General features: G+C 44.1%; 3 protein-coding genes across 6 annotated transcripts in view; 1 reads left to right on the top strand and 2 right to left on the bottom strand.

Moving 5' to 3' along the window:
• Positions 1 to 532: 532 nt before the first annotated feature.
• LOC112256512 (homeobox-containing protein 1) lies at positions 533 to 30,407 on the bottom strand. Of its 4 annotated transcripts, none has more exons than XM_042325508.1 (11): positions 30,129 to 30,407; positions 28,784 to 28,856; positions 9,751 to 10,338; positions 7,610 to 7,695; positions 7,251 to 7,361; positions 4,136 to 4,292; positions 3,872 to 3,954; positions 3,664 to 3,759; positions 3,460 to 3,554; positions 2,726 to 2,803; positions 533 to 2,253 (listed from the first exon to the last, which is right to left on the bottom strand). In XM_042325508.1, the coding sequence occupies exons 2-11, from the start codon at positions 28,846 to 28,848 to the stop codon at positions 1,897 to 1,899; spliced, it is 1,716 nt and encodes a 571-aa protein (XP_042181442.1). In that variant the 5' UTR covers positions 28,849 to 28,856; positions 30,129 to 30,407; the 3' UTR covers positions 533 to 1,896. The 4 variants fall into 4 exon arrangements, with proteins under 4 accessions (XP_042181442.1, XP_042181441.1, XP_042181444.1 ...); XM_042325507.1 differs by having other exon boundaries at positions 3,460 to 3,557; positions 30,129 to 30,406; XM_042325510.1 differs by lacking the exons at positions 28,784 to 28,856; positions 30,129 to 30,407 and adding an exon at positions 16,104 to 16,164 and having other exon boundaries at positions 534 to 2,253; positions 3,460 to 3,557.
• An 8,779-nt stretch (positions 30,408 to 39,186) lies between these two features.
• On the top strand, positions 39,187 to 44,161 carry LOC112256513 (left-right determination factor 2-like). Its single transcript, XM_024429822.2, has 3 exons — positions 39,187 to 42,895; positions 43,020 to 43,259; positions 43,458 to 44,161. The coding sequence occupies exons 1-3, from the start codon at positions 42,708 to 42,710 to the stop codon at positions 43,777 to 43,779; spliced, it is 750 nt and encodes a 249-aa protein (XP_024285590.1). The 5' UTR covers positions 39,187 to 42,707; the 3' UTR covers positions 43,780 to 44,161.
• Positions 44,162 to 54,068: 9,907 nt separating this feature from the next.
• The window catches only part of adpgk2 (ADP-dependent glucokinase 2), a 17,046-nt gene continuing 10,166 nt past the window's right edge, over positions 54,069 to 60,948 (bottom strand). Inside the window, exons 3-6 of the mRNA XM_024429824.2 lie at positions 58,501 to 58,691; positions 58,323 to 58,419; positions 58,014 to 58,150; positions 54,069 to 57,642 (exon numbers count right to left, since the gene is read on the bottom strand). Coding sequence (XP_024285592.1) covers positions 56,939 to 57,642; positions 58,014 to 58,150; positions 58,323 to 58,419; positions 58,501 to 58,691 — 1,129 coding nt within the window. The 3' untranslated portion in view covers positions 54,069 to 56,938. The remainder of the gene's footprint in view (positions 57,643 to 58,013; positions 58,151 to 58,322; positions 58,420 to 58,500; positions 58,692 to 60,948) is intronic.

The raw sequence follows: 60,948 nt of genomic DNA, 5'->3' as shown, positions 1-60,948 counted from the left end.
CTGTGGACGTCGGGCCCTCATACCACCCTCATGGAGTCTGTTTCTGACCGTTTGAGCAGACACATGCACATTTGTGGCCTGCTGGAGGTCATTTTGCAGGGCTCTGGCAGTGCTCCTCCTTGCACAAAGGCGGAGGTAGCGGTCCTGCTGCTGGGTTGTTGCCCTCCTACGGCCTCCTCTACGTCTCCTGATGTACTGGCCTGTCTCCTGGTAGCCCCTCCATGCTCTGGACACTATGCTAACAGACACAGCAAACCTTCTTGCCACAGCTCGCATTGATGTGCCATCCTGGATGAGCTGCACTACCTGAGCCGCTTGTGTGGGTTGTAGACTCTGTCTCATGCTACCACTAGAGTGAAAGCACCGCCAGCATTCAAAAGTGACCAAAACATCAGCCAGGAAGCATAGGAACTGAGAAGTGGTCTGTGGTCACCACCTGCAGAACCACTCCTTTATTGGGGGTGTCTTGCTAATTGCCTATAATTTCAACCTGTTGTCTATTCCATTTGCACAACAGCATGTGAAATTTATTGTCAATCAGTGTTGCTTCCTAAGTGGACAGTTTGATTTCACAGAAGTGTGATTGACTTGGAGTTACAATGTGTTGTTTAAGTGTTCCCTTTATTTTTTGAACAGTGTAGTAACGCATTTTCTCTCAACTGGGGAACATGATTATGACACCTTAATTTAAGGGAACAGACTAAGCTACGGTTAAAAGCTAAAAACAAATGGTTTGGGTACAGCTTCAATATGCTTATAGTTACCCCCATAACAACCACGTATGGCCCCTTTCACTAGCTTGCACGAGTCCTCTCTCTCTCAAGCAATAATATAATGAATGTCTGATTTTCACTTGCTTTAAAACCTACCCAGCTTAGGTAGTGCTACAACAAGGGGATATATTTATACATTTTAGGGATTACAGAGGCCTGTTGAGAACCCTCACCTCTCTCTCCCTTATACTGTCAAGATGGAGACAAATGAAAAGGGGCAGACAGATGAGAGGGGAAAGGGAGGGGCGAACAGACAGTGTAAGAGGCAAAGCCAAAGAGAAGACTATACATAGAAAGAGAATATGTCTGGGTGAGGTGGAGAAGAAAGACGGAGTGAGCGAGGAGTCAAGGAATCAAATAGCATACTGCGCACGTTGGGGGAGAAGGTGCCAAGGCAGGAGCCCTCTATGCTTAGAGGGAGGTGTCCAGGGTTCCATAATAACCTATTCTGATTCTTTAGACTCACACAGACAAGAGCATAATATACCTCACACACTGTACATACACTGTATGACTGTTTCATAGACAACTTTAGGGCCAGGCCTCCCAACACAATACCTCTAGAACAGTCTAAAGGGGTTAGGAAATGGGGTGGTAGAGGTAAGGGGAGGCCTGTTACCTTAGCTTTGACAGTCTCTAAGCCTATGCATTACTTTTGGTCATCATTTACAGTATAATGTTCCAACAAGCTCTACTTGCTCCCACCAAATATTTTTCCTACTCTACTATAGCCTCATCCTCACGTGCACGCACGCACGCTCGTGCGCACACACAATCATATGCTGCGTTCATAACCAAGTGGGAATGTGGTATTTACCATATACGACTGACTGGTAGCTGCTAATGGGAAACCCGTCTATCATTCCTGAACTCTGACGTCACCTTAGGAAATTACTTCGATAACAGCAGTTTTGGCAGTTAAATGCAACAACAAAACATTGCTTTTTATAGTTATATTAATGTTTTTTGAACACTAATTTGTTTACAAGCATTATAGCTGTACGTTTCTCAACGAGTTCAAAGCGCGTGAATGCATCCAAACACGTTTTTGCGACTTCACAACTGGTAATTACCACCTTCCCATTTGATTCTGAATGCAGAATTACATGTTTCTCTCTCATCCCTAGTCGTCCAGCACCTCTGTTTTGATGTCACTTCCTGTCCCGCCCAGGGCCAATCCTCCCCCCGCCTGCGTTGCCAGGGCAAGGATGCTGTGATTGACGGCCGCCATCTCCACGGCAAGGGCAATGGGATCCTGGTGCTCCAGGGCATTGCTGTGATTGGTGGAGTCATCATCCTGGGGGGAGGGGGGAGACCAGGACACACCTGTCAGTCTGGAACCTTCCATCCCCGCCCCCTGAGCGAGACCCCACCCAGAGAGCAAGGAGCGGCCAATCAGAGAGCTAGCCCTCTGGGCAGCCAAGCCCCCCCTGCCCGAGCCGGGCCAAGCCGCCAGCCAGCTGGGCAGCAGGGTGGGCACCTGCAACCGCAAGAGGGGGAGGAGTCAAGGGTCGTGTTTACACATCATACTAGTTTAAAGCTGTGGTCTTCAACCCTGAGACAACTGCAGGGCGCATTTACTAAGCAATACCACAGGCTGCATTAAAATCAGTTCACGGACCATATTTGGCCCACCCTTGAGTTTGAGACCCCAGACCTACACACTGACCTGAAAGAAATGGATAGCTAAAAGCAAAGTCTACGATGTTGCTTTCCACTATCCTGTGTTTTCAGATCGAGAATCCGCTTCAGACTTACTGAGATGCACCCTTGTTCGGTTACGGACGTCAACTGGTTAGCATGGACAATTACATGAACATTATAAGGCATTCTTTCCCCCTACTTCTTGGTTAGCTACCCATCTCACAGATTTGGTATAGAGAAAAAGTTCTGTACCAAATATGGAGCACAGTATGGATATGCAATACAACGTCTCATAGCAGTATACATACCTGTGTGGGAGAGGACAGGTCTAGTCGACTGAAGGGTCTGGTAACAGCTCTCTTCTCAAACAGAGGGACTTCACAGCCCTGCAGGAAAACAAGAGGCAATATGTGAAACCACCCGTATGAAGGCAGAATGGTCTTGACTACAAGATCCAAACTGGATGAGACTAGGGCCTAGATTTAATCAGATCAAGCGTGAACTGGCGATAGCCGACACCCGCATAGCTGATGTTTTGGCGATTTCGAAGGTGTAACTGCTTTGGAGCTGTCTAATTGGTGCGCAGCTACTCTTGATCATTGTCACGAAGCCACACCCATCCCACTCACGTTAGAAGTTCAGAACGAGAAGGTCTATCCTATATAGAGAAATAATGACGCTCAAATTGAAAATGATTCAACAAAAATAATGAGGATTTCTATCAGCCTAATCTAGGTGTAGATTACATCTCATATTCTAATGTTCGAACTGGGATTTTTCTTAATGCGTGCAGTCAATGACAATGTCTGCTTTAAGTATAGTGCCAAGAGTCGCTAGTGGATTTGACCAGTCTAACGCATTTCCACCTCCAACACGGCAAAAACGACCGCTGTGGATGTCGGCTAAACCATTTCACATTCTCAGGGATGATCTCTCTCATATGTGTATGATAGAGCACCCCTATAAAAAGGTAGAATGTCTTGGCTGTCAGATACACGATTTGCAGAGAACTGGACCATTCCATCTTGTTAGGGGTGGTTACCTGGTCAGGGAAGTCATTCCCCTCAATGTCGTCGCCGTTGGAGTGTCCTCCAGGACTCTGGACGTCAATCCCATGACTCTCCAGGATTGCTGCTTCTTCTTCGAAAAAATAAAAACTTCTCCATAACATATCTGAGCCGTACGCACACACACTCTCATACACACTCACTCGACGACCCCCCCCCCGAGGGGTCGTAAACGTTACCTATGTTGGCGCGTCTCTTGATCTCCTTGCGGCGGTTGGCAAACCAGTTGTAGACCTTCAGAGACGTGACTTTCTCCAGATCAGACAGCTTCTTCCCTGCACACACAGACGCACGCACCATATTCAAGTGTCCTTACTCCATAATTAATATTCAACATAAGTATGTACCTCTTTCGTTTTTCCATGTTTTCCTCCTGCTGGTTCTCACCTGGTTTCTGGATGACAGCGTTGCAGGCATTAGCGATCTCCTCTCTTTTAGCTTCATCAGGGTACTGGTTGTCATTGAAGTAACTGGAAAATAACACAAATAACCACACCATCATTTATTAGGCAACATTCACATTCCTCCAAATCTAACGGCAAATCTGCTGCTTTCCCCAATCTCTCAGCCTTTATCTAGATAATAACAACTCACCAAATCTCCCTCCCTCCCTCCTCAACTCTCTCCATCACTCCCCTTTCTCCTCCTCACCTCTCCATCACAGCCAGACATTCTTTCCTCCAGGTGAACCGACTGCCTCGGCGCAGACGGAAGCTCCCGGGGGTGGAGCTTATAGGGGGCGGAGTCTGCCGCCACTCAACCACATCCTCCAGAGACATGGGGGCGGGCCGCATCGTCAGAGTGGCACCTGTAGACACAACCGTGATGTCACCATGGAGACAACCCTCATGTAACCAAGATTGTATCAAGTGAACATCAGACATCTACTATTTGGAGTGCGCTCTCCTTTGGTTGTTGATGGAGTGCATTTTATAAAAAGGATTCAGCACCTTATTTCATAGAAGAATTAAGAATTGCATGTATGGAAATTAGGACTCATCTATACAAAGAGCGGTAGTGTTTTCGGCATAGATCAATAGCACTATCCTAATGAACAATGACGGCTGTAACCCTTATATACGGCCTGTAAATGTAACACACATACAGCATTCTGATGATAAAATGTAGAGATGTAGGGAGAGGTGGATTGGGACTGTGTCCATATGAAGATGTTGAAACTCAGGAACACCTTGAAACAGTCAATGGATGTTTTAAAAGACTAACATCCTAGATGCTACTTGTGCTTCCTGGGACTAGAACCTACGTCTTTTTCTGACTCCATTCTATTTGACTCACACCTACCTATACATGCTTTTGATTGGAACTAAAATCAATGTTGAAATCTGCTGTCTAGTTCAGGGATGGGCAACTTTGATGGGGGCCACAAAAAAAAAAAACTATAAAAATTGCTTTTAGAGCAAATTTCCTGCAATTCTACACATTTTGCCATATGGTGGAGGCACATTTTTGTGGTTTTTAATATGATAAACAGATGATCACTGGGCCCCATCCCAGTCGGTAATTCGACAATGCTTAAGTTTAACTGAGCGCTAGACTAATTTGCCAATCTAAAAACATTTAGCTGACATGGGCTGATTGAGTAACTGCTGATGCACAACCAAATTTGGAAATTGCACCTTGTGTGGTCTATTATTCTAACTCTCAACAGTAAGTTGAGACCCCGACTGAGACCCTAAAATAAAGAACACTTTACCGGCAGTACTGCAGAGCTGGAGGCCCGGATGGGAGTAGCCCTGCCGTATGCAGCTAATACAGCAGTCGTCTATAGGTGCCGTGACATACACAGTCCACCAGGGCTCATCACTACACCCTCCCCTCCACACAGACAGAGAGGTGAGGCCGGTGTGATTTCACAAGTTTGCTTTTTATTTAAAAAAAATCAGTTTTGTCACCATGGTTATACAGTCACACACCAGTACTCTTTAAGGCCTAGCTATAGTCATCATCATAACATATTAAATGAGGTTTATACTGTGCTTAAAGCACTTTACATTTCTACTCAATTGCCTTAGCGACGTCGTAGCGATACAACTACAAGTACTACTACTACTCATTATACACCAGCCAATAATGAGTATTTGAATATTTGCAGCTGTGATAGCTTATTGGCTGCTGTGCCCAGAGGGTAGGGAGGGACACAGAAAATGGGAAGTGACACATCTGGACACAGGAAGGAGTCATAGACAGACAATGGGGTTGTAGGGGCAGAAACAGGTTGCAGGGGGGGGTTTGAAATGGGACGTAACAGCTCAGAGAATTGGACAAGTACTGTGAATGGAACATTTTGGGGGGGCTTCAATACTGCATGGGGTGTGTCTGCAGAGTAGCTACAGTGCCTTGAAAAAGCATTCATACCCTTAGGATTTCTTCACATGTTTCTGTTAAAGTGGGATTTCAGTTGCAATTTTTTGTCAACAACCACAAAATACTCTAATGTCAATGACATGTTAAAGATGGATCTAAATAACTCATATAGTCATTGCATAAGTATTCAGCACCCGGAGTCAATACATGTTAGAAACCGCTTTCACAGCGATTATTGCCATGGGCCTTTTGGGGTAATTCTCAAAGAGCTTTACACACCTGGATTTGGCTATTTTATCCCATGATTGTTTTCATACTTCTTCGAGCTCTGTCAAGACGTTGGGGATCATGGCTAGAAAGCATTTGTCAAGTCTTTCCGCAGATTTAGGTCAAAACTTGGAACTTGGCCACTCAGGAACACTCCCGGTCTTCTTGGTAAGCAACTCCAGTGTAGATTTGACTTTGTGTTATTGGTTATTGTCCTGCTGAAAATGTGAATTCCTCTCAGAGACTGAAGCAGGTTTTCCCTCGAGTTTGCCTGTACTAAGCTCCATCCCAGTTTTTTCATTTTACCCTGAAAAACATCAGTATTTGCCGATGTAAAACACACCCACACCATGATGCTGCCACCAACCACCATGCTTGTTAATAAGGAGGGAGTTGCTCAGTGATGTGGTGTTGGATTTGCCCCAAACATAAGGTTGTGCATTTAGGCAAAAAAGTACTTTCCTTTTCCATGTTTTTCTTTTGCAGTATTACTTTGAAATATTTGTATTCTGTATATTTGTATTCTTCTGTCATTTAAGTCATTAATTTAGGCTTGTCCAAACAAAGGGCCTGAATACTTATGCAACGACTATATTGCACTTCTCATTTTTATTATTGTTGACAAAAAATACGAACAATTAAATCAAATGTTAATCCCATTTTGTAACACAAAAAAATGCAAAGAAATCCAAAGGGGTCTGAATACCTTTGCAAAGCACTGTATGCCCATTGAAACTGAGGGGGCACAAGACGGCATGTGGGTAGTGTAGTCACATGGAGTGACTACAAATAAACACACTCAGATTTGGCATGAGTGCCCCCTAGAAAAGTGGATTGCATTGGGCCAAAACAACAGTTCAGGGATGCATAGGGTGAATTTGGAAGGGCCATCACTATTTTCTAGCCCGAGAATATCAACAAATAGTTCATAGATTCACCCATCAGCTCTCATCATATAACCCCTCTAGTTTGGACAGGGTCTTAGAGAGTCCTCTAATAGTGGATGGAACGAGTGGAACAACTGAAGAGGGACTGGACAGATGGGAGGAGGCTGAGGGGGGGGGTCGGGGGGGCACAGAAGGGGGTCTGCCAGAGGGTGGAGGAGGTGGAGGTGGGGGGGGCATGGTGGGACCGGGTGGGGGCTGGGCATGGGGGTGGTGGTGGTGGGCATTACCGGGGGTGGTCTTCTCCAACTGGTACCAGCGGTAGAAGGCCCTCTTCTTCTGTTCACTGAGGTCCGAGCCCTGCTGGAGCAGCCAGTGGGAGATACGACTCTGACTGATACCTGGAGAGAGGGGGAGCAAGGGAGAGAAAATGGAGGGAGGAAGTAAGAGATAGAGAGACAGACAAAGAGAGCGAGAGAGAGGATGGCCCAGAGAGAGGGATTCATTAAGTTGCCACTGCATATATACAGTGGATGAAGTACTTGCGGTTTCTCATTACATCCACACAAACACTAGTGACCACAGTTCCACTCCCACAGTCAAGTGCCATGTGTAGTGTGCTCTGTTAGCCACAAGGGGGCATACTGACCTGTGACCTGAGCCACCACGGCCTGAGAGATGCGCCTGTTCCCCAGGAACACCTTGATCTCCTCCTTGATTATGGCACTGTCCCTTCTGGAGGGAGAGAGAGGGGGAGAGGTGGTGAGTGTGAGGGAGGGAGGAGCGAGAGAGAGAGGTGGTAAGTGTGAGGGAGGGAGGAGCGAGAGAGAGAGAGGTGGTAAGTGTGAGGGAGGAAAGAGAGAAAACAAAGAGCATTGTTCCCTTTTGCTAGGAAGATCGAACGAGAGGACGGTTCAAGGAAAAGAGAGAGGACGAGTGAAGAAGTGAGAGATGTCTGTGGAACAAGCGAGAGAAACGGAGAGGACGAGTGAAGAAGTGAGAGATGTCTGTGGAACAAGCGAGAGAAACGGAGAGGACGAGTGAAGAAGTGAGAGATGTCTGGAACAAGCGAGAAACGGAGAGGACGAGTGAAGAAGTGAGAGATGTCTGTGGAACAAGCGAGAGAAACGGAGAGGATGAGTGTAAGAAGATAAGCCATGGATAGAGGGAGATATGATCAGCAAGTACAATGGCATTGGAGAGGAAGCAAAGAGACAAAAAAAAAGGGAAATATTTATTTTATTTTTTATTTAACTAGGCAAGTCAGTTAAGAACAAATTCTTATTTACAATGACGGCCTACCCCGGGCCAAACCTGGACGACGCTGGGCCAATTGTGCGCCGCCCTATGGGACTCCCAATCACAGCCGGATGTGATACAGCCTGGATTTGAACCAGGGACTGTAGTGACGCCTCTTGCACTGAGATACAGTGCCTTAGACCGCTGCGCCACTCGGGAGCCCAATATGAGGGATTGAGGAAAAGCAAGGAGAATATGGGTGATGGCAGAGAAAATGTGTCTGTGTGTCTGTGTGTGACCAAGTGCCGCTGCATGTGTGATTGTCAGACGGAAAGAGTGAATGTAACAAAAGCAGAGAGAGAGAGAGAGAGAGAGAGAGCGAGACGGAGGGAGATAGCGAAACAGAGAAGGAGAGCGAGCGAGAGAGAGCAGTTCTGATAGATGTGATGGAGCGCCTGCTGAACACTGGAGACACACAGTCTTTCTGTCGATACACTGCCTTCTCATTTACATTTATATTGATTCCCCTTCATGGAGAACGTGAGGGAGAATCAGGCAGCACTGAGCTGCCAGAAATACACTGCTACTTTTCTCTCCCTCCATTTCATTTTCATCACTCCATCTAATCAATACTGCCTTTATCACTGGGCACACACTACAAAAGAGCAGCTGCAGGGTTGACAGGACACGTGTGTGTGTGTGTGTGTGTGTGTGTGTGTGTGTGTGTGTGTGTGTGTGTAATATAAGATAATAACATTACCATATTTTATGTAGCAAACCAGATAACAACATTACCTGCATATATTCCATTATTCAATTCATAGATTCATGATATCTTTCCAACCACTTCAACCAAAACTGTCCATTTAATAACCTATTGTGTGTTCATGTGTTTTTGGACAAGCATTGGTGAACTGATAACTGACTGGCCTCCCACCAATTTGGCCTGCTAATTGTGTGCAGGTGGTCAAAGGTGCAGGAGAGGCACCTGGTTTTCAGTGTAAGCGAGGAGGATGTGAGGAGTGTTTGCATCTTTGACACCTCTCCCTTTGTCTTTAGCCATTTTAACTCTGCCTGTTTCAAGTCTGTATTTATTAAAGTTATTTTTAAGTAAATCCCACTCTAGTCTAATTTCTTAATGTGAAAAGCATCAGCCTGCTTCACGGTGTGTCTGATTATGGTGTCTGTGATTATAGACAGATATCACTTGACTCAGGCCTGGGGGGGGTCTAGCTCAGAACAAACCCATTCAAAAACCGACATGTTCAGGTAGTACAAAAGGTCATTAGTTTGGTTCCCATTTTGTGCCTATTGACTACCATCTAAATCTATTCAGATAATGCTGTGTTCGTGTGCTATACGACACTCGGGACCTCCAAGTTCCAAGTTCACATGGACACAAGTTATTTGCGTAGAGCTTCCTATTGGTTGATTCTGGTACTTTCAAGTGAGAAACTCGAGTTCAATGAGTTTCCAAGTCGGAAATGTCAGAGTTTCCTATTTCCAACTAGCACGTGAACGAGGCATAAGACTCCGGTTACTCCTCCTCACCTCATGAGTTGCTCCACTTTGTCGTCCACGTCTAGTTCCTCCTCGCTGGCCTCAAACCCGTAGCCTCTCCCCGTCACGCCACCACTAACCGCACTAACACTGATAGGAAACCGTGGTGGAGACAGCTTTCCGTTCGTTATGGCAACAATCTCTCCGCCGCCACCAACCCCACCACACCCGTTCTGAGCCACTGCTGCCAAAGCAACAGGGGCAGATACAACCGCCGGAGGGGGCGGCGACATATCATAGTTGTTGCTAGGTGACGGCGACAGACCACTCCCGCCACTCCCATTCGCCTGGTAACCAGTCTGTGTGGCGGCCGTGGACGTCGACGAGGACGCCACAGCATTATTGGACGAGGAAGACGACGTCATATTAGCATTGCTATTGGACGTCGGTCCCTGACCGACAGGCTGGGGCTGCGTCTGGGGGCGGCGTCCAAACTTGTGTCCGTGCTGGCGGTCCAGTCTGTCCAGGGTATCCAGGGCGTGGAGGATCTCTGGCTTGGTCATCCCCGTCCTCCTCAGCCGTTGGAGCAGGTCAATCTGCTCGATGGTGAAGCGAGGCTCATCGGTGAACTGAGACATCCTGGACAGAGAGAAGAGAGAGAGGAGTTGACATGGAGCGAGAGAGAGGGGAAAGGTTAGATGGGATGGATGAAGAGGGAGAGAGAGAGAGAGATGGCGTGAGAGACGAGAGTTTAGGAGGAATGGATGGAGGGAGAAGGGTTTAAACGGAGGGAGAGCGAGAGTTCAGATCAGACAGACGATGAAGAGGAGGGAGAAGGAGACGAGTTTAGATGAGACATATAGGGACAGATGGAGAGATGGGGAGCTGTGGCTGTCCAGAGAACAACCTCGAGCCCCTTAGACACTGGCACAGATCAAATAGAATTGCATAACACTGCTTATGTCTATGACCTAACCCATTATTATGAGGGAGACCATGGCAGCTCTTACAAAAGATTACGCTGAGACACATATGAACTCAGAATCACACAAAAAACATCACCCAGCTTACAGAGAAGTACACACAAATGGAAATTCCCGAAGAACCGCACTGTGCCGCACACACCTTATCTCCTCATCAGCGGCATGCTTAGAGAAGACTGGCTCAGCAGCTGCAGCCCAGATATGAAATGGATTATTCTATCAACCTCTTAGAGGGCTTTTAGAGCGAGAGCGAGAGAGAGAGCGAGAGCGAGAGACGGGGAGAATGAGGAAAAGCACATGAGAGGTAGGAGAGAGAGAGAGAAGAGAGGGATATATGTGGAAAGGGATGGGACATATGGATAGACTTAGATAGATAGTGCGAAAGGGGGGAGGGTGAGAGAGATGGAAATAGAGAGAGAGCAGACCTCATGTGTGTGCGAGAGAGAAAGAGCTGACAGAGAACACATGCATGAGAGAGAGTTGAAAGATTGAGAGGAGAAAGGGAGGGAGGAGGGGTTAACAGAGAGTGCGACTTGGGAAAAACGCCAAGAAAATGTTCCATCCTAAGCGGCCAACCTCCATATTTTCCCTTTGAAGAGGGCGGGGATGAGTCATAGGACAGTGTATAAGATATCACACAGACAGACATCAGCCCTCAGACAAACTTACATACAGTACTGTACATACACACACAGCCAGGACACACACATACAAAGAGAGCAGTACAGTACAACAACAACAAAAACAGGCAGTCAAAAAGAGTAGAGGGCACACACACACAGTCTCTAGACCTAGTGACTGAAGGCTGGTGGAGAAGGAGGTACCATAGTCAGAATGCATATTGCACAAAGCACACTAGTGATATCATCAACTGAAAACAAGAGGGCATATAGCCTATATGTTATTATTATGTAGAGCCTTAAAACAATGCAACAATGCCTAGCCTACTTGACATAGACAGTACCGTATCAAAAGCCAGTCTGCACAGAGCAGACAACAAAAAAAAATACAAAAATACAACAACAAAAAAGCCCTACAGGCCCTGGTCAAAAGTAGTGTACTTTATAGCAAATAGGGTGCCAGTTGGGATGCTTACTTTGAGACATTGGCTAAATCAGAGGAATCAGAGTCAGAGGAAGGAGACATTAACAGCTCGTGATCTTCATTTCACACTACATTCTCCTCTACATTGTCCTGATGTGGTCACATGAAGGCTGCTGGACACATTCCACAATATGATTCCAAATCTGCCGTCCTTAAAAAAAATGTTTTTTAAAAAGCTCTCTGGAATATATGAGGCATACCTCCCCCTCTCTGCTTCTCTTATCTCCCTCTCAAACTGTACAGTGCATTCGGAGAGTAGTCAGACCCCTTCCCTTTTTCCACATTGTTACATTACAGGCTTATTCTAAAAATATGGTTGTTTTTGTCCCCCCTCAATCTACATTTTACCTACTAAGTTGACTGAGAACACATTCTCAGCAACAACCTGGGGAATAGTTACAGGGTGAGGAGATGAATGAGCCAATTGTAAACTGGGGATGATTAGGTGGCCATGATGATATGACGCCCAATTTGGGAATTTAGCCAGGACACCGGGGTTAACACCCCTACTCTTATGATGAGTACCATGGGATCTTTAGTGACCACAGAGAGTCAGGACACCTGTTTAACGTCCCATTCGAAAGACAGCACCCTACACAGGGCAATGTCCCCAATCACTGCCCTGGGGCATTGGGATAATTTTTTAGATGAGGGTGCCTCCTACTGAACTTCCAACACCACTTCCAGCAGCTGGTCTCTGGTCTCCCATCCAGGGACCATCCCTGATTAGCTTCAGAAGCAAGCCAGCAGTGGAATGCAGGGTGGTATGCTGCAATACCCCATAATGACAAAGCAAAAACACGAATTAGACATTTTTTATTATGTGACATTTCCATAAGTATTCAGACCCTTCACTCAGTACTTTGTTGAAGCACCTTGGCAGTGATACAGCCTAGAGTCTTCTTTGGTATGACGCTACAAGCTTGGCACACCTGTATTTGGGGAGTTTCTACATTCTTCTATGCAGATCCTCTCAAGCTCTGTCAGGTTGGAATGGGAGCGTCGCTGCACAGATATTTTCAGGTCTCTAGAGATGTTCGATCGGGTTGAAGTCCGGGCTCTGGCTGGGCCACTCAAGGACATTCAGAGACCTGTCCTGAAGCCACTCCTGCATTGTCTTGGCTGTGTGCTTAGGGTCGTTGTCCTGTTGGAAGGTGAACCTTCTCCCCCAGTCTGAGGTCATGAGTGCTTTGGAGCAGGTTTTAATTAAGGATCTCTGTACTTTGCTCCATTCATCTTTCCCTCAATCCTGACTAGTCTCCCAGTCCCCGCCCCTGAAAAACATCCCCACAGCTTGATGCTGCCACCATCATCGTAGGGGTCGTGCCAGGTTTCCTCCAGACGTGACACTTGGCATTCAGGCCAAAGAGTTCAATCTTGGATTCATCAGACCAGAGAATAATGTTTCTCAAAGTCTGAGAGTCCAAACGGGCTGTCGTGTTCCTTTTTACTGAGGAGTGGCTTCCTTCTGGCCACTACCATAAAGGCCTGATTGGTGGAGTGCTGCAGTGATTATTGTACTTCTGGAAGGTTCTCCCATCTCCACAGAGGAACTCTTGAGCTCTGTCAGTGACCCTCAGGTTCTTGGTCACCTCCCTGACCAAGGCCCTTCTCCCCCGATTGCTCAGTTTGTCCGCGCAGCCACCTCTAGGAAGAGTCTTGGTGGTTGCAAACTTCTTCCATTTAAGAATGATGAAGGCCACTGTGTTCTTGGGGGATCTTCAATGCTGCAGACATTTTTTGGTACCCTTCCCCAGATCTGTGCCTCGACACAATCCTGTCGGGGAGCTCTACGGACAATTCCTTCAACCTTTGCTCTGACATGTACTGTCAACTGTGGGACCTTATATAGACAGGTGTGTACCTTTCCAAATCATGTCCAATCAATTGAATTTCCCACAGGTGGACTCCAATCAAGCTGTAGAAACATCTCAAGGATGATCAATGGAAACAGGATGTACTGGAGTTCAATTTCAAGTCTCATAGCAAAGGGTCTGAATACTTATGAAAATAAGGTATATCTGTTTGAAATGTTATAATACAATTGCAAATATTTCTAAAAACCTGTTTTTCGCTTTGTCATTATGTGTGTGTGTAGATTATTATATATCTTTTTAAATAAATGTAATCCATTTTAGAATAAGGCTGTAATGTAACAAAATGTGGAAAAAGGGAAGGGGTATGAATACTTTCCAAATGAACTGTAGGCTTAAGCTAGGTCCCAACACTAACGCCTAGGGAAAATAGTACATTTTTGCTCTAGCCAAGTGCAAACTTGACTGATTTGACTAATAATCAACTAGGTTAATCAAGGGCTTGACTAGTTGAATCAGGTGTGCCAGCTAGGTGAGGGCAGGAACAATAAGGTGCCTGGGACCTTGACTTGAAGCAGGGCTGCCCAACCTTCTTCCTGGAGATCTACTGAAACCATGTCTTATAGTCAGTCTGTAATATAAACCCTGGGGGGCAGAGGTTTAATACTGCTGACTAAACTAGCACTGGTCAATGCTCTTTATACAGTAGATCACTGCTCAGCAGAAAGGCTGCAGGGGAAAAGGGATGGATGGATAGAGAGAGAGAGAGAGAGAGAGTGCAAGAGAAACCTATGCACACACGACTATGCCCCGAGAGCCTCATGGCTTTTAAAAGTTTGAGTGTCCATGCGTGTCAGATTTGACTCGGTAGGAAAAACAAACTCTCAAAACATACACCGAGTGCGTTTGGGTCTGAGTGACTTGTTAAACAAGTGGCCGCAACTACTAGCATATTACAATTGTGAAACGACTGTACTATATATTTGTGCTGTAGACTGCAACGCCAGGGAAATGATCGTCCTTAGGAGCAAAATAACACATTTTTCCATGCCTAATCAACCATTCCAAGCTTGTAACATGTGTAGTTGAATCCTTAGGGTCCCTAGAAAAAGGTTAGGAGCCAGGAAGCAATATATTTACCCAGGTGCAGAAGGAAGCAGCCAGTGAGCAGCTTCACAGCAAACTTTCCCTGACTCCCTTTGCCTAGAGATCTTTTGGATTACTAGGTGTCTGATGAAAAGGTGGATATACTGGTAAATGTGGGTGTCTGTGCTTCTGGTTTTGTATTGGGAACACTGACTGATAAACTAGTCTCGCAACACAGAGCCTACACGGGGAAATCTAATGGGTAACCTGTATAATGATCTACAAATTAGGACTAGAGGAAACATTTGCATGAAAGCAATTCCATGGTAACGGAATAAGCCTTTGACTCAGATGTTTCACTTTAAAATGTGTGCCAAAATAAAAATAAAAAACATTGATTTCAAAGTTTAACAAACCATACAACTCTATGCAATGGTGTCTGGAGAAGTGGGTGAACTCTATTGCCCAGCCAGTGATGGCACCCTGTCTGAAGAATTCTATGAGAAAGTGACAAATTCCGAATGACCTAAAATGATAAATCCCATATTGGTCTTTCACAGTCAGGAAACCCAAGCTGTACTGTGCTAGTAGTCTAATAGTAGGACTACTATTGAAACAAATAAATGAGGCTGTCAACTGAGTCAGTTAAGAACACATTCTTATTTTCAATGACGGCCTAGGAACGGTGGGTTAACTGCATTGTTCAGGGGCAGAACGACAGATTTTCACCTTGTCAGCTCGGGGGATCCATTCTTGCAACCTTACAGTTAACCAGTCCAATGCAATAACGACCTGCCTCTCTCTCGTTGCACTCCACAAGGAGACTGCCTGTTACGCGAATGCAGTAAGCCAAGGTAAGTTGCTAGCTAGCATTAAACTTCTTATAAAAAACAATCAATCATAATCACTAGTTAACTACACATTCTTGATGATGTTACTAGATATTATCTAGCGTATCCTGTGTTGCATATAATCTGACTGAGCATAATAGTATCTGACTGAGCGGTGGTAGGCAGAAGCAAGCACGTAAACATTCATTCAAACAGCACTTTCGTGCGTTTTTCGTTGTGCGTCAAGCATTGCTCTGTTTATGACTTCAAGCCTATCAACTCCCGAGATGAGGCTGGTGTAACCGAAGTGAAATGGCTAACTAGTTAGCGTGCGCTAATAGCGTTTCAAACGTCACTCGCTCCGAGCCTTGCAGTGGTTGTTTCCCTTGCTCTGCATGGGTAACGCTGCTTCGATGGTGGCTGTTGTCGTTGTGTTGCTGGTTCGAGCGAGGAGAGGGACAGAAGCTATACTGTTACACTGGCAATACTAAAGTGCCTATAAGAACATCCAATCGTCAAAGGTTAATCAAATACAAATGGTATAGAGGGAAATAGTCCTATAATGACTACAACCTAAAACTTCTTACCTGGGAATATTGAAGACTCATGTTAAAAGGAACCACCAGCTTTCATATGGTCTCATGTTCTGAGAAAGGAACTGAAACGTTAGCTTTCTTACATAGCACATATTGCACTTTTACTTTCTTCTCCAACACTTTGTTTTTGCATTATTTAAACAGTTTTCATTATTTACTTGAGGCTAAAATGATTTTATTGATGTATTAAGTTAAAATAAGTGTTCATTCAGTATTGTTGTAATTGTCATTATTACAAATAAATAAATACAAAATTTAAAAAATAAAAAATAAATATAAAAAAATAATACTTAAAAAATGTATTTTTTTAAATCGGCTTTTTTTTGGTCCTCCAATAAAATCGGTATCGGCGTTGAAAAATCATAATGGTCGACCTCTAGCTTAAACCATATCAGGAGACCACTTTTGGGGTTTTGGGAAAACCCAAGAATGTAGTGCATGAGATGGAGTTTCCCCAGGTAGGCATTGGCTACTTTGTAGCTAGTTAACATAAATAGAAGTTTTTGGGAAAGCCTTTCCATCTACCAGAAGAGTCAGAACTGTTTATTTTGTTCTCTAATTGTTTGAAACCTGGATGTTCTACTTCATATTCTGAGACATATATTGCCTGGATCACAGTAGTCTATCGCCAAAATCCCCCCATAGAAACATGGGGCAATTATTTTAGAAAGACTTCCTATACGTTCTCCTGTTCTATTGTTTTTCTTGTAACTTTTCATTGTTTGCAGCCAAAGGCCTGATCCTAATCATAGCAACCCATGATACAACAACTATCATTAGATCGCCCCTCTTTCTACATTTTTAGCAGATATTTACATCTCTGTCCACGAAACTGCTCGCATGTGCTGTGCACATTTTAGAATGAGTTTTCCTGCCAATTGCATTTTTGGAGCATTCGCGCATAGGCCTACTGCTGTGTGCATATTGCTGAATAAGTAATAGCTCGACATTTTAAGCTAAATATTCTGATCTGTTCCGTCAACATTGTTAATTGATACGGCTTAAGGAAGTGGGTATACAGCGTATACCCGCCACTACACGACTGACTATGCACAAGGACAACGTTGAACAATTTACACAGAAAATTTCACGAAAAAACACATTTTGCTGGTAGACCTATGCAGACGCAAAGTTAAGTAACAGAATTACAGTAAAATCTCCAAGGTTTAAATATATATGTTTTAATAGATGACAACGTTATAAAAAACGATGCGCACTCTTCAATGGGGCAGAAGTCTGAGTTGTTGTGATTCTGGATGGCCAGAAAGCAGTGACAAGAAACTGCCTTTTGGGGAATCTTAAGTGATTTGTTTCAGCTAGTTTCATCTTGTTCTTGATACAATGTCTTGTTTTGAGGTGTTCTGACTGATTTCATGTCAATGCTTATATGGCTCAGATTGGCTAGCTAACCAACAACTCTAATGACATATTTGAGAAACAAGTGCTAATTGTGCAAATGTATTTGTTTCCAATAAACATTGGAGATGAAATATAGTTTACATGTTGTCAACAATCTAAGCCAACCCCGTCTGTTTTGACACAAACTCAGCAAAAAAAGAAACTGCCCTTTTTCAGGACCATGTCTTTCAAAGATAATTCGAAAAAATCCAAATAACTTCATAGATCTTCATTGTAAAGGGATTAAACACTTTCCCATGTTTGTTCAATGAACCATAAACAATTAATGAACATGCACCTGTGGAACGGTCGTTAACGTAATACATTACATAGATGGAAGGGACTTCATCACCCACTGGAGACTTGGACTGTGTTCGTAAATTCACTCTGGCTATATACTCCGATTTCAGAGCACACTCGTCTGTGTGCCAGAGCACAAAATAACAGGAATTTACGAACGCGCAACGTCCATTTGAATAATACTGCCGTCCAGTAAACGTCGGCAGAAAAAAAACATATTGAAGTGGTTGCCAGCAGCACAGTTGCATTCACCAATGCACTAGAAAATTTGAAATCAGACTAAACAGTGGTGCTAGGGCGAGTAAAATGTTCAGAGTGAGGTGTTCTCTCATTTGTGTCTGGAAGTAGCAATCAAGTTCGGTTGCGTGCTTGACTGCTGTTGGGAGGTCAGAACGGTCAGATCAACCTTACTCCTCGGCCAGAGCGTCCAGTGTGCGCTCTGAACGCTCTGAGAGCGGAACGCTCTGAATTTACTAACGGACAATCTAACGACACTCACAAATGCACTCTGAGCACACTCTGGCACGACAGAGTGAATTTACGAACACGCCCTTAAAGACAGAATCACCCAAAATGACACTTAAAATAAAAATTATAATAATTTTTAGACATATTATTTAAAACAATATACTCTACAAGTACATCACATCCAGAGTGGGCTCCCTGGTACGTTTGAAAATATGATTTTATACATTGAAATTTACATTACATGTCATGAACCAATCCAAGCCCTCCTTTTAATTAAGATTACACATTCAGCAAATCACCAGTAGAAGGAGTTCCCTTTGAATCCATTTTCCCCATTCACTCTGGTGGTGGTGCTCATACAATTGATTATTACTGCTACACAGTCAATCATTCATTTATCATGTAGCAGAGAACCCACTCTGTAAATGTGATGTACTTGTAGAGTATATTGCTTTAAACAATGTCTAAAAATGAACAAAATCTAAACGGGTAGTTTTGCAATTCATATTTTGCAATGTTGAACAAATGAATGTGAAATATTTTTATTTCATCATCTAGACACTCCGTATATTAAAGCAAACTATAAGGAGTGTAATGACACCACGATGTTGTCTGTATCATGTACGGGTCTTATAGGAGGCAAGAATAAATCTAGAAAGATATTGGTATAATACCCATCATATAGAAGTAAACTTTGGAGTCATGCAATATGTTGTGTGGTCTCCCGCTACGACTCAGGGAAAGCTTGCAGTTTTAGGATACAGATGAAATAAGTTATGACGAACTCACAGGAGGTTGGTGGCACTTTTAACGGGCTCGTGAAAATAGCAGGAGAGGAATGGGATCAAACGCATGGTTACCATGTGTTTGATGCCATTCCATTTGCTCCGTTCCAGCCCTTATTAGGAGCCGTCCTCCCCTCAGCAGCCTGCACTGGATGAACTTCACAGGATGGTGAAAGTGCCCGGTGATGAACCTGATGCACCTTTTCAATAAATATCAAGGGTTTTATTCTGATGACATGATCATGATGCTTGGCTGCCATTTGACCAGTGGAGGCTGGTGGGAGGAGTTATAGGAGGGGCTCATTGTAATGACTGGACTGGAATTGATGGAACGGAGTCAAACATGGTTTCCATATGTTAGATACCATTCCATTTATGCCATTACAATGAGCCCATCCTATAGCTCCTCCCACCAGCCTCCACTGCATTTGACAAATAAAAATAATCTAGCTCAGTCTTTATAATCTCATGAAGGTAGCCTACCCGCACTTCCTGCGAGCTGTTGGCTAGAGCGCATGTGCCAAGACCAGTGGGCACATTTTTCTATATAACGCAACAGGTTTTGTGACAAAACAATCAGTAGAGTTGAAAATGCGATGGAAACCAATTTAACTTGTATTTTTTTGTTCAATACATGGGAATTTTAACCGCAAAAGTTATGTCAGTTTGAAGGAAACATCTCATGTGAAAATGCCCATAATTTTTTAATTCAATTTTTAATATTTGCATGAAAAGCTGTCGCCGTTTGGATGGAAACCTGACTATCGATTGTCGAGCCTCCCTAGTTAAGCATGGGCATTTCCATCTAAAGGACCCATGAGCTCCAACATGTAAACTTCATAGGAGCATGTCAAATGAAAGCTAAGAGTCTTTTTTAAAACATTTTTTTATTAAGGCATATATACAGTTGATGTCGGAGGTTTACATGCACTTAAATGAGTTTTAATGACTCCAACCTTTCAACCACTCCACATATTTCTTGTTAACAAACTATAGTTTTGGCAAGTTGGTTAGGACATGACAAGTAATTTTTCCAACAATTGTTTACAGACAGATTATTTCACTGTATCACAATTCAGGTGGGTCAGAAGTTTACATGCACAAAGTTGACTGTGCCTTTAAACAGCTCGGGAAATTACAGAAAATGATGGCATGGCTTTAGAAGCTTCTGATAGGCTAATTGACATCATTGGAGTCAATTGGAGGTGTACCTGTGGATGTATTTCAAGGCCTACCTTCAAACTCAGTGCCTCTTTGCTTGACATCATGGGAAAATCAAAAGAAATCAGCCAAGACCTCAGGGGAAAAAATGGTATACCTCCGCAAGTCTGGTTCATCCTTGGGAGCAATTTCCAAACGCCTAAAGGTACCACATTCATCTGTACAAATAATAGTACGCAAGTATAAACACCATGGGACCACGCAGCTGTCATACCGCTCAGGAAGGAGACAAGTTCGGTCTCCTAGAGATGAACGTACTTTGGTGCGAAAAGTGCAAATCAATCCCAGAACAGCAGCAAAGGGCCTTGTGAAGATGCTGGAGGAAACGGGTATAAAAGTATCTATATCCACAGTAAAAACAAGTCCTGGATCGACATAACCTGAAAGGCCACTCAGCAAGGAAGAAGCCACTGCTCCAAAACCGCCATAAAAAAAACAGACTACGGTGTGCAACTGCACATGAGGACAAAGAACGTACTTTTTGGAGAAATGTCCTCTGGACTGATGAAACAAAAATAGAACTGTTTGGCCATAACGACCATTGTTATGTTTGGAGGAAAAAGGGGGAGGCTTGCAAGCCGAAGAACACCATCCCAACCGTGAAGCACGGGGGTGGCAGCATCATGTTGTGGGGGTGCTTTGCTGCAGGTGTGACTGGTGCACGTCACAAATAAGATGGCATCATGAGGGAGGAAAATTGTGTGGATATATTGAAGCAACATCTCAAGATATCAGGAACTTAAAGCTTGGTCGCAAATGGGTCTTCCAAATGGACAATGACCCCAAGCATACTTCCAAAGTTGTGGCAAAATGGCTTAAGGACAACAAAGTCAAGGTATTGGAGTGGCCATCACAAAGCCCTGACCTCAATCCTATAGAAAATTGTGTAGGCAGAACTGTAAAAGGGTGTGTGAGCAAGGAGGCCTACAAACCTGACTCTGTTACCCTAGCTCTGTCAGGAGGAATGGGCCAAAATTCACCCAACTTATTGTGGAAGGCTACCCAAAATGTTTGACCCAAGTTAAACAATTTAAAGGCAATGCTACCAAATACTAATTGAATGTATGTAAACTTCTGACCCACTGGGAATGTGATGGAATAAATAAAAGCTGAACAAAATTATCCTCTCTACTATTATTCTGACATTTCACATTTCTTAAAATAAAGTGGTTATTCTAACTGACCTAAAACAAGGAATTTTTACTCTGATTAAATGTCAGGAATTGTGGAAAAACTGAGTTTAAATGCATTTGGCTGAGGTGTATGTAAACTTCAACTGTACATTTTTCAACCATTTTCCATCCTAAAAATGTGCCTTTCATTTCCAAAAACCCATATGTTTAAGATATTTTCAAGTTTCTCTCTGAGGGAGGATAATGAAAGTTCACAGAAGTAACAAGTATAGGTAGACCTACCAAATAAGCTAGTGTATTTACTGATAAACGTTTATGTATTAGAAAGTGATTAAAAGTCGTAATTCCGTTACGAAATCGGTAACGGAATTTCCGCAATTGAACTGGCTACAATTTAAAATCATAGTGTTAACAAACCACCGTTGAGTCACCTGCTTACTGTCTTCCTTTCCACTAGCATACTGTTATGTTCAGCTCATAACTATTTTCTTTCATCTTGTAGTCAAAGCAAGACTGAAAACTGTATGGACAACCAGACTTGCGCTGATTCTCCTTCCTCACGCACACCTACTACGTACCCTCTTTTCCATGTACTGTAACACGCATCCTCACCCACTGAGCACCGACCGACACTGGACGTCCATGGACATTGAAATTTAGTCAGTCCGCCCTGTCTGGACCAAATCTGAGTTTGGACAGCACAGTACAGTGGAGAACATTACAGTAAAGAAAAGGAGAGCATATGAGTACACAGTACAGTATAATGTGCTGTACTACCCTGTACTGTACAGAACTGTACCATGCTATACTGTGCTGTGATGTCATAACTTGTGAAAGAGAAATCTGATTGGTTTGGTTTGGTCCAGGCCAACTGGACCAAACTTGGGGGCGGAGCTCATTAGAATAATAGCCCGTGTGTAAAATAATACCAAAGTATCCAAAAGAAGGATAATGCATATTTCTACTTTTATGTACCTATTCAGGATACATCACCATGAAGAGAATTTAGATTAATATCCATAAATATCCATTTCTGTATAGTACAGATCAGGGACCCATGATGGAATTACATTACTGGATGTAAATCCAATTCACCTACTGTAGTTCAATAACCAAGATATATTTATCAAACTCAAGGTGTCATCTCATAGCTGACATCCCATTCTTTCTGCAGACATCTTTGAAACTTAATTCTGAGGAGATATTTAAAGGTGCAATATGCAGAAATCGCTCCACCATTTCCTGGTTGCTTAATTTCTAATATTACTCCTAATTTCAGTTTGTGACGACAAAGCAGTGTAGAGAATCACTGTATAATCTAACCCACTGTGAAATATATTTTCAATAACCAAAAGTATTGTATTTTCAGCTGTTTTTGAAGCTGGTGTACAAAAGTAAAAGTCACAAAAACAAAACTTAAGAACGTAAGCATAGAAATAGCGCACATAGCACAGATCTACCGCTTCTTAGACTTGCTTTCAATGAGAATGACAGTTCTATAAGTCGCGTTGCTAGGTGCATTTGGTCAGGTCGCCCAAAAGTTACACATTGCAGCTTTAACAGAGTTTTTGGAAAACGTGGTCGCATAGACGGGTTGGTTGTTTAGCAACAATACCGACTTGTGCGCAACTAAACTCAGCAAAAAAACAAAATGTCCTCTCACGGTTAACACCGTTTATTTTCAGCAAACTTAACACCTGTAAATATTTGTATGAACATAATAATCAACAACTGAGACATAAACGGAACAAGTTCCACAGAAATGTGACGATGTGTCCCTGAACAAAGGGGTGGTCAAAAGTAACAGTCAGTATCTGGTGTGGCCACCAGCTGTATTAAGTACGGCAGTGCATCTCCTCCTCATGGACTGCACCAGGTTTGCCAGTGCTTGCTGTGAGATGCTACCCCAGTCTTCCACCAAGGCACCTGCAAGTTCACAGATATTTCTGGGTGGAATGGCCCTAGCCCTCATCCTCTGATCCAACAGGTCCCAGACGTGCTCAATGGGATTGAGATCCGGGCTCATTGCTGGCCATGGCAGAACACTGACATTCTTCTCTTGCAGGAAATCATGTACAGAACGAGCAGTATGGCTGGTGGCAGTGTCATGCTGGAGGGTCCTGTCAGGATGAGCCTGCAGGAAGGGTACCACATGAGGGAGGAGGATGTCTTCCCTGTACCACACAACACTGAGATTGCCTGCAATGACAACAAGCTCAGTCAGATGATGCTGTGACGCCCCAGACCATGATGGATCCTCCACCTCCAAATCAATCCCGCTCCAGAGTACAGGCCTCGATGTAACGGTCATTCCTTCGAGCACAAATGCGAATCCGACCATCACCCCTGGTGAGACAAAACCACGACTCGTCAGTGCAGAGCACTTTTTTTGCCAGTCCTGTCTGGTCCAGTGACGGTGGGTTTGTGCCCATAGGCGACATTGTTGCTGGTGATGTCTGGTGTGGACCTGCCTTACATCAGGCCTACAAGCTCAGTCCAGCCTCCCTCAGCCTATTGCGGACAGTCTGAGCACTGATGGAGGGATTGTGCATTCCTGGTGTGCATTCCTGGTGTAACTCGGGCAGTTGTTGCTGCCATCCTATACCTGTCCCGCAGGTGTGATGTTCAGATGTACCGATCCTGTGCATGTGTTGTTACAAGTGGTCTGCAACCGCGAGGACGATCATCTTTCCGTCTTGTCTCCCTGTAGCGCTGTCTTAGGCGTCTCACAGTACGGACATTGCAATTTATTGCCCTGGCCACAACTGCAGTCCTCATGCCTCCTTGCAGCATGCCTAAGGCACGTTCACACAGATGAGCAGGGACCCTGGGCATCTTTCTTTTGGTGTTTTTCAGTCAGTAGAAATGCCTCTTTAGTGTCCTAAGTTTTCATAACTGTGACCTTAATTGCCTACCGTCTGTAAGCTGTTAGTGTCTTAAGGACAGGTGCAGTCAGGTGAAAGGAGGGGTGGAGTGCATGACACTCCATCCTGGATATGACAAGAGTTTGCCTCAACCCATGGGTCCAGCAGGCAGAGTTCAATAAGTACAGACAGATGTGAGATGTAGGAGGATGGCACTCTTCCCATACTACTCCAGGAGGCTGCTTTGCATTGGTCAGTAGCCTACAAAGGAATATGAGAAGAGTGCAAATGCTGAACTTCAGTAGATATTCTAAACAAAGTGTGTTGATATCTTTCAAGTGTAACAGTAACAATAATAACAAAAGATATAAAAAAGTACTAGTATAATTTTAATGCTGAGTGCAAGGTCTCTCCCAATTCACACAGCAGTATCAACCGGTCTTTGAGTCAGAGGATTCCAAAAGCATCTCTTCTGCCCATCTGTAAAAAAAAAAAAAAATTTAAACGAGGAAGAGTTGATGAGTGGCACACATATTAAAAAGGGTGAGATTACTAAACACTTGTGATGTACCGTCTTATTAGTAATCCCCTTTTGTCCCTTCGGAGGTGTTTGCCAACACCTGATGGGCATGGCAGCGTAGAACAGCTCCAGGCCCCTCGTCACAAATACTGGTCATGAAGGAGCCCGACTTCGGCTTCTTCATGGCATTCGGAAAGTATTCAGACCCCTTCACTTTCTCCACATTGTTACGTTAAAGCCGTATTCTAAAATGGATTAAATCAACAAAAAAATTGTCATCAATCTACACACAATACCCCATAATGACAAAGCTAACAAGTTTTTAGAAAGCTCTGCAAATTGAAAAGAAAAATTATTCAGACCCTTTGCTATGAGACTATGCATCCTGTTTCCATTGATCAACCTTGAGATGTTTCTACAACTTGATTGGAGTACACCTGTAGTAAATTCAATTGATTGGACATGATTTGGAAAGGCCCACACCTGTCTATACAAGGTCCCACAGTTGAAAGTGGATGTCAGAGCACTTGGTGGAACCACCGAGACTCTTCCTAGAGCTGGCCGCCCGGCCAAACTGAGCAATCGGGGGAGAAGGGCCTTGGTCAGGGAGATGACCAAGAACCCGTGTGTCACTCTGACAGAGCTCAAAAGTTCCTCTGTGGAGATGGGGGACCTTCCAGAAGGACAGCCATCTCTGCAGCACTCCACCAATCAGACCTTTATGGTAGAGTGGTCAGACGGAAGCCACTCCTCGGTAAAAAGGAACACGACAGCCCGCTTGGAGTTTTCCAAAAGACACCTAAAGGACTCAGACCATGAGAAACAAGATTCTCTATTCTGATGAAACCAAGATTGAACTCTTTGGCCTGAATGCCAAGTGTCACGTCTGGAGAAAACCAGGCACCACTCATCACCTGGCCAATACCATCCCTACGGTGAAGCATCATGGTGGCAGCATCATGCTGTGGGGATGTTTTTCAGGGACGGGGACTGGGAGACTAGTCAGGATTGAGGGAAAGATGAATGGAGCTAAGTACAGAGATCCTTAATTAAAACCTGCTCCAAAGCACTCATGACCACAGACTGGGGGAGAAAGTTCACCTTCCAACAGGACAACGACCCTAAGCACACAGCCAAGACAACACAGGAGTGGCTTTGGGACAAGTTTCTGGATGTGGCCCAGTCAGAGCCCGGACTTGAACCCTATCAAATATCTCTAGAGACCTGAAAATAGCTGTGCAGCGACGCTCCCCATCCAACCTGACAGAGCTTGAGAGGACCTGCAGAGAAGAATGGGAGAAACTCCCCAAATACAGGTGTGCAAGCTTGTTGCGTCATACCAAAGAAGTCTCAAGGCTGTAATCGCTGCCAAAGCTACTTCAACAAAGTACTGAGTAAAGGGTCTGAATACTTATGTCAATGTGATATTTTTTTTATTTATACATTTGCAAAAATGTCTAAACCTGTTTTTTTGTGTGTAGATTGATGAGGGGGAAAAAATATTTTATCAATTTTAGAATAAGCCTGTGATGTAACAAAATGTGGAAAGAGTGAAGGAGTCTGAATACTTTCCAAATGCACTGTGTATCCAACCCAGCTCCTATATCACTGAGGGAGAGAGGGAAAGACATTCACCATACAGTCATGGAAGCCACCAGTAAATACACAATTCAACATAGCCAATCAGAGATCCTGATACACAGCTAAATCACAAGGGACACGTGCCAGCATGGAATTACTCACTCCGCCCAGGAGTAGTCCATTGGCACAGTGTTACAACATAGATATACACACACAGCAATGATTACATTATCAATGGTGGTTAGGTGAATTCCAGGACAGATCGTGTTTTGACCATTGACCAAATCAAATGTGACCAACCTGATTCAAGTGTCCTCCATTACTCTGAAGTGGGACTGGTGTATAACAGCTCCTGATATGGTAGGAGGGTTCCTAGATGCTGCTGAACAACAAATCCACCAGGTTTTGTATGTAGGCTGTGAATGAAATCAAATATAACTCAAACACAGCGAGAAAAATAACTCTAGTTTGGAAATAATTGATATGCCAATAGAGGGACTAATTACAGAATAGATTCAGCCCGGTGACGCTGAACGCCGTTACTATGCAACCAGCTGTGTACGTTGCTGAATGCTTCCTGATAACGTTTTGCTATTCACTACCAGAGCCATAGTTATATTTGTAGTAGATTAGTACCATCATTTATTTTTGCCTTAGAAAATAAACGAAAAACTTATTATCACAGTCATGTTTTGGGTTAGCAGACGAAGCCCCCAAATGCTAGCTAGCTACCTCATTTGCAAATCCGGGTAAGTTATATCTTTGTCCGAGTTTAAATGAGTTGGCTAGTGTTGAAACATTGTTGACAGTAAGCTGGCTACATGTTATTATTAGCTAGAAAGCTAGTATCCAAGTGCCTGCCCTGTATCGACTTAAATTTTAGCAAATAATAAAATGTCAATGGGCTACAATTAGCTGTTGTTAGCTAGCTAAGGTCAGCTATGCACATCGTCCTCTGAGATGCTACATTACATTACACGTTAGCATGATGTATTTAGCTAGCTACAGTATCATTCTCCTTTCATCTGTGGCATCATAGATAGCCTGGCACGCTAACATTATCAAATAATGTTGTATAACCAAAAATAACTGCTAGCTAGTACCAGCTATATACTTAGCTAAAGTACTCACCAACACCAGTGGTTTGACGGTTGACAGGCAGCGGAAGATACACTGTCGCAAGTAATCCATTCCTGGCCATATTGTTGAAATGCATTGGAAGTTTGCAACAACTTTATGGAAGCCCATTCTTACTCCTATTTGCGAGAAAAAAAATGTGCTTACGTTCCACCCATATGCAGACTTGACAACGAATGTCCACATGGCATCTGGGAACATAGCACAACATAGCACAAGGTGTTGTCTCTGGGCAATTGGCAGTTGTGTAAAGTCCTTAAGTAAAACTACTTAAGTAGTTTGTTTGGGGTATCTGTACTTTACTATTTATATGTTGACAACTTTTACCACCCAACATTCCTAAAGAAAATGATGTACTTTTTACTCCATACATTTTCCCTGGCACCCAAGAGTACTCATTACATTTGGAATTCATAGCAGGACAGAAAAATGGTCCAATTCACACACTTATCAAGAGAACATTCCTGGTCATCCATATTGTGTCTGATCTGGCGGACTCACTAAACACATGCTTTGTTTGTAAATGATGTCTGAGTGTTGGTGTGCCCCTGGCTATCTGGGAAAAAAAAGAAAATGGTACCTCCTGGTTTGCTTAATATAAGGAATTTCAAATGATTTATACTTTAACTTTTGATACTTAAGTATACCCAACACTCCAGTAAGTTGTAAAGAACTCACAAAACTAAATTTCGGACGATACTGACCAAAATGATCCTATTTACACTTTGTAGTCAATTTTGGCACCAGAATGAATGATTGACTCATATTGATGCCACATAGGGCATTTAAAACCAGACATATTGCTTCTAAGAGACCGTTTAAATAAATTAATGTGTAAATGTTTCATAATCTAGATGTTCTCCATACGTTAGACAACACTAAGAATAATGACACCAAGATGTTGTCCAACCATGATTATGTTCTGACCCCAGTGTAGCTCAATGTAAACAAGGGTAACGTTTAGGCTTACGCTGACATTTTGATAACCATGTAAATCTCTCTTGGACAAGATGACTTATCAATATAGTCGACTCTACCTACGTTCAGATTTTAAAATGCTAATAAGCGTCAAAGTAGACATGCAAAACTACAAATCCCTGCAAGCTCCAGCACATCACGCTAGCTGACACCTTTGCTAACAGGTATTGTGTCAATTTAAAACTATCACAGGTCAGATCACAGAATTGGGAATTTAAAGAAGTGTAGCCAATTTATTTCTTACTACATTTAGCTAACATTAGATAGCTAATTCAGAGATTCTTACCTTTGCCTCGATTCAGCAGTCTCGTCCAGGTCATCATGGCATTTGTAGTCCTTTATGATAGCCATATTAGCAGCTAATTTGCAATGCATTATTGGGGGGTAAATACAGGCAAATATATTTATAAAAAGTAACTTTGTCCTAGAGAGCTTTACACAGTTATCAAAACATCACGCCAGGGTAAGCCACGAAACACAGCTCTTATTTTAAATGTTTCTAAAATCCCCTATGAGGAAAAATGAATGGCGGGAAAACAATTGGAACCATTTCCATGTTTGACCGCTAAGTTTATGGGTATTATGACCCATACCGTGGTACTCTATAGCCGCATTCAAAACAACTGGAAAAATGCGAGGTCAAATCAGTGATCTTCAGGTCCTAGCTCTAGAAAGAGGCCCGAGTTCCCGAGTTGGAATTCCAAGTTGGATGATTTAATATACATTTTTCCCAGTCGGAGCTTTTTTTATTTTTTTAATAAAGTCTTCCCAGTTGTTTTAAAACCAATTAAATCGGAAGTGTGAGATTTCCAAATTGTTTTGAATGCGGCATATTTCGGAGTTGTTTTGAACCCGGCATAATTTTGTGACGTGGTGACTCAAATTACGTCACCCCCGTAACATTCACATTGGAATCAAAACAGTGCAAAGCCAATGCATCATACGGCGCCGCGGGCGTACCATTTAAAATAAAATAATCCAAACCCAGTCCAGACAACTATGCAAAAACTATCCGCCTGTGTGTATAACCTGTAGCTAACAGCAAGCAAACGCCTCAGGGTTCCGACTGTTTGCAAAGTGTGTGGTGACAGGAGAGGTGGTGTTCAATCACGGTCCAGCTCTAGATTTTAGGCGAACGTTACTTAGCTCATCCTTTGCAAGTAACTCTGCATGATCTAATCATTTGAGTATGGCATTGGCTGCGTTGTTACTTTATGATAATGATCTAGTTACAGTATAGGCAGGAAATAGATACATGGCAGGGTAAAGGCACCCACACACGTATTGTTGCTATCTAGTGATCTAAACAGTTGTGTGGTAGCTCAATGACAATAGCTACAGTACTGGGTATCTAGCTAGCGTGACAAATATATAAGCTATCGTTATAGTTATGACATGACATCTGGCTTGTTATCTACCAATCTTTACAACCTGTATAGACCAAGCAGACTTTTCCAACGACTTCAAAAAACACTGATCTGGCATTAGCTATAAATCCTTTAAGTGACCAGCTATAGCTCAGCTAGCTAATAAAGTTAGCTTGCTGACTAGCATTGGGATCAGTGCCAAGGAGTGCGGGCGAGTCTGCAGAAATGCAAGCTATGCTAACTACTTAGCATTACAAGTCTTACCTTGATCTTTGTATCTAGGTCCCCCGTCCTCCACAGCATTTAATAAACCGGTGTTTAGTTGGTCCTCGTGACAAGTCCTCTTCTATATCCCCGACACGGAACATGCACCAGCCGGTTTTCACAATGCCATCCGTTCTCCTCTAGCTTGCTAATTTGATTTCATTTCGTGGCGAGACTGATTCGCCTTTGTCTGACTGACAGTGGCCATATTGACATTAATAGCGAGCGCACTGAGGTTCTCTGGGATTCGTAGTTTTGGAAATTCCTATTGCAGGAACGTCTCAGAAACATACGATCTTGAATGCACCCTTGATAAACTCTTTCTTTGGATTTGACCGCCGCCTGGCGGATTTGTTGTCAAATAATCCAATCAATTTTTTTTCAGTAATAGAGATGTTTTTTTCCACAAAGTTCTAAAAGTTATCCACTTCCGTTTTTTTCACAGACCCAAATTAGACCACAATCACCTGCTTTTGGACATGAATAATGTTTTCTCATCTAAGGTGTGTGTGTGTGGATGTGTTTAGCTATACTTGTGGGGTCCAGAAGTCCCCACAAGGTCAAATGCTATTTCTAGGGGGTTTAGGGTTACGGTTAGAATTAGTTTTAGGGTTAACGTTAGGTTTTTGGGTTAAGGTTAGGGAGAATGGGATTTTGAATGTGACTGAATTGTGTGCCCCCACTTGGTTAGTTATACAAGACTGTGTGTGTGTGGTTCTGGTCCTGGTCTGAAAGAGAGAGACCCCATGGTAACAGCCACAGTAGCTGAGTGGAGCCTGTTTAATGTATGGTTTGGCTGTGGTTATGTCAAACTGGGTAAAGGAGAGTGCAGGCAGTCAAATGCACAATGGAGGGTAAGCCACCACTCATCTTTTCAACCCTGACAGTGAACAGTAAGCTCTATTTTAGAGCAATTCCACCACTTTTAAAACTCATTTTCATTATCTCCAGCTCAATACCAGGGCCTACATATGTGGAAAAGGCACATTTCTGTATTTTGTAGAAAAAGATGAAAGGTTATTGTTTATTTTATATATATATATATATATACACACACACTAACGTTCAAAAGTTTGGGGTCACTTTGAAATGTCCTTGTTTTCTATAAAAACATACAAAAATTAGTTGCAAAATTAATAGGAAATATAGTGAAGACATTGACAAAGTTATAATGATTTTTAATTGAAATAATAATTGTCTTTCAAACTTTGCTTTCATCAAAGAATCCTCCATTTGCAGCTATTACAGCCATGCAGACCTTTGGCATTCTAGTTGTCAATTTGTTGAGGTAATCTGAATAGATTTCATGCTTCCTGAAGCACCTCCCACAAGTTGGATTGGCTTGATGGGCACTTCTTACGTACCATACGGTCAAGCTGCTCCCACAACAGCTCAAAAGTTTTGAGCTCCGGTGACTGTGCTGGCCACTCCATTATAGACAGAATACCAGCTAATTGCTTCTTCCCTAATTAGTTCTTGCATTTTTTATTACATTTTTTATTTTCAATCTTTATTTAACCAGGTAGGCCAGTTGAGAACAAGTTCTCATTTACAACTGTGACCTGGCCAAGATAAAGCAAAGCAGTGCGACACAAACAACAGCACAGAGTTACACATGGAATAAACAAACATACAGTCAATAACACAATAGAAAAAGTCTATATACAGTGTGTGCAAATGGCGTGAGGTGGTAAGGCAATAAATAGGCCATAGTAGCAAAGTAATTACAATTTAGCAAATTAACACTGGATTGATAGATGTGCAGATGATGATGTACAAGTAGAAATACTGGTGTGCAAAAGAGCAAAAAAGTAAATAAAAACAATATGGGGATGAGGTAGGTAGATTGGATGGGCTATTTACAGATGTGCTGTGTACAGCTGCAGCGATCGGTAAGCTGCTCTGATAGCTGATGCTTAAAGTTAGTGAGGGAGATATAAGTCTCCAACTTCAGCGATTTTTGCAATTCTTTCCAGTCATTGGCAGCAGAGAACTGGGAGGAAAGGCGGCAAAAATAGGTGTTGGCTTTGGGGATGACCAGTGAGATATGCTAAAGCGCCAGCAGGTATATGACCAATGAGCTGAGATAAGGTGGAGCTTTACCTAGCAAAGACTTATAGATGACCTGGAGCCAGTGGGTCTGGCAACGAATATGTAGCAAGGGCCAGCAGACGAGAGCATACAGGTCACAGTGGTGGGTGGTATATGGGGCTTTGGTGACAAAACGGATGGCACTGTGATGGACTGCATCCAGTTTGCTGAGTAGAGTGTTGGAGACTATTTTGTAAATGACATCGCCGAAGTCAAGGATCGGAAGGCTAGTCAGTTTTACGAGGGTATGTTTGGCGGCGTGAGTGAAGGAGGCTTTGTTGCGAAATAGGAAGCCAATTCTAGATTTAATTTTGGATTGGAGATGTTTAATATGAGTCTGGAAGGAGAGGTTACAGTCTAGCCAGACACCTAGGTATTTGTAGTTGTCCACATATTCTAAGTCAGAACCGTCCAGAGTAGTGATGCTAGTCGGGCGTGCTGGTGCTGTTGAAAAGCATGCATTTAGTTTTACTAGTGTTTAAGAGCAGTTAGAGGCCATGGAAGGAGTGTTGTGTGGCATTGAAGCTTGTTGGGAGTTTTGTTAACACAGTGTCCAAAGAAGGGCCAGATGTATATAGAATGGTGTCATCTGCGTTGAGGTGGATCAGGGAATCATCAGCAGCAAGAGTGACAATGTTGATATATACAGAGAAAAGAGTTGGCCCGAGAATTGAACCCTGTGGTACCCCCATAGAGACTGCCAGAGGTCTGGACAATAGGCCCCCCGATTTGACACACTGAACTCTGTCTGAGAGGTAGTTGGTGAACCAGGCGAGGCAGTCATTTGAGAAACCAAGGCTGGTGAGTCTGCCGATAAGAATACGGTGATTGACAGAGTTGAAAGCCTTGGCCAGTCAGTACTGTCTTTTATCGATGGCGGTTATGATATCGTTTAGTGCCTTGAGTGTGGCTGTGGTGCACCCGTGACCAGCTCGGAAACCGGATTGCACAGCAGAGAAGGTACGGTGGGATTTGAAATGGTCAGTTATCTGTTTGGCTTTCGAAGACTTTAGAAAGACAAGGCAGGATGGATATAGGTCTGTAACAGTTTGCGTCTAGAGTGTCACCCCCCTTTGAAGAGGGGGATGACTGCGTCAGCTTTCCAATCTTTAGGGATCTTGGACGATATGAAAGGGAGGTTGAGCAGACTGGTAATAGAGGTTGCATCAATGGCGGCAGATAATTTTAGAAAGAGAAGGTCCAGATTGTCTAGCCCAGCTGATTTGTACAGGTCCAGGTTTTGTAACTCTTTCAGAACACCTGCTATCTGGATTTGGGTGAAGGAGAAGCTGGGGAGGCTTGGGCAAGTAGCTGCGGGGGGTGCAGAGCTGTTGGCCAGGGTTGGGGTAGCAAGAAGGAAAGCTTGGCCAGCCATAGAGAAATGCTTATTGAAATTCTCGATTATCATGGATTTATCGGTGGTGACAGTTTCCTATCCTCAGTGCAGTGGGCAGCTGGGAGGAGGTGCTCATATTCTCCATGGATTTTACAGTGTCCCAAAACTTTTTGGAGTTGGAGCTACAGGACGCAAAATTCTGTTAGAAAAAGATAGCCTTTGCTTTCCTAACTGACTGCATGTATTGATTCCTGACTTTCCTGAAAAGTTCCATTTCACTGGGACTATTCGATGCTAGTGCAGTCTGCCACAGGATGTTTTTGTGCTGGTCGAGGGCAGTCAGGTCTGGCGTGAACCAAGGGCTATATCTGTTCTTAGTTCTACATTTCTTAAAAGGGGCATGCTTATTTAAGACGGTGAGGAAATTACTTTTAAAGAATGACCAGGCATCCTCTACTGATGGGATGAGGTCAATATCCTTCCAGGATACCCGGGCCGGGTCGATTAGAAAGGCCTGCTCGCAGAAGTGTTTTAGGGAGCGTTTGACAGTGATGAGGGGTGGTCGTTTGACCACGGACCCATAGCGGATGCAGGCAATGAGGCAGTGATCGCTAAGATCCTGAAAACAGCAGAGGCGTATTTGGAGGGCAAGTTTGTCAGGATAATATCTATGAGGGTGCCCATGTTTACGGATTTGGGGTTGTACCTGGTAGGTTCCTTGATAATTTGTGTGAGATTGAGGGCATCTAGCTTAGATTTTAGGACTGCCGCAGTGAGTATATCCCAGTTTAGCTCACCTAACAGAACAAACTCTGAAGATAGCTAAGGGGCAATCAATTCACATATGGTGTCCAGGGCACCGCTGGGAGCTGAGGGGGGTCTAGAAGAGGCGGCAACAGTCAGAGACTTATTTCTGGAGAGGTACATTTTTAAAATTAGAAGCTCGAACTGTTTGGGCATAGACCTGGAAAGTATGACAGAACTTTGCAGGCTATCTCTGCAGTAGATTGCAACTCCTCCCCCATTGGCAGTTATATCTTGATGGAAAATGTTGTAGTTGGGGATGGAAATCTCAGAATTTTTGGTGGCCTTCCTAAACCAGGATTCAGACATGGCTTCGATGATCAGGAGTAATGGTCCAGGGCTTACGGCAGGATTCCAGTGTTGTAGTGGAGAAAAACAGTCCGATATGCTCAGGTTTTTAATCGCCCTGTGCAGACTGGCAGGCTGGCAAGTATTATCCAGGCTAAAAGCGGCTGGTGTCTGTGCTAAAGGTAAAGGCCGCTAGCAGTGGCTAACTTTGACTAAATAGCTAGTAGCTAATTAGCAGGTTAGCTTCTGAAGGATAGCTTCTGATGGAGGTTCTGGCTATAAGGTCTAAAAATAGCAGATCCGTATCACATTGGGTGAGGCGGATTGCCGAAAGGTATATTTAATTTAAAAATGAAAAAATAGATTGAAATATATACAAAAAAGACTAAAAATACTACATGTACATGGGAGAACGACAAAACAACATCTGCACTGCTACGCCATCTTGGAACATTCTTAGTTTGGAGCTGTGCTTTGGGTCATTGTCCTGTTGTAGGAGAAATGGGCTCCAATTAAACGCCGTCCACGGGGTATGGCATGGTGTTGCAAAATGGAGTGATAGCCTTCCTTCTTCAAGATTCCTTTTACCCTGTACATATCTCCCACTTTACCAGCCCCAAAGCACCCCCATACCATCACATTGTCTCCACCATGCTTGACAGATGGTGCCAAGCACTCCTCCAGCATCTTTACATTTTTTCTGCATCTCACGATTGTTCTTCTTTGTGATCCGAACTCCTCAAACTTAGATTTGTCTGTCCATAACACTTTTTTCCAATCTTCCTCGTCCAGTGTCTGTGTTCTTTTTCCCATCTTAGTCTTTTCTTTTTATTGGCTAGTCTGAGATATGGCTTTTCTTTGCAACTCTGCCTAGAAGGCCAGCATCCCGGAGTCGCCCCTTCACTGTTGACGTTTAGACTGGTGTTTTGCGGATTGAGGACTTGTGAGGCATCTGTTTCTCAGACTAGACTCTCTAATGTACTTGTCCTCTTGCTCAGTTGTGCACAGGGTCCTCCCACTCCTCTTCCTATTCTGGTTAGAGCCAGTTTGCGCAGATCTGTGAAGGGAGTAGTACACAGCGTTATACGAGATCTTCAGTTTCTTGGCAATTTCTCGCATGGAATAGCTGTCAGGGATTTCCTCCTCTTCTTCCGAAGAGGAGAGGCGAAAAGGATCAGAGGACCAATATGCGGCGTGGTAAGTGTCCATGGTTCTTTTAATAGGTAAATGTACACATGAACAACTGACGACAAAAACAAGAAACGTGAAAACCCAAAACAGCCCTATCTGGTGCAAAACACAGAGACAGGAACAATCACCCACAAACACACAGTGAAACCCAGGCTACCTAAGTATGATTCTCAATCAGAGACAACTAATGACACCTGCCTCTGATTGAGAACCATACTAGGCCGAAAACATAGAAATACCCAAATCATAGAAAAACAAACATAGACTGCCCACCCCAACTCACGCCCTGACCATACTAAATAATGACAAAACAAAGGAAATAAAGGTCAGAACGTGACAATAGCCTTCATTTCTCAGAACAAGAATAGACTGACGAGTTTCAGAAGAAAGTGCTTTGTTTCTGGTCATATTGAGCCTGTATCGAACCCACAAATGCTGATGCTCCAGATACTCAACTAGTCGAAGGAAGGACAGTTTTATTGCTTCTTTAATCAGAACACTAGTTTTCAGCTCTGCTAACATAATTGCAAAAGGGTTTTCAAATGATCAATTAGCCTTTTAAAATGCTAAACTTGGATTAGCTAACACAACATGCCATTGGAACACAGGAGTGATGGTTGCTGATAATGGGCCTCTGTGTGCCTATGTAGATATTCCATAAAAATATGATATTACTTTAATGGACAAAAACTGTTGCTGTTCTTTCAAAAACAATCACATTTCTAGTGACCCCAAACCTTTGAACAATAGTTATATATATATATATATATAAAAACTAAATATATATATACACTGCCTCAAAAAATAAAGGGAACACTTTATTCCCTTTATTTCCTACTTTCAAACTGTCATGCAATAAAATGCTAATTAATTACTTAAAAATCATACAATGTGATTTTCTGGATTTTTGTTTTAGATTCCGTCTCTCACAGTTGAAGTATACCTATGATAAAAAATTACAGACCTCTACATGCTTTCTAAGTAGGAAAACCTGCAAAATCGGCAGTGTATCAAATACTTGTTCTCCCCACTGTATATACATACACACACACACATACATACATACATACATACATACATACATACATACATACATACATACATACATACATACATACATACATACATACATACATACATACATACATACATACATACATACATACATACATACATACATACATACCTTGTAAGCATTTGTATCTGTCATGTGTGAATGTTGCTGTTTTTATGTTTAATATACACAGTATATCAGAAATTGTGTAATAGAATTATTCTTAACATAAAATTATAAATATAGTTTATACAGGTTTATACACATTTTCTGTATATTGGAAATAGCCTCTAAAATATACGTAAACAGACCATAAATGTCAAAAAATGTGTTTTCTTGGAAAGCAGTAAGTGCTATGATCCTGTCTCAGCCTCCAGTAATTATGCTGCAATAGTGTCGGGCGGCTAGGGTCAGTCTGTTATATCTGGAGTATTTCTCCTGTCTTATCCAGTGTCCTGGGTGAATTTAAGTATGCTCCTTCTAATTCTCTCTTGCTTTCTATTTCTCTCCTCTCTCTTCTCTCAGAGGACCTGAGCCCTAGGACCATGCCTCAGGACTACCTGGCATGATGACTCCTTGCTGTCTCCAGTCCACCTGGTTGTGCTGCAGTTTCAACCTTTCTGCCTGTGGCTATGGAACCCTGACCTGTTCACCGGATAAGCTACCTTGTCCCAGACCTACTGTTATTCTCTCTCTCTCTACCGCACCTGCTGTCTCTAACTCTGAATGATCCGCTATGAAAAGCCAACTGACATTTACTCCTGAGGTGCTGACCTGTTGCACCTTCTACAACCACTGTGATTATTATTATCTAACCCTGCTGGTCATCTATGAACTTTTGAACATCTTGGTCATGTTCTGTTATAATCTCCACCCGGCACAGCCAGAAGAGGAATGGCCACCCCTCAGAGCTTGATTCCTGTCTAGGTTTCTTCCTAGGTTTCTGCCTTTCTAGGGAGTTTTTCCTAGCCACCGCGCTTCTACATCTGTATTGCTTGCTGTTTGGGGTTTTAGGCTGAGTTTCTGTATAGCACTTTATGACATCAGCTGATGTAAAAAGGGCTTTATAAATAAATCGGATTGATTGATTGATACAATATCAGTACTTTTTACATTTACAACTTTTCTAAGTCAATATCATCAACTGATTTCAGCCAGTGTATGGCTGTGGATTGACTGCATTGTTTCAATGGAAGGTTGGCGTATTGTCAGTTAATTTGAACAATTTATGGAATTTTTCCTCAAACTGTCTGGCTAGCATACAGTGGAGATACATTCTTGAAATGCATTATTTTATTTATATCTTATCACAGCTTTGGCAAACCATGGTTTAAGCAACTCCCTGACCAAAATGGCTGACCTTTATCCCATCAAAGGGTCCCATCATAAGAAGGTTAATGACCATTCTAGTATTCTAGTTCCTAATTAAATCAAAAATAAAATCACATTTTATTGGTCATATACACATTGTTACCAAATGTTATTGCGAGTGTAGTGAAATGCTTGTGCTTTTAGTTCCGACAGTGCAGCAATATCTCACAATTCCACAACAACTACCTAATACACACAAATCTAAGCAAAGGGATGGAATAAGAATATGTTCATATAAATATATGGATGAGCAATGACCGAGCAGCATAGGCAAGATGCAATAGATTATATAAAATACAGTATATAAATATGGGATGAGTAATGCAAGATATGTAAACATCATTATTAAAGTGGCATTAATAAAGTGACTAGTGATCCATTTGTTAGAGTGGCCAATGATTTCAAGTCTGTATGTAGGCAGCAGCCTCTCTGTGTTAGTGATGGCTGTTTAACAGTCTGATGGCCTTGAGATAGAAGCTGTTTTTCCGTCTCTCGGTCCCAGCTTTGATGCACCTGTACTGACCTCACCTTCTGGATGGTAGCGGGATAAACGACAGTGGCTCGGGAGGTTGTCCTTCCTGTGACATCAGGTGCTGTAGGTGTCCTGGAGGGCAGGTAGTTTGCCTCCCGGTGATGGGTTGTGCAGACCGTACCACTCTCTGGAGAGCCCTGCAGTTGTGGGCAGTGCAGTTGCCGTAGCAGGCGGTGATACAGCCCAACAGGATGCTCTCAATTGTGCATCTGTAAAAGTTTGTGAGGGTTTTAGGTGACAAGCTAAATTTCTTCAGCCTCTTGAGGTTGAAGAGGCGCTGCTGCGCCTTCTTCACCACACTGTCTATGTGGGTGGACCATTTCAGTTTGTCAGTGATGTGTACGCCGAGGAACTTAAAACTTTCCACCTTCTCCACTGATGTCCCGTTGATGTGGATAAGGGGGTGCTCCCTCTGCTGTTTCCTGAATTTCACGACCATCTCCTTTGTTTTGTTGACATTGAGTGAGAGGTTGTTTTCCTGGCCTTACCAAGACAACTATTGTCTATCTAGTAAATGTGCTAGCTATTTCAGTGGATATTGAACACATTTCTACCTGCAAATGAATAATGTTTTTACTAGATCTAAGGAATTGTAATAAATTCACACAAGGTTTTTGTGGAAATCAAAGGAAGGCAAAGGATGTCAAAGTAGGCCATAAATGTTTGAGTATTTTTACATTTGGTTTGAGGTCTCTCTGACAATCAATTAGAAAGGGTATTGCGATAACAATAAAATGACATATTTCACAAGATTTAAGTAATTTTTATAATTTTTTTTGGTGGAAATCCAAGGTTGTAAAAGTAGGCCAGACATTTGCAGAATAATTCACACTTGGTTCAAGGTGTCACTGACAAGCCTATGGAAAAGTTAATGCGATAAGAATAATTATATATTTTTACTAGATTTAAGGTTTCTTATCTAAAAGGTTTCATTTAGTTTCCTTAATAGGATATTGATTTATGCGTCATATCTTTTTCTTTAATCCATTTAGAACTCATTATAAACAAACATATTTTGATCAGCAAAAGCTACAATACCTTTATCACAGCACATGTAGGCCTGCTAAAACTTTGACTACAGAAAATGATCACCATTACAAGAATAACAGCACATTAATAGCTGCAGTAAATGAAAGGCTTGGCTGTGTCTTAGTTTCTGTTGTCCTATTTTGTAATGCTAATCTATAGTCCTTCATTAAAACCTGTTGATTGGGGAAGACTTGCTGATTTCTGATTAAGTGGATCAAGATGTCTGTTAACTTTCACCCGAAGAGCTTCTGTCAACAGTCAGGGTAGGAGGGGCGACTCGTTCCTCTCACAACCCGTCTCCAACCCCTTATCGATGTTGTGTATTGTCAATGCCAACTGTTCTCGCAAAATCAAAGCTTGCCGGTCCGTAGAATGTGTGAACATGGGATCAGCATCACTCAGGGGCGTCATATACCCCAAAAATCTGGGCTAGCTAAAGCCAACGGCATAAAATTGCGACTAGTAGTATTAGAGGATTTAAAAAATATATATATTGACAAATCTGAGGGGGAACGTGCCCCTGTGCCCCCTATGGGCATGACACCCCCGGCATCACCCCTTACAAATGGCACTATCTAATGAAGTAAAAAAAATAACGCAAGGTTTTATATTTAGGTTAGGCATACCCAGAGCAATAATACAGGCATTTTGTATTGGGGCAATGGGCGCCAAATGTGTCTCTAACTTTGTAGGGCTACTTTTATATGTCCTATGTGAGCGTTACAATTAAATAGGCAATCAATTCATATTTCAAGTTTTGCACAAATTTCATTTTTGCTGTTCTATTCCCAACTCCAATGTGGTGAATAAAAAAATGGTTGGCTTGACAATGACAGCAATGGAATTGGCAAGAGCACAAACAGATCTGGGACCAGGCTACTACTCCCCCTCATCAGGAAACAACTGAAATCTAAGACATGAATTTGTCTGAATCTTTCATCTCTTTTGTTGAATATGTTGGTTTAGTGTTGTCCGTCTACTACATCTATTAAAATGAGGACCCAGCAGGCCTGCCCTGACAAAAAGAGACCGCTAATAACATGATGATTAACACACACAGCACAGGGAGCACATCTGTTTAGCTGTCTGACTACTGTTGATCTGGCATCACGTTTTGTGTGTGTGTATGTCTGTCCTCTGCCTGTCAGCTGTTGATCTGTCAATCAGCAATTCCTGTGTGTTGTCTGCATGTATGCTGTCTGCGGGCACACTGTCTGTCATCCCAAGACCACCTGCCACACTCCAGTCCCAATACACACTCCAGACTGGGACTCTATGGAGGAACCAGTTACCTCAGCCACTAAAGTGTTTGTGTGTGTATATGACAGAAAAAGACCCAGCCAGCTCCTGCATTAGAGACACATAATCAGGTCCATGTGAAGAGCCCTTTACAATCCACATCCCAGAGCAGAGCACACACTGGATTACTCATCTGTCCCCTATGGGAGCTCGGCTCCCAATACACACCAGTCTGTTTGACCTGACACACACATACACAGGGGGACCACCATAGACTCAGGCAGAGAAGGATAGACATACCTCCACACACTAATGATGTTATACACATACTTGACAAACTTAATTACACTAATATGATAATCTGTCCATGGGGTGCCATTCTAAAGCTACACAGGGGTTGAGGGGCCAGTTGTTAATGAGTGAGAGGAAAATATCTGTCCGTCAGTGATGTCCATCTATGTTATGCCTTTTGATCAAGCAAGACTAGTGCTCCAATTAGAACAATATTAGATCATGAAAACTAGATCATTATCACAGACCGAGTTCAATTTGATAAATAATGCAAAAAGTTTAGGCTCAAACTGTTTCGATTTTTAATTAAACAATTCAAGAATTGACATAGCCTACTGGAAGCCTATCAACGATGTTTTGACTGAATGACACGCAGGGTGAAACCGCTTAGATGTCCATTAGAGAGAGATTATCACGTCATTAATTGCCGGTAAAAAAAAGCACTCCTCTATCTACTAATCTATTGGTGTCTAATCTACCCATGTTTCAGATGAAAATGGGGTCATTAAAAACGAAATGTGTGTTTTTCTTTCATGTGCGAGTCCCATCTTTACTGGTCGATGTGGTGATGATGGGTGTGATCGATGAGTGGGTGGAGGTGGGGGTTGGGATCAGGCAGAGGCTATTAATCCTAAAATAGGGCGTTACTTTGAAGCTCTCCCGCGCGTCCACTGTTTTTGATGTTGGTCCCCACCCCCCCTTGGTACACGTCCGTCGGGATGTCACAGCGGGGCTACTATATATAAAGGTGGTCAGTCCTTGTCCTCCTCCATCTGCAACAGGGTTTAACTCTCAACTCTTTCAGAAATGGCATATTTCACAATTTGGCTGCTGTGCGCCAGTGCGATACTGTCTCTAACGCACAGCTTCAACCAGGAGAACCTGAAAGAGGCTATGCTTCAGAGGCTTGGACTGAAGGAACTCCCAAGGATCCATAAAAGGGACTTGGAAAACCTGGTCGTTCCTAGCCACATCAGAAACAAGTACCTGACCCTGCTGAAGCTGCACCACGAGAGGAGACGACGCTCTCTGCCCAGCCTAGCAGGAATCCTCAGGGGGTATTCCGGGAACGCAGGTAAACAGCAATGGCAACTATGACAGTTTCTAAGACTGAGAATATGACAGTTTTAACGACTGACTGATTTTTATTTTCCATCATTATATTTTATTTACTATTAGTTAAACTATTGTTAACACCAATGCGTAATTCTCAGTTGGTTCTGTTTGGATTCCAAATTACGCACTGCTGTCCAATTGTCCACATGCGGACGGTGTCCTGTTATATTCTACATAACAGATATATCGGGGGAGATTCTTTACTCTGACGCCACCAGAGAGCGGTTGGTTTTCGACATGGAGGCCAGGGTCCCAGCCAACAGCGAGGTGACCATGGCGGAGCTCAGACTCTACCAGAACGCCCATCATAAACTGCACCTGGCCGGGAGAAAGAGTCAAAAGCAGGGCAACAACGCACGGGTCAGCGTCTACTGGGTGGAGGTTCTAGAGAACGGCGCCAACCGCTCCTCACTGGTAGACTCAAGGTCAGCACCGTTACCACACATCATTCAACAACCTACTTTTAATTAGCCTAATAGTAATTAATTAGCATGCTAGTTAATTAAAGTGCTATTGTGATTAATTTGTACGGGTGTCCTCTTTCAATAGGTTGGTGCCAATCTACGAGACCGGGTGGAAAGGTTTCGATGTGACGCAGGCCGTACACTACTGGTCGAAGGGACTTCGAGAGGTGCCGCTGCGCCTGGAGCTGCGGGTCGAGGGAGAGAGACCGGGAAGCTACGCAGCCGAGATGGCCAAGAGTATGCGCTTTACCGCGCAGGACCCCTCTGACCAGAGCACGGGAAAGCCTCAGCTTCTTTTTTACACCTTGAACCTGGAGGAATATGGGTAAGTGACATTTAATAGCTAGGCTAATGGCAATGTGGTTGGAACCTTGGTTGGACAGTGGACACATTTTAAGCATATAGGCTACACACATATGGACCTGGCTGCTATGTCACAGTATGACATTTGCTTATACATGATTTGAGAATCCTCTATAGGTGTGTCAAACGTGTAATAACCTGACCGTTTATCTTCGTCCAGTTCCCGTGGTGACTGCCAGTCCAGCAAGCCGAACGGCATATGCTGCAGAGAAGACCACTTCATCAACTTCCGGGAGCTAACTTGGACTCAATACTGGGTCATCGAACCTGCGGGCTACCAGTCCTTCCGATGCGCAGGAGGATGCAAGCAGCCAAAGCGTCATTATGGCTACGGAGAACGGCGGTGCGCGGCTACGGAGAACGCGCCGCTCCCTATAATGTACCTGGTGAAAAAAGGAGACAACACTGAGATTGAAGTGGCCGAGTTTCCCAACATGATAGTGGAGAAGTGCAGATGTACAATGGACAATGTATCGGTTTGAGAATGAAGAAGGAGCGCAATCCAGAGACAGAGATGCGAGTGCGACTCGTGATGCACAGTACTTTTTTTCTTCAAACTTAAATGACTATAGGCTAAAAAGGAGATATCTTGTTGGTGTGAATATTTGAGACAACGGTTATATTAGCCGATCACTTGTTTGTTGAGCACTTTAAATGTAAATACGTAACCTAATTTATGTTGCCCATGAATGCATTTATACTCTTCATATGACAAGATTAAAAATATTAATTGCACGTTTTCAAAGTATATTAACGAACATATTTTTCTTCCACAAATCCTTAATTAACACAGTGTCACTTCATTGTTGTCTAAGGGTTTGTCTTTTGAGGGAAAGCTGGGGAGTGTGAATAAACGAAAACACAGTCAAACTGAGATCATTTACAGATATGGTTTTGAGACCAATTTTATCATTAGAGCCTCACCACTAGCCCAGTCCTTTGTTATGGTAACACATCCTCATCACGGGGCTTCCGATCAGTGTTTGATTTGTGGATTTATTTACTTAGTTTCCGTCTCAGAATCTACAGCACTGCATCCATTGGCGACCAGTGTGGCCAAGCTAAACGTCACCAATTACGCACGAATGGCGCGCCTTTGGAGATTCATTATGACACGCGGACGGGAACAACACTCAACAGGGTTGATTCTTATGCAAATGCACGGAAGGAGTTTTGAACTATGTCAAATTAGTTTTTATTTAAAAATGGCATGATTGATTTGAAAGACATCCAGTCCACTCTACCATTTATGACCAAGACCACGAGACAAAACCAATGTCCGATCGCTGTCCTCCTCTCATCCCCCATTAGAGCCCCAGTCAGTGTAAAATGTGAGGTATTTTACTGTAATCTTAATCTAATCTATTCTCCGTGGTGTTCCGCGTTTGCCTGGCTACCCAAACTCCTTGCTACGGACACACGCTACACCAAGCCCACGGACATTAGTTTCTTCTCAGCAATGAAGATAGCGGGGGAAAAAATCTGTTTCAGTCATCACGCAAATTCAGCATAACTGGGTGAAATCATACATTCGGCTCAGGAAGGTTGGTGTTGCCTTGTTTTGCACACACTGTACAAAATAATAAAATGCAGTACAGTACAAGATATTTCTTAACGTAGCTCTTTATTAGCTAGCTATAACTGGCATGTTCACGTATCGCCAACCAGGATCCAACCGACCATGACCTAACCGTTTGGGTGGTCTTAACCAATCATAGCGCAGTATGAAATGGCGGTAAAATGCATCCAATTACAATTCAGTATGTTTACACATGAATATGACATCCCCCTTCTTTTAAAACAAAAGAAAATGTTTACATATTCTAAGGGTTTCTTTTGAATACATGCTCTGTAGTTTGAACTCAAGGTAGGTACCCATTTATATTGCATACTACACCAACTGAATCAACATAGACTCTGAAACAATGATCCAACATACTGTTACTTTTAAAACAAGGGATTCTCAGCAAATCAGCTTTCACTGTAGAAATAACATCTTAACATTTCAAACAGATACAATACCAAAGCATAACAAGTTTACAGTCAAACTCTTTTAGGGCAGCGATCCGCCTACACCCTTTAACAGGTCTAGGACAGCTCTGGGCTTGACCTCTCTTCCTGACCTTGTGCGATATGATGCTGAGCATGCTTCTGTGTCAGTCAACAGTTCTTGTGGTGTTGCAGGTAAGTATGGTGTATGTTGTACTGTGTGTGTGTGTGTGTGTGTGTTTAGTCCATCACGTTCTCTTTCAGGGGAACAGTTCATCTCATCATTGTGTTGTTCTTTTGTGTTCAGTAGGTGACGACGATTGCGGCGGTACACCGCTTCTTCTGCGGTGCGGACGTGATATGAACGTTCAGTGTCAGCTGGCTGGATGACGACTGCTGGCTTCCAGAGGCCATGCTCCTGGATTCTAACTGACTCTCCGTCGATCAGTGGTGGTAGTAGTCTAGCTGACCTGTCGTAGTATCGCTTTTGTTGGTGTTGTCTCTGTGCACGTTTTTCATGCATTTCCTTGTAGCTGACGAACTCAGTTTGCAGCTGCTGGTTGGTGCTGGGAAGGATTGAGCGAAGTCTGCGGCTCATCAACAGCTGGGCTGGTGATTTGAAGTTGTCAACTGGAGTGTTGCGGTATTCAAGGAGACTGAGGTAGGGGTCTCTTGTCTGCTTTTGCTTTATCCATGAGTGATTTAGCAATCTGCACAGATTTTTCAGCAAGGCCATTACTTTGAGGGTAATGCGGGCTTGTGGTGACGTGTGAACTCCCATGCTTTTGTGAAGGATTCAAACTCATTTGATTTGTAACAGGGCCCATTGTCAGATATTAAAGTCTCTACAATGCCATGCCTGGCAAAGGCTGCTTTCAGCTTGTGTGTCACAGCTGCAGATGTGGTGCTGTGAAGCTTGTCGAGTTCGAAGTATCTGCTGTAGTAGTCCACTGTTACGATGTAGTCCTTATTATTATTATTATTTAGTTGATCTGTGATAGAATTCTGGAACCATCGTGATTAACTGAGATGCTCTGAGGGCATTTTCTCCTCTCCTCAGGCCATCCATCCTGTATGACTTTCCTCAGCTGTGTGAGTTGCGAGTCCTTTTCTGTTTCTGCTTGGATCTCCTTCAGTTTTGTGTCACTAACTGGTAAGTTGCTGTACACAGTGTGCACTTGCATGTCCATGCCTTCACTGAGGCTGCTGTCCTTATAGGTAAGACACTTCCTGGAGAGTGTGTCTGCGACAGGGATGTCTTTGCCTGGACGGTGAGTGATTGTGAAGTCGTATTTTTGTAGTAGAAGGATCATTCTCTGTAGCTTTGGCGGGGCTTTGGTGGTTTCCTCATAATTGACTCAAGGGGCTTGTGGTCGGATTCCACAATGACTTGTCGTCCATACATGTACTGATGGAAACTTTTACATCCGAACAGAATGGCGTAGAGCTCCTTTTCGATTTGAGTGTAGTTGATTTCACAGTCTGAGAGATTTGGAAGCGTAGCCGATGGGCTTTCCTTCTTGCAGTAGCACTGCACCTAGTCCATACTTCGACGCGTCCACTTGGTGTCTGAGCTCTTTGTTGTGGTCGTAGTAGGCAAGGATTGGTCCTGGTTCTCTCCTGATCAAGTCTTTCACATTCTGGAAAGCAATGTCATGTTGCTTGTCCCAGAGAAACTCACTGGACTGTTTTAGCAGTTGACGCAGGGGTGCATTAGCATTGGAGAGGCTGGGTGTAAACTTGGCTAAGTAGTTGACCATGCCAAGCACTGTTTCCAGCTCTGTGCGGTTCTTTGGTGGCTCCATTTATTTTATTGCTGAGATCTATTGTGGATGTGGCTTGATTCCAGTCTCTGTGAGAAGATGTCCGAAGTAGCTGACCTCTGTAGCGCGACTGTGCTCTTCTCGGGGTTGAGCCGGACTCCTCTCTCGCGGGACCTTTGCAGCATCGCGCTGAGGTTTCGGTCGTGCTCCTCTTTGGTTCGACCATAGACAAGGATGTCGTCCACAATGGCCACAACTCCGTCGAGGCCTTTGTACACTTCGTCGATCTTTCGCTGAAACTCGTCTTGGGCTGAGATAATCCCAAAAGGCAGGCGACGGAACCTGTAGCGTCCAAACGGTGTGTTGAATGTTGAGCTTAGATTACTCTTCTGTGAGCTTGATAGCCCAGTAGCCTGATCTAGCGTCCATGACACTGAAGTAGTGTGCTCCCGCTAGCTTGTGTGTGATGCCATCTAGCGTCGGAAAAGGGTAATGGGGACGTGTGATAGCCTTGTTCAAGTCTCTTGGGTCGAGACATACTCTGAGCTTGCCTGTGCGTGGTTTCTTCACACAGTCAGTCGGTTCTGTAACCTTGGTGACTATGTCAGATTGCTCCACGCTCTCCAACTCTTTCTTCAGACGGGCACGGAGAGCAAGGGGAATCTTTCTCTGTGGGTAGACCACAGGGGTTGCGTCTGGGTCAAGGTGAATGGTACATTCTCCTGGGAATAATCCTATTCCTGTAAAAACATCAGCAAACTCCAGTAAATTGTCTGTCTCTACTGGTGCTGTCACTGATAAAACTAGCTTGATGAGGTCCATGTCTAAACAAATCAAATGTATTTATATAGCCCTTCGTACATCAGCTGATATCTCAAAGTGCTGTACAGAAACCCAGCCTAAAACCCCAAACAGCAAGCAATGCAGGTGTAGAAGCACGGTGGCTAGGAAAATATGAGCACCTCTCCCAGCTGCCCTGAAGCTAGGAAACACTGTCACCACTGATAAATCCACGATAATCGAGAATTTAAATAAGCATTTCTCTACGCTGGCCATGCTGCTTTCCTCCCGGCTACCCCAACCCCGACCAACAGCTCCGCACCCCCCGCAGCTACTTGCCCAAGCCTCCCCAGCTTCTCCTTCACCCAAATCCAGATAGCAGATGTTCTGAAAGACCTGCAAAACCTGGACCCATACAAATCAGCTGGGCTAGACAATCTGGACCCTCTCTTTCTAATTATCAGCCACCATTGTTGCAAACCCTATTACCAGTCTGCTCAACATCTCTTTCGTATCGTCCGAGATCCCAAAAGATTGTAAAGCTGCCGCGGTCATCCCTCTCTTCAAAGGGGGTGACACTCTAGAACCAAACTGTTACAGACCTATATCTATCCTACCCTGCCTTTCTAAAGTCTTTGAAAGCCAAGTTAATAAACAGATCACTGACCATTTCGAAATCCCACCGTACCTTCTCCCCTGTGCAATCCAGTTTCCGAGCTGGTCACGGGTGCACCTCAGCCACGCTCAAGGTGCTAACCGATATCATACCTACCATCGATAAAAGGTTGTACCGTGCAGCCGTCTTCATCGACCTGGCCAAGGCTTTCGACTCTGTCAATCACCATATTCTTATCGGCAGACTCAACAGCCTTGGTTTCTCAAATGACTGCCTCACCTGGTTCACCAACTACTTCTCAGACAGAGTTCAGTGTGTCAAATCAGAGGGCCTGTTGTCCGGACCTCTGGCAGTCTCTATGGGGGGTACCACAGGGTTTAATTCTCAGTCCGACTCTTTTCTTTGTATATATAATCAACGATGTTGATATATGCAGGCGATTCCCTGATCAACCTCTACGCAGACGACACCATTCTGTATACATCTGGCCCTTCTTTGGACACTTAAACCTCCAAACGAGCTTCAATGTCATACAACACTCCTTCCGTGGCCTCCAACTGCTCTTACATGCAGGTAAAACTAAATGCATACTCTTCAACCGATTGCTGCCCGCACCCTCCCGCCCGACTAGCATCACTACTCTGGACGGTTCTGACTTAGAATATGTGGACAACTACAAATACCTAGGTGTCCGGTTAGACTGTAAACTCTTCTTCCAGACTCACATTAAGCATCTCCAATCCAAAATTAAATCTAGAAATCGGCTTCCTAATTCGCAACACTAATGCTGCCAAACATACCCTCGTAAAACTGACTATCCTACCAATCCTTGACTTCGGCGATGTCATTTACAAAATAGCCTCCAACACTCTACTCAGCAAACTGGATGCAGTCCATCACAGTGCCATCCGTTTTTGTCACCAAAGCCCAAAATACCACCCACCACTTGCTAACATGCAATCATTAGACCGCACTACTTACCAAGAAAGTACTCATCTGTATTATTCGTAGCCGTCTATTTACCACCACAAAGCGAAGCTGGAACTAAGACTGCTCTCAACCAACCCTATAAACTCAACCAAGGCCATATGCAAAGAAGAAAATGCTCACCCAGAAGCGGCACTCCTAGTGGCCGGGGACTTTAATGCAGGCAAACTTAAATCCGTTTTACCAAATTCTTACCCGCATGTCACGAGCAAGCAGGAGAAAAAAAACATCCTAGACCACCTTTACTCCACACACAGATGCATACAAAGCTCTACCCCGCCCTCCATTTGGCAAATCTGACCATAATTCTATCCTCCTGATTCCGGTTTACAAGCAAAAACTAAAGCAGGAAGTACCAGTGACTCACTCAATATGGAAGTGGTCAGATGACGCGGACGCTACACTATAGGACAGTTGTGATAGCACAGACTGGAATATGTTCCCGGGATTCATCCAACGGCATTGACGAATACACCACCTGTCAGTCAGTCAGTCAGTCATCGGCTTCATGAATAAGTGCATCGATGATGTCGTCCCCACATATCCCAACCAGAAGCCATGGATTACAGGCAACATCTGCATCGAGCTAAAGGCTAGAGCTGCCGCTTTCAAGGACGCTTATAAGAAATTCTGCTATGCCCTCAGACGAACCATCAAACAAGCAAAGCGTCAATACAGGATTAAGATTGAATCCTAATACACCAACTCTGACGCTTGTCGGATGTGGCAGGGCTTGTAAACCATTACAGACCACAAAGGAGGGAAACCCCGACAAAGGGAAACCCAGACGCGAGCCTACCAGACGAGCTAAATGCCTTATGCTCGCTTCGAGACAAGCAACAATGAAGCATGCACGAGAGCACCAGCTGTTCTACATGACTGTGATAACGCTCTCGGTAGCCGATGTGAACAAAACCTTAAAACAGGTCAACATTCACAAAGCCCCTGGGCCAAACGGATTTTCAGGACGTGTACTAAAAGCATGCGTGGACCAACTGTCTAGTGTCTTCACTGACATTTTCAACCTCTCCCTGACCGAGTCTGTAATACCTACATGTTTCAAGCAGACCACCATACTCCCTGTGCCCAAGGAATCGAAGGTAACCTGCCTAAATGATTACCGCCCCGTGGCACTCACATCGGTAGCCATGAAGTGCTTTGAAACGCTGGTCATGGCTCACATCAACAGCATCCTCCCGGACACCCTAGACCCACTGCAATTCACACACAACCCCCCCCAACAGATCCACAGATGACGCAAATCGCAATCCACACTGCCCTTTCTCACCTGGACAAAAGGAACACCTATGTGCGAATACTGTTCATTGACTACAGCCCAGCGATCAACACCATAGTGCCCACGAAGCTCATCACTAAGCTAAGGACTCAGGGACTAAACACCTCCCTCTGCAACTGGATCCTGGAATTCCTGATGGGCCGCCCCCAGGTGGTAAGAGTAGGCAACAACACATCTGCCACGCTGATCCTTAACACTGGGGCCCCTCAGGGGTGTGTACTTAGTCCCGTCCTGTATTCCCTGTTCACTCACGACTGCGTGGCCAAGCACACCTCCAACACCATCACTAAGTTTGCTGACGACACAACAGTGGTAGGCCTGATCACCAACAACGATGAGACGGCCTATAGGGAGGAGGTCAGAGAACTGGCAGTGTGGTGCCAGGACAACCTCTCCCTCAATGTGAGCAAGACAAATGAGCTGATCATGGACTACAGGAAAAGGCTGGCCGAAAAGGCCCCCATTAACATGAACGGGGCTGTAGTGGAGCGGGTCGAGAGTTAAGTTCCTTGGTGTCCACATCACCAACAAACTATCATGGTCCAAACATACCAAGACAGTTGTGAAGAGGGCACCTTTCCCCCCTCAGGAAACTGAAAATATTTGGCATGGGTCCCCAGATCCTCAAAAAGTTCTACAGCTGCACCATCGAGAGCATATTGACCGGTTGCATCACAGCCTGGTAAGGCAACTGCTTGGCATCTGACCGTAAGTTGCTACAGAGGGTAGTGCGAACAGCCCAGTACATCACTGGGGGCAAGCTTCCTGAAATCCAGGCTTCCTGAAATCCTATATAATAGGCGCTGTCAGAGGAAAGCCCAGAAAATTGTCAGAGACTCCAGTCACCCAAGTTATAGACCGTTTTCTCTGCTACCGCACGGCAAACAGTACCGGAGTCTAGGACCAAAAGGGTCCTCAACCGCTTCTACCTCCAAGCCATTAGACTGCTTAACAATTCATAAAAATTGCCACTGGACAATTTACACTGACGCCTGCTCTTTGGCTGTTCTTGCCAGAAATGGCCTACCCACTGAAGATCTGGTCAGTCTATACAACACTGGTCAGGCCCTGTCTGGAATACGGTGGAGTGCTGTTAGTTAGATGCAGTACAAAGCAGCAGGCCCAACTAGACCGGGTGCAGAGGGCCTTGAGGATCATCTGGTGGAGCAGTCCAACCACAGCTCCCCTCACTGCAGAGCAGGCTGCATGCAGTGCATCTGGTGAAGGACATGCACACTCTTGACCATCCACTGGATGACCTGTTCCCTCCAAACCACCAGGCTCCTGAGAAACAGCCACAAACTGTCCTGTATAACTGCCCGTACAAACCACCTGCAAAACGCCCCTCTACCCACTGATAGACTGTATAATACCTGCCCTCCAGGACACCTACACCACCCGATGTCACAGGAAGGCCATAAAGATCATCAAGGACAACAACCACCCGAGCCACTGCCTGTTCACCACTGCCTGTTCACCCCGCTATCATCCAGAAGGCGAGGTCAGTACAGGTGCATCAAAGCTGGGACCGAGAGACTGAAAAACAGCTTCTATCTCAAGGCCATCAGACTGTTAAACAGCCATCACTAACATTGAGTGGCTGCTGCCAACACACTGACTCAACTCCAGCCACTTTAATAATGGGAATTGATGGGAAATTATATAAAATATATCACTAGCCACTTTAAACAATGCTACCTAAATATAACGTTTACATTATTTCACTCATGCAATACTCAGTCAATAACGCATCTCTAGTGGGCCATGCTGGTTTGGTTGAAAGAGGACTAAATGACTGCAGATGGGGCATTTACATGGATAGCCCTGCCTCTTTCAGGTGGATGCTTTTCAACCGTTCGCTGCCTGCACCCGCACGCCCGACTAGCATCACCACCCTGGATGGTTCCGACCTAGAATATGTGGACATCTATAAGTACCTAGGTGTCTGGCTAGACTGTAAACTCTCATTCCAGACTCCTATCAAACATCTCCAATCTAAAATCAAATCTAGAGTTGGCTTTCTATTCCGCAACAAAGCCTCCTTCACTCACGCCGCCAAACTTACCCTAGTAAAACTGACTATCCTACCGATCCTCGACTTCGGCGATGTCATCTACAAAATAGCTTCCAATACTCTACTCAGCAAACTGGATGCAGTTTATCACCGTGCCATCCGTTTTGTTACTAAAGCACTTTATACCACCTACCACTGCGACCTGTATGCTCTAGTCGGCTGGTCCTCGCTACATATGCGTCGCCAGACCCACTGGCTCCAGGTCATCTACAAGTCCATGCTAGGTAAAGCTCAGCCTTATCTCAGTTCACTGGTCACGATGGCAACACCCACCCGTAGCACGCACTCCAGCAGGTGTATCTCACTGACCATCCCTAAAGCCAACACCTCATTTGGCCTCCTTTCCTTCCAGTTCTCTGCTGCCTGTGACTGGAACGAATTGCAAAAATCGCTGAAGTTGGAGACTTTTATCTCCCTCACCAACTTTAAACATCTGCTATCTGAGCAGCTAACCGATCGCTGCAGCTGTACATAGTCCATCGGTAAATAGCCCACTCAATTTACCTACCTCATCCCCATACTGTTTTTATTTATTTACTTTTCTGCTCTTTTGCACACCAGTATCTCTACCTGCACATGACCATTTGATCATTTATCACTCGTGTTAATCTGCTAAATTGTAATTATTCACCTACCTCCTCATGCCTTTTGCACACAATGTATATAGACTCTTTTTTTCTACTGTGTTATTGACTTGTTTATTGTTTACTCCATGTGTAACTTTGTGTTGTTGTCTGTTCACACTGCTATGCTTTATCTTGGCCAGGTTGCAGTTGTAAATGACAACTTGTTCTCAACTAGCTTACCTGGTTAAATAAAGGTGAATTCAAATTAAAATAAAAATGGAGGTGTGTGGCGACCAATGAGAGGAGGGCTCCCCTCCAGGTAGGAAGGGAGTCATTTATTTTTTTACTATCAGTGATGCGTTGTGAATCTATAAAATACCATTCAATAATGTCCCAGTATCTTTGATGAGCACACTAATTAAAAGGGTCTGCACTAGGGATATTCAGCTCTTACCCTACGAGGTCCGGAGCCTGCTGGTGTTCTGTTATAGCCGATAATTAATTGCACATACCTGGTGTCCCAGGTCTAAATCAGTCCCTGATTAGAGGGCAACAATGAAAAAGTGGAGCTGGCTGCGAGGTCCAGAGTGGAGTTTGAGGGGTCTACACTTTGATGGCTCAGACTATGTCCGAGATTCAGACATGGCTTGAATGAGAAATTACTTTCTGTAAATAAGAGACAGGATAGACACCAGAAGATGGAATGTGTGTTTCTTTATTTCTCCCAAGTCAATCAGAATAAACCAACCCACGTGGCTATGAGCCAGCCTTCCTCCATGTACTGTGATACACCCAATCTCCAATCCAACTGGAAGTACACTACATGGCCAAAAGTATATGGACACCTGCTCGTCCAACATCTCATTCCAAAATCATGGGCATTTAATATGGAGTTGGTCCCGCCTTTGCCGCTATAACAGCCTCCACTCTTCTGGGAAGGCTTTCTACCAGATGTTGGAACATTGCGCCAGAAAACATGTTTTCCACTGCGCCAGAGTCCAATGGATGCAAGCTTTACATTACTCCAAACCCATTTCATGAAGCTCACGAACAGTTATTATGCTGACGTTGCTTCCAAAGGCAGTTTGGACCAAAGGACAGACAATTTTTACGCGCTTCAGCACTAGGCGGTCCCGTTCTAGGAGCTTTTGTGGCCTACCACTTTGCGGCTGAGCCGTTGTTGCTCCAAGACATTTCCACTTTACAATAACAGCCCTTAACAGTTGACTTGAGCAGCTCTTGCAGGGCAGAAGTTGACAAACTGACTTGTTAGACAGGTGGCAACCTATGATGGTGCCACGTTGAAAGTCACAGATCTTCAAGGCCCATGTTTGTCTATGGAGATTGCTTGGCTGCGTGCTAGATTTTATACACCTGTCAGCAACGGATGTGGCTGAAATGGCCAAATCCACTAATTTGAAGGGGTGTCCACATACATATAGTTTAAGGTTTCCCAGAGCCTACAGGTTTCCTGAACAGCCCAGCTAGTTCCTGAGACAACAATGTCAGATGGCCAGAGCAACACACACACATTCACACAAGTATGTTCCGCAAGCATGCACACTCATTCATAACATGCATGTCTGGGACAAGCAGGCGCAGACAGGCAGGAACGCACACACACAAGCTTGCAGATCAGTCACTCAAAGGGGTGGACACTTGAAGTGGCATGGTGTTAGGTCTCAAAATAAACGCAGCCTTTAGAGGGAGGCAGAGAAACCCTGTCAAGCATACAGGCGTCATCTACATCTCATTAGTACAGTGGCTTCCTCTCATCTGAGCTCATATGAAGATTTGAGATATGTGCAGGTCGGTGCTAATTAAATACAGGAAACAGGGAGAGAAAGCCACAGACTGTTGGGATGCACACCCAGTCTCCCTTCACAGCAGATGAGATCACGGGCCGTTCTCCATGGAAAAGTACATTTAAAATGACAAACGTGTCTGATATTATTTCGCAGTCACTTTTAACCAAAGCGCCTTACAGTTAACACTGTGTGCGTGGGCCGTGCAGGAGTCATTCAAACAACCGGAGGGCCTAATGTGTTTCTGTGTGTGACGCAATGATATGATACAGAGTGAGGAGGTCATGGGAAGAATACATGCTCATGTAAAGGGTCAAATAGTTTCACATTACAGACATAAGAGAAGCACTCCCTGTTGTCAATCATGAAATCAGCACGAAGACAACATTACAGCGGATTGTATGTTCAGGCCAGATTGAGTTTAGCATCAAGCAACAATATGTATATACATTAAAAACCCATTTTTTAAAACTAATTATAGACTGTGTTTACACAGGAAGCCCAATTCTGATATTTTGCCCAATGAGCTGATCGAATTGGTCAAAAGATCAATTAGTGAACAAATATACAAATTGGGCTGCCTGTATGAACGCAGACCTAGACATACGAGTTCAGTCTCATATGCCTCCAGCATTAAATCTGGTTTACATCAAACCCCCCCCAAAAAAAAAAAAATAACGTCACAGATATCAAACTAAAGCTTTCCCTTGTGGAAAAAAGAATCAAAACATTAGGACACAGGGACAGAACGTCTGAAATAGTGGGACTGATGGAATGTTGGGTTTTTGTGTTGATATCCTGGGAGAGAATGGGATGAATAACTATGATAACAGCTCCAAGGCAGATACGGATCTATGTAAGAGACTACAGGGAAAATAGTGGATATGTGATGCGTGTCTGGACCGTTGCACGACCGACCGACACACACGGTTGAGGAAAACCCCACAGCAGGGGTGTATTAACGAGGAACTAAACAGAACAGGGAGGGACCTATTTGAATGTGTCCAATAAACTTTTTCTTCTTGTTTCTGGTTGAGGAAATACTATATATCCCAGGGGGGTTTATGGGTAGTATTATTAGATGTGTTCCATCTTCTTACGGAATGAGAGAACGAGCTGCCTGTCTTCACACGGTCTATCTGACAGGAAGTATAGAAGTCTGGAGTGTGTGAGTCTCACCCGGGTCATACTGCTCAGAGAGGACAGGAGAGAAATGAGCTAAGGAGGAGAGCGGGGAGAGGAGATAAAAGGAGAGAGAGAGAGAGAGAGAGAGAAGGGGAGCAGGCTCGGCCCTGCCACAGACACACTGGACCCTGTGTTAGCATTGCACCGGCAACACAACATGAAACAATCAAAACCAAAAATCAACACACCTAAAAACAGAATGCCTAAAGTCTTCACATGTTATGGGAAGGGTTGTCTGTCTTTCTGTCCGTTTGGTTTACTGACTTAAAACACACGTGGAATTTATTCAAGGAGTCTGTGGAGCTCCAGAGAGATAGCTGGCTATCATAGCTCTCTGTGTTACCTTTTGGCGCGTTAGCCTAGCAGTGAATCCTAGGGGGCCAATCCTAGTGGAGAGCTACGAGGTGTGCTGGCTTTTGCTCTGGACCTACCTATCAGATACTCATGAGAATCTTGTATAGTTGAATTCAGTGTGTTAGAATAGGGCTGGAGCAAAAGAGTGCACCCCCCGGAGCAGAGTTGGCCGCCCCTGTTAAGCTAACGCTTCGTCAGAGTTAGCCGTTCGTCGCTATCAATGGCTCAGATCTGCAGCACCAGTCCTGCGGCAGAGATGTTGTCCCCTCCTCCGGCCGTCTGGTAAACCTCGGTGCACACCAGGACAGGCGCCACACAGATCTCGTAGTCCTCCTCGTCCCAGCAGCTGACGGGCCTGGTCTCCTCTAGAGGGATCCGCTGGCTGCCCTCCTTACTACTCACCGAGAACGACTCGTCCATGATGAGGCGCGCCTTGCTGGGGTCGATGTCTGGCGAGCCACACACGTGGCGGTTGGCGGTGAGCGAGGCCTTGGCCACAGCAGACATGGTGTTCTTCCACTGGGAGCCGCGCGTCACGATCATGGCCTGGAACGCCAGGGTGTGTACGTGGAGCCGGGTCAGCGGCCGGCCTTTGGCACTAGTGGCGTAAGCGCCCATGTCGCTATCCTCATTAGCGTCGCGGTAGCGCTGATTGACCAGGCGGTAGAGCGCCCTCATCTGGTCGAGGACGGTAGCAACGCGAGGGTTAGGGTCAGAGAGCACGGTGATGTTGGAGCCCCTCAGAAGGCTGAGCAGGTTGGGCAGCTCCTGCTCGTTCATCCCCAGAGAGTCGGCGTGGGGCAGGACCAGACGCAGCAGGTCCCCCATTAGACCCTCATCCACGAAGCTGGCCATCTCAAAATGGACGCCCGTACGAGGGGAGGAGGAGAGGAGACTGCCGAGCCGAGAGAGCAGTGCTTCCCGCTCACCTGGAGAGAGAGCGAGATGCTGTTAGAGGGGGAAAGAACTTATCCAAAGTAGTCAAACCAGTCTGACAGCACAAAGGCATGTTCCTGGCCAAAGAAAACACAGCATTGGATACATCCCCACACCCTCCCTATACACACGTGCTTCCTATGCCGGCTGAGTTCTAGAGGCCAGTGTGACTGAGGCAGCAGTGGGAACCAACCCTGCCTTCCCCTCCGCTCTCTTATCCTTCCCTCCGCTACTCTCTCCCTCACAGCAACACAGACCACTATAATACCAACAGTCTGCACATCAACGGGAACCAGCTCTGCTCTGAAAACACCTCCCAATTGGGGAACAAGCTGGCGAACAGGGTGGCAGAGTATCCTCTCACCCCGTTGGAAGGGGAAGCTGTCCATCATCTGGAGCCCGCCCACCACCAGCAGGTCAGGGTGGAAGTCCTGTAGCTTCACCTCAAAGTCCTGAAGCGACGCCAGGTACGGGTTATGGTCATCACTGTGGACTATGTACCTGGACACACACAGGTTAGTGACACAGGGCAAGGGTTATAATGGACTACATCATAGGTTCACAGGTACATGCGCGCACACACACATACACACAATGTGAAGGTCCTGATATGCAACCACACCATGAATAATCTAACTCTGTTCATCTCACACCCTCTAGTATTAACACACACCTGTTGGCTCTGCGGGCGGTGTACTGGCCCCAGGTGGCTCCTGATGGGTACTCCAGGATCAGATGGATATCAGGCTCCTCCACCACATTACCTGCAACTGGAGAGACAGAGGGGGAGGGAGGTGGGTGGGGGATGGCATCAAGGAGGGAGGTGTTACGCATGTACTGTGTGTGTGTACCTGTGATGTGCTGGGACAGTATGTCAGCGAAGTCGGGGCTGAAGCTCCCCCCTAGCAACACGTCGCAGCCCTCGGTTGCCATGCGACCAGCCATCACCGGGGCGTTGCCACCTATGGCCCAGCGGTTGTCGGGCAACTCACGGGATGCCTCGACCAGCTGACTGAACAAGGTGTCATTTATCACAAACCGCCTGAGAGGAGAGAGGGGGTTGAAGGGGTACCAGAAAAAGGAGGGAGGGTTAGAACGTAGAAACTCCACAGCTTTTAAAGTGTTACACAACCAAGCCCAGGAAAACGTTTTAGAAGCGTGTGTGTTAGTGCTTTTTAAGGTCATAAATATATGGTGTAGGGTAGGTTCCATAAGGATAGGTCCTGAGTGGAGGTTTTCCTCTGCGAGAACCAGGTAAATATGGTGTAGGGTAGGTTCTAGAGGTCGACCGATTATGATTTTTCGATACCGATTATTGGAGGACCAAAAAAAGCTGATACCGATTAAAATCGGGAGATTTTTTTATTCATTTATTTGTAATAATGACAATTACAACATGAACTTTACTGAATGAACACTTATTTTAACTTAATATAAATAATATAATACTTACATAAAATCAATTTAGTCTCAAATAAATAATGAAACATGTTCAATTTGGTTTAAATAATACAAAAACACAGTGTTGGAGAAGAAAGTAAAAGTGCAATATGTGCCATGTAAAAAAGCTAACGTTTAAGTTCCTTCCAGAACATGAGAACATATGAAAGCTGGTGGTTCCTTTTAACATGAGTCTTCAATATTCCCAGGTAAGAAGGTTTAGGTTGTAGTTATTATAGGACTATTTTTCTCTATACCATTTGTATTTCATTAACCTTCGACTATTGGATGTTCTTATAGGCACTTTAGTATTACCAGTGTAACAGTATAGCTTCCGTCCCTCTCCTCGCCCCTACCTGGGCTCAAACCAGGAACACATCGACAACAGCCACCCTCGAAGCATCGTTACCCATCGCTCCACAAAAGCCTCAGCCCTTGCAGAGCAAGGGGAACAACTACTTCAAGGTCTCAGATCGTCACCGATTGAAACGCTATTAGCGCACACTCCACTAACTAGCTAGCCATTTCACGTCGGTTACACCAGCCTAATCTCGGGAGTTGATAGGCTTGAAGTCAAACAGCTCAATGCTTGAAGCACAGCGAAGTTCTGCTGGCAAACGCAGGAAAGTGCTGTTTGAATGAATGCTTACGAGCCTGCTGCTGCCTACCACCGCTCAGTCAGACTGCTCTATCAAATATCAAATCATAGACTTAATTGTAACATAACAACACATAGAAATACGAGCCTTATATCATTAATATGGTCAAATCCGGAAACTCATTTAGAAAACAAAACGTTTATTCTTTCAGTAAAATACGGAACCATTCCGTATTTTATCTAACGGGTGGCATCCATAAGTCTAAATATTCCTGTTACATTGTACAACCTTCAATGTTATGTCATAATTACGTAAAATTCTGGCAAATTAGTTCGCAATGAGCCAGGCGGCACAAACTGTTGCATATACCCTGACTTTGCGTGCACAGAACGCAAGAGAAGTGACCATTTTCCTCGTTTAATATTGCCTGTGAGCCTGGATTAAAAAATATACTTCTGTGTATTGATTTTAAGAAAGGCATTGATGTTTATGGTTAGGTACACATTGGTGCAACGACAGTGATTTTTTTCACGAATGCGCTTGTTAAATCACCCGTTTGGTGAAGTAGGCTATGATTCAATGATAAATTAACAGGCACCACATCGATTATATACAACACAGGACAAGCTAGATAAACTAGTGATATTATCAACCATGTGTAGTTAACTAGTGATTATGTTAAGATTGATTGTTGTTTATAAGATACGTTTAATGCTAGCTAGCACCTTACCTTGGCTCCTTGCTGCACTCGCATAACAGGTAGTCAGCCTACCACGCAGTCTCCTCGTGGAGTGCAATGTATTCGGCCATGAATGTGTCCAAAAATGCTGATTACCGATTGTTATGAAAACTTGAAAATCGGCCCTAATTAAAATCGGCCATTCCGGTTAAATCGGTCGACCCTCTAGTAGGCTCCATAAGGATAGGTCCCGAGTGGAGGTTCCTCTGCGAGATCCATGAGTGACATTACAGTGTAGGGTAGGTTCTGTATAGGATAGGTCCCCAGTAGGGGTATTCCCTTGTGAGATCTATGAGTAACATTACAGTGTAGGGTAGGTTCTGTATAGGATAGGTCCCCAGTAGGGGTATTCCCCTATGAGATCTGTAAAAGGGATGAGTCCCAGCTGCAGTGACAGTGAGGCAGTAGAGTGTGTGTGGATTATGAGAAGGTTGCCTATAAATTCTGAAGTAAAGCCACATGCATGGTTAAAAGAAAAGCAATTAGATATTTGAACACTGTTTGCGTTACGTTGCTCAGCA

The sequence above is a fragment of the Oncorhynchus tshawytscha genome, linkage group LG08, assembly GCF_018296145.1.
Source record: "Oncorhynchus tshawytscha isolate Ot180627B linkage group LG08, Otsh_v2.0, whole genome shotgun sequence".
NCBI classification, from domain to species: Eukaryota; Metazoa; Chordata; class Actinopteri; order Salmoniformes; family Salmonidae; genus Oncorhynchus; species Oncorhynchus tshawytscha.
The sequence above is the reverse complement of the archived record's forward strand: the minus strand, read 5'-3'. Positions and strand labels throughout refer to the sequence as shown.

What these genes read in the sequence shown, in the direction of transcription:
- LOC112256512 (XM_042325507.1), bottom strand. Translation starts at nt 28,848, where the DNA reads ATGGCTATCATAAAGGACTACAAATGCCATGATGACCTGGACGAGACT. An exon ending in CGCTGTCATCCAGAAACCAG is followed by an intron (nt 3,760 to 3,871) that starts GTGAGAACCAGC and finishes CTGTGTGTGCAG; the next exon opens with GGAAGAAGCTGTCTGATCTG. An exon ending in GGAATGACTTCCCTGACCAG is followed by an intron (nt 2,804 to 3,459) that starts GTAACCACCCCT and finishes GTTTTCCTGCAG; the next exon opens with GGCTGTGAAGTCCCTCTGTT.
- LOC112256513 (XM_024429822.2), top strand. Translation starts at nt 42,708, where the DNA reads ATGGAGGCCAGGGTCCCAGCCAACAGCGAGGTGACCATGGCGGAGCTC. An exon ending in TCCTCACTGGTAGACTCAAG is followed by an intron (nt 42,896 to 43,019) that starts GTCAGCACCGTT and finishes CTCTTTCAATAG; the next exon opens with GTTGGTGCCAATCTACGAGA. An exon ending in TTGAACCTGGAGGAATATGG is followed by an intron (nt 43,260 to 43,457) that starts GTAAGTGACATT and finishes ATCTTCGTCCAG; the next exon opens with TTCCCGTGGTGACTGCCAGT.